At 36.5% G+C, this 72,089-nt stretch overlaps 4 protein-coding genes across 4 annotated transcripts; all 4 read right to left on the minus strand.

Moving 5' to 3' along the window:
- Positions 1-20,382: 20,382 nt before the first annotated feature.
- Positions 20,383-22,316, minus strand: LOC145015985 (probably inactive leucine-rich repeat receptor-like protein kinase At5g48380). Its single transcript, XM_078974438.1, has 2 exons — positions 21,576-22,316; positions 20,383-21,490 (listed from the first exon to the last, which is right to left on the minus strand). The coding sequence occupies exons 1-2, from the start codon at positions 22,206-22,208 to the stop codon at positions 20,561-20,563; spliced, it is 1,563 nt and encodes a 520-aa protein (XP_078830564.1). The 5' UTR covers positions 22,209-22,316; the 3' UTR covers positions 20,383-20,560.
- A 1,025-nt stretch (positions 22,317-23,341) lies between these two features.
- Positions 23,342-24,893, minus strand: LOC145014327 (uncharacterized). The gene is made up of 2 exons (XM_078972710.1): positions 24,306-24,893; positions 23,342-23,595 (listed from the first exon to the last, which is right to left on the minus strand). Exons 1-2 carry the CDS (start codon positions 24,890-24,892, stop codon positions 23,511-23,513), a joined length of 672 nt encoding a protein of 223 aa, XP_078828836.1. The 5' UTR covers position 24,893; the 3' UTR covers positions 23,342-23,510.
- Positions 24,894-40,278: 15,385 nt separating this feature from the next.
- Positions 40,279-41,616, minus strand: LOC145015125 (E3 ubiquitin-protein ligase CIP8-like). Its single transcript, XM_078973574.1, has one exon. It carries the CDS (start codon positions 41,613-41,615, stop codon positions 40,428-40,430), a length of 1,188 nt encoding a protein of 395 aa, XP_078829700.1. The 5' UTR covers position 41,616; the 3' UTR covers positions 40,279-40,427.
- A 6,832-nt stretch (positions 41,617-48,448) lies between these two features.
- LOC145017137 (uncharacterized) lies at positions 48,449-51,793 on the minus strand. Its single transcript, XM_078975212.1, has 2 exons — positions 51,493-51,793; positions 48,449-50,855 (listed from the first exon to the last, which is right to left on the minus strand). Exon 2 carries the CDS (start codon positions 50,798-50,800, stop codon positions 48,746-48,748), a length of 2,055 nt encoding a protein of 684 aa, XP_078831338.1. The 5' UTR covers positions 50,801-50,855; positions 51,493-51,793; the 3' UTR covers positions 48,449-48,745.
- Positions 51,794-72,089: the final 20,296 nt, after the last annotated feature.

A 72,089-nucleotide genomic window follows, 5' to 3' on the forward strand; every position in this document is an offset into this window, starting at 1 on the left:
ATACTCAAAAAATCCTAAATAACCCAAATATTTCTTCCTAAGATTTTTTTGTAAATTTGGGTTTTTACCAAATAGATTTTGTTGAAGGTAGGATGAGTTGGGAAATTGCAGTGGTGGTGAAACATAATTGAAAATGGCGCCTTGATTTGTGGTGATCATTTAGACGATAAAAGGTTGAAATAATTTCATAACCCGAAAATCCGAGAGGCGAGGTTGTGTTTGGATTTGATGATAGAGGGGGTGTTTGGGTTTTGCTCCTTTTTTTTTTATTAAAAGAAAGTATAAAATATAGAGAGAATGAGAGAAATATGTAAAAAAATGAAATAAAAAGAAATTTTATATAAAGTAAAAAGGGTAAAAAATATTATTTAAAATATTGACCGTTGCAAACATTCAAATCCCAATGTATACATTTTCCCCGTTTCAATAAGTGGTAGAGGCACGAGAAGTGCAATAATGAGCAGAAACGAGGGGGGGTGTTCCCCCCGTCATAACGCCATTTTTGGCATCCAAGTTAGCCACCATAAGCACGATATGTGCCCACACCGAATACTCTAAGTCGAGTAGGACTTGGAGACCAAGTAAACTTAAAGCTTAAGCAAGTTGGTTTAAGTTTCCTAATCTTATTCTACAAGTTGGTAGCTTAGGAATATATATTCGTATAGATACCAAGGCATGAGACTATGCAGAAAACGTTATTGAATTTGGAGTTACATTTTCTCAACAAAATTGGAGAGCTATTCCACTTTGTTTTGTGTTATCTGATTAGATTCTTTTAACCAATTACTATTTATCAACCATCTTAAATAGGTCAGAAACTGTTTTAACAAAAGAACAACAAATATTTAGTTGGAATCAGTTCAAGCACAACATCAAATCTGAATCTTATTTTAAATACTATAATCAAATGTGCAATTTTTGAGACATACAAACCACACATCGGCTACAAAATCGTACGAGAGAGACAACAAGATTCCAAAATCGAAAAAAATTACGGTTAGGGCTCTAGAATAGCAATAAATTGAGATAAGATGTCTTACGTTTGATGGAAGTCGATCAGATAGAAAAGATATTACCTTAACTATAACATCCCAAGAATTAAGGCTAAAAATTTCATTTTTAATTAAGTTATTATAAAACCAATCGTATAAAAACATCCATAGAATCATCTCATGTCAAAACCAGTGTATCAGTAATCAAAACATGTCATCATAAAACAATATCAGAGTGTAATCTCAAAGATATCATATACGGAAAACATAGTGTGATGTGATGAAATCATGTCGGATCCTTTCATCTCGAAGAAGAAGTACCTGAAACCAAAACTGTAAACCGTAAGCACGAAGCTTAGTGAGTTCCCCCATTATACCACATAACATACTGTCTAGCATATCTGGTTGTTGGCTTACCCCTTCGTTCTCTTTCAACCGATAACTACCTCGCATATCAAGGTGATGGCCTACCCCTTCGGTCTCTTGCAACCGATAACAGTTTAGCATATCATGGTGTTGGCGTGCCCCTTTGGTCCTTTCGACCAGCAACAGGGACTATTTCACCCCCTGCTACTACCATATATCATTCTAGTACATAAACACATAAGTCTCATACTGCCTAGCATATTGGGGTGCTGGCCTACCACTTCGGTCCTTTCGACTGGTAACGAGGTCTATCCCACCCCTCCTAACACTATCACATAATATCATAGCATACTAACATGTAAAGCATAACAGATAGTGGCATACCAACCAATTATCACAAATACAATTATCTCTACTATATTCACCTACTAGTGGATCGGCATTGGTTCCTCTGGATCCCACGTCCATTCTGATCCCTTGCGGTGCTGCCATTGCACCTTCACCAACTCCGCCTTCTTGTTCCTTAGATCCATTGTCTTCCTGTCGAGGATGGCTACTGGTTGCTCGATGTAGTTCAGGCTGTCATCCACCTGAATATCCTCTAAGGGCACCACTACGGAGTCATCTACCAAGCACTTCCACAGCTAGGAGACATGAAAGGTATTGTGGATCTAACTATGCTCAGATGGCAGATCCAATCAATACGCAACCCGACCTACTCGGGCTAATACCCTAAATAGACCAATGAATCTGGGGCCCAACTTTCCCCGCTTCCTGAACCGGGTGACACCTTTCCAAGGTGACACCTTCACGAGTTCCATATTGAAGTCTGTCGGCGTAGCTCTTCTACCGACTCTGGGCTATCTGAAGTCTACTCCGGACCTGTTGGATCTTCTTTATCGTCTTGAGTACCACTTCTCTGGGCCATCTGAAGTCTACTCCGGGCCATCTGAAGTCTACTCTACTCCGGACCTGTTGGATCTTCTCTACTCCGGACCTGTTGGATCTTCTCTGGGCCATCTGAAGTCTACTCCGGGCCATCTGAAGTCTACTCCAGACCTGTTGGTGTTGGGTTTTAGCCATAAGAACTTTCCTATGTGCGCATGCAAAACCCTATTGCTTGGATCTAGGCTTTCTAATAAACATGCTTTTGAATCCAAGACTTCTAATGGCTAATTAGATTAAACAACAACATTAAAACAGATCTAGAATCATACCTTTGAGTTCCTTGTTGATCTTCTTGTCTTGGAGCTTCTAGAGTCACAATTGTCACTCCTCTAATGGCTTACAAACACCAATAGCAAGCAAGATGATTTAGGAGAGAGGAGAGGGGATGGAATTCGACCAGAGGTTCCTTGCTTTAGGTTCTGAAAGATTGTCCACGAATTCCACACCCCAAGGGCCTATTTATACCTTTAGACTCCTTAAGGGTTTCACCCTAAACCCTAATTGGATAATCTTCACTTAAGGCTATCCAAATCCATTCCATAGATATCCTTATGGACTATTAAGAGCTATCCCAAAGCTCTTAGAAACCGTCCAAAGTCAACCCTAATGGATTTACAGTCTAAAGCTTAACTATCAAACAATTGACAGTTTATACCCTCTTATTTAATTAATCTCTTTAAGTCACCAAATTAATACCAATTAATTTATGACTTATATCAATCAAATAGCTAAATATTATTCCTTATAATATTTACTCTCTCTTAACAAATCATCCTTCAAGTTGCTATGGTGAAGGCAACCCAAAAGGACCATGCACAACCGAATATAGTTACAGCCTTAGACACTATTCCAACAGTCTCCCACTTGGATAAGTCTAGTAACTATACAAGTACAATACGGTTTGCAATCGTAGCTCTCAAAGACGCTGTCAACTCTGATCTAATCAATCTTGTCCTTTAGATAAGGGATCGTACAGTCCTCTGTTAGATATCATGCTGACAATCCTATGGAATGGTTAGTCTAGCATTTAGATTTCTCGATCTTCGATTTATTTGACATAGAACTTAATCGAACACATCAATTCAGTTCTGACCGGGCCCGGCACATAAGTCAAATCAAATCATCGAGTGGCCAAGATATCTCTTCTACCCTCTTAGGATAAAATTTACAGATAAACTTCGACTTATATGCATTTACTTATTCATTAACCAACTATACACAACAATGCGTTTTATAACATCAAGTTACTGATGCGTTTTCGCATTATCAATGCACAATCAATTAACAAATAATAAACCATATATCTAGGTTTTAAGACCATATGATATTATCGTCTTGCGATCACCTTTTATATCGTATTCCATAAGATGATTCCAGCAAGCGCGGGTTTATTCCAATGCTCAAAACCAGTTCGTAAGCACTCATGAACGTTGCAGCAACTCTTGCTATGTCTAACACCATTTAGACACTCTACACACCAATTCACGACAATCTTCATTCATATCTACTCCCAACATATGAACGATTGTGGACCATTTGAATAATTCGATTATTCCTAATAAACTCAATTATTCTGGAAGTCAAAACATGCAAAGTGAAACAATAGTTAAACAACTAACATGTGATAGTAACTTTACTCATAAATAAAACTTCTTTATTTAATCATCAAATGTTAATTACATTTATCTATTATACGTTTCTAATACTATCTAATCTATGCTAATATCATCCTTCAGCCCAATACTCCTAGCATGCTGTAAGTGCTTAACCCTACTCAGTCCCTTCGTAAGCGGATCTGCTGGGTTATCTTCTGATGATATCCTCTTCACTACGAGTTGTCCTTCTTCTACACGATGTCTAATGAAGTGATATTTTCTGTCGATATGTCGAGATCTACCATGATACCTCGGTTCCTTGGTCAAGGCAACCGCACCTTCGTTATCACAGAAAATCTCCATGGGCTCCTTTATGGCCGGCACAACTCCAAGATCACCGATGAAGTTCTTCAGCCATATTGCCTCCTTCGATGCTTCGTTCGCTGCGATGTACTCTGATTCGCACGTTGAATCAACTACGGTTTCCTGCTTGGAACTTTTCCATGTCACTGCTCCTCCATTTAGGGTAAAGACCCAGCCCGACTGCGAACGATAGTTGTCCCTGTCGGTTTGAAAGCTGGCGTCACTATACCCTCGCACCTTCAAGTCATCACTCCCTCCAAGGACTAAGAACCATTCTTTCGTTCTCCGAAGGTACTTAAGGATGTTCTTCACCGCAATCCAATGTGCTTTGCCAGGGTTCCCTTGATATCTGCTAACCATGCTCAAAGCAAAGGCTACATCAGGGCGAGTACAAGTCATAGCGTACATGATTGAGCCAACTGCGGAAGCGTATGGTACTCGGCTCATTTCTGCTATTTCGGCTTCGGTACTCGGACTTTGAGTCTTACTCAACTTGGCATTTCCTTGTATCGGTAGTTCTCCCTTCTTTGAGTTTTCCATACTAAAACGTTTTAGTACCTTCTCCAAGTAAGTATTCTGACTAAGTCCAATTAGTCTCTTACTTCTTTCTCTTACTATCCTTATTCCCAAAATGTAAGAAGCCTCTCCGAGGTCCTTCATAGCGAAGCACTTCCCGAGCCAGGACTTAACCTCCTGCAGAGTCGGGATGTCGTTTCCTATGAGTAATATGTCATCGACATATAGAACGAGGAAGCTTACTACACTCCCACTGGCTTTGACATATACACAAGATTCGTCTTCGCTTCGTACAAATCCAAACTCTTTGACTTTCTCATCGAAGCAAAGATTCCATCTGCGAGACGCTTGCTTAAGTCCATAAATTGACTTCTCAAGCTTACACACTCTATTCGGATGCTTCGGATCCACAAACCCCTCTGGCTGAGCCATGTAAACATCCTCAGCCAACTTTCCGTTAAGGAAAGCGGTCTTGACATCCATTTGCCAAATCTCATAATCATGAAATGCGGCAATCGCTAGCATCACTCTAATAGATTTAATCTTTGCAACTGGTGAGAAGGTCTCATCATAGTCAACTCCGGGAGTTTGAGTAAAGCCCTTCGCAACCAATCGCGCTTTGTATGTGTGTACGTTCCCATCCACGTCGGTCTTCTTCTTGAAGATCCACTTGCACCCTACGGTCTTTCGTTCGGGCACGTAATCAACCAAATTCCAAACTTGGTTATCGTACATGGATTGGATCTCGCTATCCATCGCCTCTTTCCATTTCGCAGACTCCGGGCCTGCCATGGCTTCCTTATAGCTATTAGGTTCATCAAGATTTACTAGTGTACCATCACTAATATACGTGTCCCCTTCGGTAGTAATATGAAAACCATAAAACTGGGGTTGAACTCTAAATCTATCGGAGCGTCTAAGAGGTAAGGATTCGTCAATCGGTTCAACCGGAGTTTCCTCCTCGGGTTGAACGCCAGCGGTGGAGGTTCCTTCATCTATCGATTCTTGAATCTCTTCAAGTTCGATTTGCCTCCCACTGTCTCCTTGGCTTATGAGTTCTCGCTCTCGGAAAACTCCTCTCCTCGCAACAAAGATAACATTATCTTTCGGTCTATAGAAGAGATATCCAAAGGAAGTTTGCGGGTAGCCGATGAAAATACATCGCTCACTTCGAGGTTCAATCTTGTCGTGAGTATCTCGTCTTACGAAAGCCTCGCAACCCCAAACCTTGATATGTGCCAACGAGGGAGCTTTCCCCGTCCACATCTCGTGAGGTGTTTTGGCAACCTTCTTAGTAGGGACTCGGTTAAGGATATGGGCGGCAGTCTCTAAGGCATACCCCCAAAAGAAGATAGGTAGTGAAGCACGACTCATCATAGAGCGAACCATATCCAATAAGGTTCGATTACGCCTTTCTGCCACACCATTCAACTGCGGTGTCCTAGGAGGCGTCAATTGCGAAACTATTCCACACTCCTTGAGATAATCGTGGAATTCAAGACTTAGGTACTCTCCTCCTCGATCGGATCGAAGCATCTTGATTTTCCTGCCCAATTGATTCTCCACTTCACTCTTGAACTCTTTGAACTTTTCAAAGGTTTCTGACTTTTGCTTGATTAAATAGATATACCCATATCTACTATAATCATCGGTAAAGGTCACATAGAAGCGGTTCCCATCCTTCGTGGTTGATCTAAAAGGTCCACATACATCGGTATGTATTAGGTCTAATAGTCCCTCACCCCTTTCACAAGTACTCGTGAAGGGTGATTTAGTTATCTTTCCAAGTAAACAAGATTCGCATGTGTCATCTTCCCTAAGGTCGAATGACTCCAACACTCCATCCTTTTGGAGTTGGGCTATGCGTTTCTTGTTGACATGTCCAAGACGACAATGCCACAAGGATGCTTTATCCATACTAGTGGAAGAATCAATATTCAAAACATCATTTCCTAAGTTATCAACAATCATAACAGTTTCATATATTCCATTACATGGTATAGCTTCAAAATAAAAGACACCATTCAGATAAGCCAAAATAGAACCATTCTCATTATTAAAAGAAAATCTAAAACCTTGTCTATATAAACCATGAAATGAAATGATGTTTCTAGCCATTTCTGGCGAATAGCAACAATTGTTCAAATCTAAAACTAAACTATTCTTAAGCACCAAAGAATACACTCCAATCTTGGTCACAGGCGACGATCTTCTGTTCCCCATGATTAGATTGATCCTTCCTTGCTCCACATCCCTACTTCTTCTTAGTCCCTGCACATTAGAACAAATGTGATAACCACAACCGGTGTCAAGAACCCAAGAAATAGCATGATTAGAATTGTTAGATTTGATTGCATATATACCTGCGAAAGATGGCTTGATCTTTCCTTCCTTGATGGCTTGCAGGTAGTCCGGGCAGCTTCGCTTCCAATGTCCTATCTTGTGGCAGTGGTGGCACTCTGCCTCCTTCGGGTTAGAGCAGGGCTTAGAGGGATCAACTTTGGTCCCACTAGAAGAGGAACCATCTCGGGCTTTCACCTTTCGATAGTTATTTGAGGAAGCTTTCCTCTTCTTTCCCTTCCCTTGACCAATAGCCAAGACAGGAGCAGCAGACGGATTGGGAGTTGGTGCAACAGACTTGTCCTTGAAATTGCTCTCAGCAACCCTCAAGAGACCTTGGAGCTTACTTAGAGTGACCTCCTCTTTGTTCATGTGGTAGGTCATCCTAAATTGATTATACATCGGAGGCAAAGAGTGAAGCACCATGTCGATCGCCAAGTCTTCGCCGAAGTCAACGTTTAACTTGCGAAGGCGGTCGACATACCTTTGCATCTTTTGCAAGTGCACGGTAAGAGATTCTCCATGACCCATCTTAGCGGAAATCATGTTGGTGAAGATCTCGTAACGCTCTTGTCTCGCGTTTTGGTGGTACCTCTCCAACAAGTCTTGATGCATCTCGTATGGATACATGTCCTCGTAGGACTTTTGGAACTCGGAGTTCATGGTGGCGATCATGATGCAATGTACTTTCGTCGCATCTCGCTCATGGGTTTCAAAGGCGGTGATTTCAGCGGGAGTAGCAACTTCGGGGTTGATTTTCTCGAGCTTCTCGTCGAGGACATACTCTGTATCCTCATAGCGAGCAATGGTGCGAATATATCTTATCCATTCGCCAAAGTTCGTTCCATCGAAGGTGACCTTTTGGCAAAGGCTCATCAACGTGAAAGAACTAGCAGCAGCGTTGTTTGCGTTTGACATCTATAGAAAGGACAAAGATAGATTAGAACAAGAATCCCTAATTATCTCCCAATAAGAAAATTAGGGCTAGGATCCAACAATAACATTTACATACTAGAAAAGGGATGCCGTAATCCAACATGCAAATAAATTGAAGGTAAGTGAATGACGATTCACTAATTCTCCATCACAAAACTTAAACTTTTAGTCCTAAGTGTTTTTGAGAATTCCTAGGTTCGGATGAGATTCATTGAACTATTCAATGGCATGTTTAAATCTCGATATGCCCCTCTTGTTTGTGACTGGGATGCCGAGGATCACAAAGCGGGTGTGAATTACCATGCAAATTTACATGGTGCCTTCATTGTTACGATCACCTATTCGATGTGCCGGTAAACCACACACGCTCCATCGAACTATGATAAACAATGAATCACCCTTTGCCACCTTCGCTTAGAACCAATTAGTGTGCCGGTAAACCACACACGCTCCACTAACATCTTAGCAAGGTGCAAAGTGTAATTTCATGGGATTGAATCAATTCACTTTTCCTAAAGTAACTAAGATTGGGAAATTTTAAAAGAAAGTTTAGTTACTTCGTATTTCTTATTATACTTTTAATGAGAGGATGAGGTTGCCCTATCCTACCCGTTCGGCTAACGACCCTCCACCAATCAAGCAAGCGGTGGTGTGAGTGTACACCCATTAAGCGCCATTTTATAGGCCGCAACCTTATACCCACCTTATAGATCGGCTTCGTGAATGAGGCCTACTAGCGGTAAGACTAGCATTTAGTTATACATATATATTATTCTAATAACATCATATAAGTATAGGGTTGTATTTTAAACTTTTCAAAATCTATGGTTTGAAATTTAAGTTGTCTAAATTAAAGCTTTTAATTTAAATTTCAAAACTATAGGGTAGGTTTTAAACATTTAAAAACATTGAGGATCAAATAACAAATAATTTCAATTAACAATTAATATCTTTATTTGATTTATTTGATTTATCTTTGATTTCTTTGAGGATAATTACCAAAAAATAATTAAAACAATTAATTAATTATCATATAAAGAAACTAAATATTTAATTAGTTGATAATTACCTTTAACTAGATCAAGATAACACTTATATTTATCAAAAAAACGGATTCATATTGATCTAATTAGTTTATGGAAAGTTTGGATAAGATAAACACAAAGAAATCCCGAATCTGGCCCTTCCTGACGCTTGGACTCGCCGAGTGCACAAGGGGACTCGCCGAGTCAGGCCTACTCGACGAGTCCACCTTGGAACTCGACGAGTCAGTGACTCAAAACCCAAAAAATCGAATTTTGCAGGTTTGTTTCAGTTATTCAAGCAACAATTTAAAGAAAACCAATCTAGGCTCTGATACCACTGTTGGGTTTTAGCCATAAGAACTTTCCTATGTGCGCATGCAAAACCCTATTGCTTGGATCTAGGCTTTCTAATAAACATGCTTTTGAATCCAAGACTTCTAATGGCTAATTAGATTAAACAACAACATTAAAACAGATCTAGAATCATACCTTTGAGTTCCTTGTTGATCTTCTTGTCTTGGAGCTTCTAGAGTCACAATTGTCACTCCTCTAATGGCTTACAAACACCAATAGCAAGCAAGATGATTTAGGAGAGAGGAGAGGGGATGGAATTCGACCAGAGGTTCCTTGCTTTAGGTTCTGAAAGATTGTCCACGAATTCCACACCCCAAGGGCCTATTTATACCTTTAGACTCCTTAAGGGTTTCACCCTAAACCCTAATTGGATAATCTTCACTTAAGGCTATCCAAATCCATTCCATAGATATCCTTATGGACTATTAAGAGCTATCCCAAAGCTCTTAGAAACCGTCCAAAGTCAACCCTAATGGATTTACAGTCTAAAGCTTAACTATCAAACAATTGACAGTTTATACCCTCTTATTTAATTAATCTCTTTAAGTCACCAAATTAATACCAATTAATTTATGACTTATATCAATCAAATAGCTAAATATTATTCCTTATAATATTTACTCTCTCTTAACAAATCATCCTTCAAGTTGCTATGGTGAAGGCAACCCAAAAGGACCATGCACAACCGAATATAGTTACAGCCTTAGACACTATTCCAACAGTTGGATCCCTCTGTTTGACCTCACCCCAGCATATCGGGGTGCTGCACTTCCTCCAATAAAGCATCTAGAAGGGAGGACGGTCGATGTTGGTGTGGTAGCTATTATTGCAGGAAAACTCTACCAAGGGAAGGTAGGTATCCCAGCTACCGCCAAAGTCTAGAACACACGCCCGTAACATATCTTCTAAGGTCTGGATGGTCCGCTCACTCTGACCATCCATCTATGGGTGAAAAATCGTGCTAAAGTGCAGACGAGTACCCAACTCGTCATGAAATTTCTTCCAGAATCTGCAAGTAAATCGTATATCTCGGTAAAAAACAACGGAAATCGACACCCCATGACGAGCTACTACCTCTCTCATGTAGATGTTGGCCAGCTTCTCGGCTAAAATACTCTCCTGAATTAGAATGAAACAGGCACTCTTGGTCAACCGATCCATGATGACCCAAATCAAATCCATTCCCCGTGCGGTCTTGGAAAGCTTCATGATGAAATCCATAGTAATATCCTCCTATTTCCACACATGGATATCCAATGGCTACATCTTGTCGTGAGGTCTCTGGTGCTCGGCCTTGACCTTCCTACAAGTCAAGCACCTCTTAACGTACCAGGATACATCCCGCTTCATATAGGGCCACCAGTAATCAGGACGAAGATCTTTATACATCTTCATCGCCCAGGGATGGAGAGAAAAACCTGGATTTGTGTGCCTCCTCCATCATAACATGGCGCACACTGCCATGATATGGTACCCATACTCTATGGTGGAGTTCAATAGCCTGCGACTATCATAGTCGAAGGAGGAAACCTGACCCACGATACTCTCACTCTTCCGATGTTCCTCCTTCACAGCCTCCTACTAAGCTTCTCGAATCTGCTCCAACAACAGAGTCACTACTGTCATCCTTAGATAGATGTATCTAATCGGGGTTGTGAATGCCTTGCGGCTAAGTGCATCAGCCACAACGTTGGCCTACCCTGGGTGGTAGAGGATCTCACAATCGCAATGCTTCACCACCTCCAACCATCGCCACTATCTCATGTTCAGATTTGGCTGGTCCATCAAAAATACCTCAAGCTCTTATAATCCATTAAAATGGTACAACGGACTCCAAAGAGGCAGTGTCACTAAATCTTGAGGACAAAAACAACTGCCCCCAAATCCAGGTTGTGCGTCGGGTAGATTGCCTCATGAGGCCTCAGCTCCCTCGAAGCATAGGCAATGATGTGCCCTCTATGCATCAACATTATGCCAAAACTCGAGATTGACGCATCGTATTATACTACAAAATCTACAACACCCTCTGGCAGGGATAAGATCGGCGCCTCACACAACCTCTGCCTCAAAGTCTCGAACACTGCCTGTTGCTAAGGCCCCTAACGAAAGACTACAGCCTTCTTCGTCAGTCGGTTCAGGGGTACCGCTATCTTATAGAAATCTTGTGTGAATCTTGCTAAACCGGGGAAACACCAAATCTCATATGGAGACTTCAGAACCTCCCATCTCATCACGGCCTCCAATTTGACAAGGTACCTCAGAAACTACACCTCACGCAACGAGAACTCGCATTTGGAGAACTTGGTGTACAAGCTCTCCCTCCTCAGGGTATCCAACACCTCTCACAAGTGCTCCTCGTGCTGCTCCTACATCTTGTAGTAAACCAAGATGTCATCAATAAAGATTATCACAGACCAATCCAACATCGGTTTGCACACGCGGTTCATGAGGTCCATGAACGCGGCAGGAGCATTGGTGAGCTGAAAGGGTATCACCACGAACTTATAATGACCATATCGAGTCCAGAAAGCAGTCTTCTATACATCCTCGTCCCTGACCCTCATCTGGTGATATCTGAAACGTAAATCGATCTTGTAAAACCAAGATTCCACCTGAAGCCGATCGAAGAGGTCATCAATCCTCTGGAGTAGATAATTGTTCTTCACCGTTACCTTGCTCAATTCCTGGTAGTCTATACACATCCGGTGGGACCCGTTCTTCTTCTTCACAAATAGAATCGAGGCTCCCCATGGAGAACTACTCAACCTGATAAATCCATTGTCTAACAGCTCCTACAGTTGTGTAGATAACTCCTGCATCTCAGGAGAAGCCAAACGATATGGTGTAACATCCCAACTCCCAAGTATAATATTTAATTAAATTATATGCATTTTTTAGGGCAACTCGACAAGTTGGAGGCCCCAAGTCACCGAGTAGAGATGGAGATACCCGCATGATTTTTAGAGTCTACTCGACGAGTTAATGGACCTCAACTCGACGAGTAGGAGTTGAGTGTGAAAACCCTAATTTTCAGGGTTTGCACCCTACTTTAATTCCTTCACCCCCGCCTCCCTCACCTCTTTATCACCTAGAAAAAACTGTATATCGAGCTTGATATCCTTTGTGTGTGTTAGAGAGCTTGGGGAGTGATTTTTTTAGGAGTTTTAGAAGGAGGCTTGAAGAGTGAAGAGCTTGGATCAAGAAGAAGGCTATAGATCAATCACATATTGTGTATTAGTGAAAAATATGAGGTATACAGTTAATAACTTAGCTTCTTTATACTTAGATCTTCTAGTGGGAGTGTTTGTGGCCATTTTTAGGGCAAAATGGAGTCACACTCAGGTTTGAGCTTGTCACAAGGACATGGTATTAGATCTGGACTCCTCTAGGTCCCCATAGTCATAAAGTCATCAACTTTAGAATGCTTTAACCCTTCTCAATGACCTAAAACCTTATTGAGCTTAATTTTGAGTGTTTTAGCCCTATGGGGCCTTGCATGCACGTAAAGTTAGCAACTTTACGTGGTAACTTCATCCTAGGAGGTAGGATCTGAAGTTTGAAGAGTTGGACTCGACTGGAATGAGCTGAATAAGTTGAAATTGAATGAACTCAATGAGTTAGATAGCCAACTCAATGAGTTGGGTCTGGTTTTCTCGTTTTGTTGGATTTTGAGTGAACTCGATGAGTTGAGAGTGCAACTCAACGAGCTGGTTAGGGTTTTCCCCGATAGTCTGGACGCGTTACAACTCAATAAGTTGGTGAGACAACTTGATGTTGGATTTTCCTGATACTTTAGATAAAAACAAAGAAACTCGACGAGTTTCATAGATACACTCAACGACTTGGGTCAACATGGGTTGTTGACTCGAGTGTTGACTTTTGTTGACTTTTAGGGTTTGGTCAAGACACGAGTTATGGGGACCATGGAGGGGTAAAATGCTCTTTTAACCTTTCCAAGAGTTAGAAAAGGGGTGGCCTAACATTTTATGTTTGTCTTTATAAAGTGTTAATTGGAGATGACTATGATATGTAAGTGGAGTCTAGACCGATCATTTAGTACGAGATCTACTTGCTTACTTATGAGGTGAGTCTTCTCACTATACTTATCTGAGTGGTAATAATGTGTGACTGGAGGGTCTTATATGCTTACACTAAGTTATTTGTTATCCTGCATTTGTCTTTGTTATATATGTTATATATTATTATGTTCCTTGTTGCGTTACGACCGGAGGGTCCAAAAAGAGTTGTGAGACCGGAAGGTCTTCACCGAGACACATTGAGCGGAGGGTCCTTATCGAGATATAGCCATGAGAAGCTAATTATTTGCATGTGGTATTTTGGGGAACTCACTAAGCTCCGTGCTTACAGTGTTGTGTGATATGTGTTTATGGTACCTCTCAGGATCACAAGAAGGCGCCCCTTGATTGTACACATCTGTTAGAGATTATGCTTTTAAGGATTTTGGGATATTATCAAACATTTTTTGGTCTTGTGTTTTGAATAATTTATACATTTGGGTTTTTGAGAAATGTGATATTAGGTTTCATGTGGTTTTATAAATGAAAATTTTGTTTGATAATTTAGAGCGTTACATATTGTGACTTGGCTATCGGTGCCGCTCCAGGAACTAGGTCAATCTGGAACTCCACCTGACTCTCTAGAGGTATCCCAAGCAGCTCCTCTGGGAACACATCCTGGTACTCTCGCACTACTGGCACATTGCACACGTTCGCCTTACCCTCCTCGTGGGTATCCATGACATAGGTGACATAACCTGTGCAACCTTGTTGAAGGTAGCACTTAGCTCTTGATGCTGAACACAATGTCGGCCCACGCTGCAGCCTCTCGCCTTAAATTACCAACTCTCCCCCCACTTGGAGTCCTAACACGAACTGACTACTGCTCACAGTCGATCACCACCCCCATTAGGGCTCAACCAAATCCATGCCTATGATGACCTTGTTCCCACACAGAGGAATAGGAACCAAATCCACGAGCTACCGCTTGTCATACATTCTCAGAACACAATCCCTGTAAACCTCTGATGCTCGGATAGATCGGCCATCTGCAATCTCGACCTGTAAAGGAAAATCCAACATGCTCGTAGACTCGTCAAATCTCTTGCTGAGTGCAATAGAAACGAAAGATCGAGTAGCTCCCGAATCAAATAACACCAATATTGGGATACCGTTCACATGGAACGATTCTAACAGAATACATGAAACATGAAACATAAATATCAAAATTGACATATAATAAAAGATACGGAGAAGAAACATATATGTCACCATATCTGGTATGGCATGCGCCTCCTCGACAATCAACTGGAAAGCTCAGATCCTCACCACTGGAGCATCTGTCTTTCCCTGTCGGCCATTCGTGGTTGCTAGAGCTGGGGCTACTACTGGCGCTCCTGATGTCAATTTAGGGAAGTAGGCCTTTTTATGGCCCTTCTAATTGCAATGGAAGCAAAACTGGTCTGATGTCTGTATGGTGGGGGTAGGGGCAGTACAATCCCTGCCAAAGTGTCCAAGCTTGCCGCACTTATAGCAGCCTGATGCCCCTGATCTGCAAACTCCCTCGTGCGTCTTTCCGCATTTCCCACAGAGGCTCCAGCCTTACTAACCCTTCGACCTCGAGTCGAGTCCGTTGGGTTTCTTCCCAGAAACCCCATTCGTCTGCCCAGTCTCCGTCGTCCTCTTCCTGATGTGCTCTATATCAATCTTCCTCTCTCTCTGCCTAGCTATCATGTCATCCAAAATCAGGCATGCTGAGTAGCTGACATGTTTCTGAATGTCAACTCTCAACATGTCATGGTACCAGGTTTTCTTCATCTCCTCATCACCCGCGTACTGAGGCACCTGTAAGGCCCTCTCCCTGAACTTGGCGGTAATCTCCGCCAGTAACTCAGTAGTCTGTCTTATATCCAAGAACTCTCCGACCAGGTAATAGCCTCAACAAATGGGGTTTCCAACATATTACTGACTTCCTCCCACCAGTCTCTAGCTTTTTCCCTCAAACACCCAGCAGCATACCTGACCTTCGACCCCTCAGGGAAGAAGCTCGTCAACTATGCAGACTTGATGTCTGCAATCCATCTCTTAGCCATAATGGGGTCTTTCACCTCGCTGAAGTCTGGGGCACCATATCCCCTGAAATCCTTGAAGGACAATGTCCGAGTCCTTGTCTGGCCAGATGCCATGTCACTCCTGAATGTCCAAAGGCGATCCTCCATCAGCTCAATGATACCTTCCTTGATCAACCAGAAAATCATCGGGGGTGCCTCAAGGATGCCTCTCGTAATCTCGGATGCAATGAACACTCACAATCCATCATCGACTGGCTCGGAACCCAAACCCAAACCTAAACCTTACCTAGACCTAGACCATGAACCTCCTGCTCTGTGACATATCAACACCATTCTGAAACAAAACACCAATCATTAGGGTCATACATAACCTCTAGAGGTCTCACACACACTACAAGTTCCCTAGTTCTTTCTTAGCCCTCCTTAACTCGACTACGGATCCTCTACTTTCAGTAGTACGGGTCCATACTACCTTCCACATTTATCGGTACTTTGCTAAGGATTTCCTTGACTTCACAAAGTCGCTTCTACTACTATTGATTTCTGTGCTAATCTCATCCTAGGCTTACCCTAGGGTAATATCCAACCTACTCTCTGTAATCAGCTGCATAAGAAGTCTATGTTATATCTCCCTAACTAGCGTGCGAATACCATTACATATTATTAAGACCGGATAATTCTTCGAATAAGAGATCCTACCCTACAACGGTTGGACTCAAACAAGAGTTGTGCAATAGGGCTAGACCTAACCTTCTGAAACTATTTAGCCCTCGCAATATGTAACTTAACGTATTCGTTCACTAGTTAGTAAAAAATAACTCGAACTCCTAAAAGCACAAAGTAAGCATCATTTGAACATTGAGTAACCAAATCAAGCATATCCTATACAAGCCATCATATCACTGACTAGTCAGTACTAGTATGTTGTTCGATAAGCACATACAACAGACATATAAGGCATCGTCCTAGATCCTTAGCCCTAATCTAGCATGCAGTTCCTATACATATAGTATCTATATAAGGCATCCTTCCTAGATTATTAGCCTTAATCTAGCATGAAATTCTCATAATTATATCATATATCATAACAAACATGCACGGGTATCTTGGGGAAATTTTACTTGAGCTCGGCCAATTGCACTCATCACACTCCTTGCTCTTTCTCAAAACATTTTAATTTTAATTCTTAGAATAGATTTTTTCATTGTAAAAATTTCTCAAACCCTCTATTTTAGTCCATACACCCCCGAAGGTGTATCCAAATCCATCAAACCAAGGCTCTTATACCAACTTGTAACACCCCAAGAATTAAGGCTAAAAAATCATTTTTAATTAAGTTATTATAAAACCAATCGTAGAAAAACATCCATATAATCATCCCATGTCAAAACCAGTGTATCAGTAATCAAAACATGTCATCATAAAACAATATCAGAGTGTAATCCCAAAGATCCCATGTACGGAAAACATAATGTGATGTGCTACAATCATGTCGACTTCTTTCTTCTCGAAGAAGAAGTACCCGAAACCAAAACTGTAAACCGTAAGCACGATGCTTAGTGAGTTCCCCCCATCATACCACATATCATACAATAACATACTTCCTAGCATATATGGGTGTTGGCCTACCCCTTCGGTTTCTTTCAACCGGTAACTACCTAGCATATCAGCATGCTGGCCTACCCCTTCGGTCTCTTACAACCGGTAACTGCCTAGCATATCAGGGTGCTGGCCTACCCCTTTGGTCCTTTCGACCGGTAACGAGGATTATTTCACCCCCTACTACTACCATATATTATTCTAGTACATAAACACATAAGTCTCATACTGCCTAACATATTAGGGTGTTGGCCTACCCCTTCGGTCCTTTCGATCAGTAACGGGGTCTGTCCCACCCCTCCTAACACTATCACATAATATCATAGAATACTAGCACATAAAGCATAACAGATAGTTTGCATACATATAATTAGCATAAATACAATCATATCTACTATAATCACCTACTAGTGGGCCGATATTGGTGTCTTAGACCCACTTCTACTGGAAGGTAACTCACCTCAACTGCTATAGAGTAGTTGAACTGTCCTCGGTTCTGAAATCAACCCCGCTCAAACTCCTCAAATAAGACAGAAATGAAGCCTAAGTTCAGGATCTACTAGTTTCTTCTCGAATCCCCAAGCTTATCCTTCTTTCACAAGCTTCAAAATCACAAAGAATGCACAAAAATGGCTCAAACTCTCCAAAAGTGGATTAGGGTTTTGTGGCTAGGGTTTAGGATGGTGGAGGTTGTAAATGAGGCCAACCTTTGGAGGTTAAGGTGTGTAAATAAGGTGCAAAACCCTGAAAATTAGGGTTTCATTCTGCTAGTCCTACTCGTCGAGTTCAGGCTATCAACTCATCGAGTAGGCTTCCCATCCCGCGTCCAATTTCCATCCATACTCGACGACCTTGAGGCCTCCAACTCGTCGAGTTTCCAAACAAAAATGAATAAATTATAACTTAAAATACATATCATGAACCGGACGTTACATTAACAGTAGAAGTTAATATGCCAAAATCCCCCGTGAAAGGGGTAGGGCTGAAAATTTTCTTTTTTATTTTAAACAAACGTGAGATGAGAGACGTTGTCCTTTTGACTTATAAAACCAAATTACAACAACGTAATTATTAGCATATAGTTGAAGATGGTAATGGGTCGATTTAGGTTGGGTTCGAGTTCAATCCATTTATTAATTAGGTTGAATATTTCAATCCAAGCCAACCTTTTTATTAAAATGGGTAGATATTTACAACCCAACCCAACTTTTTAGATAAATAAGTTGTCACCTGGTTACCTTATTTATGTAATTTTTAACCTAACCTATTAAATAAATGGGTTAAACATGGGTTAATCCATTTAAAATAAAAAAGTGAATAAATTAACTAAAGATTACCCCACTTAAAATAGTTCTAAACTTAAATATACTTGGAAAGTATAATAGAAGTTGAGTCTCTCTGTTCACAAATAAAAAGAAATTGTTCAAATGGATTGGGTTAAATTAAATATATACTTAAATAACTAAATTAAATAAATTAACTAAAGATTATCCCACTTAAAATACTTTCAAACTTAAATATACTTAAAATAGTTTCAAACTTATACTTTGAAAATATACTTTAAAATAGTAAAGATACGTAATTTCAAAATAATTTTGAAGAGTGACTAATGTTGTTGACGCAAAGAAAAAAAATACGAATTAGGATTTGTATTTTTTAAAAAATAAATAACAATATAACATTTTAATTTATAAATTAATACTTAGATTAATACAAGGTAATATTTAAATAATTATTAAATTAAATATATATTAAAGTAAAATGGATTGGTGGGCTGAAAACGGATTGATAATTTTTACCCAATCCAACCTATTTAATTAATGGGCTAGACGGGTTAACCCATTTAACCTAAATGGATTGAAAATCTTAACCCAACCTGTTAATTTTGGGTTGGGTTTATGGGTTGGATCGATTTTTGTCAGCTCTACATATAGGTTTGAAAAGTAAACAACAATTTATGCTTTAAGGATCGTATAATTTGTATATTATAAAACCTATAAAACTAAATTGTTGATTAGTATTTATATATATATATATATATATATATATATATATATATATATATATATATATATATATATATATATATAAGTACAAAAAGCAATTTAGCTTATGGTTAAGGCCTTGGTGCCTTGAGTTGTTTCATTGTTAAACTATCTATTATACTCATTATTAACCACTATACTAGTGGTGTAACATCATCACCACTAATTATCATATCCACTACTACCACTACCATTCCACTCCACATCATTTTTTTTTTATTTCAAAAATAAAATAAAAAATGGGGTAAGTTTTGTTAATATGCGAAAATCTAGGGATTGAAACTGGAAATTTCTGAAAATTTTGATTATCTCTTCCCCTCTAAAGTGCAGAATCCGTCGCATGCAATGTTCCTCCTCTTTCCCTATTGGTCGTTGCTCTTCGCTGTGTGCACCACAATTGACCACGAACATGGAAGAACACAGAAGACCACAAAACGTCGGGGTGGTGTGCCCGTGGCCACCTAGACTAGGAAATAATCCTAAAACCTATAAATTTGTTAGAATGAGTTTCAACCCAAAATAGAACCGGGAAAAACTGAAAACCGAGAAACGGAACCTATAAGTTTGGGTTTGGGTTTGGGTTTAAAATTTTGAAAACGAAGTTTGTCGGTTTGGGTTCGATTGTAGGTCAAAACCGACTCATGCTCGCCTTTTATAGAAATGACACCTAGGACAGCTGAACCACAAGACATCTATGTATATGTTTGAATAAAATGATATTTATTACCATATTAACTAGATAATTTGGTTAAAATGTGACCTTATTTTGGGTTACACGGGTCGTGTAATGCAGACGAGCTTCTTAAAACTATATAAATGTCTAAAAATTATGAAATATATATATATATATATATATATATATATATATATATATATATATATATTAAAAAAATAAGTTGGTGAAAGGTGTGATGGTAGTATGCCCTCCAAAGCGAAAGGGTGTCAAATGTTGAGGGGTTGTTGATGTTGAGTAAAAAGGAATGATGGTTGTCCACCGGCACTACAAGAAAATCACTCTTTAGCGGCGACGTTATTATCGGCGATACAGACCTTTAGCGGCGACTTTAGAGAAAGTCACCGCTAAAAGCCCCTATCGCCGGTAATAGCGTCGCCGGTAAAGGCCTTTTCCCTTGTAGTGCGGCCTTGGTATTTGTTCGGTTGTTAAATATTTTCTGTGTAGATGCATAATTACTTGTGAAAAGTAACCGAGAATTTTTGCTTATTTGAACATAACAGACAAGGAGGATTTTACACAATTGGGGTTTGATCGAACATCTAGAGTGAAGATAGATGACGATAGGAGAAGATCACACAATATAATGTATGTGTTTGTGGTGGGTACATAATTCAACTCATTTTTACGAACAAGCATTTGAATTGTAAAAGAGTGATGCTACACATCTCCCTCCTTATTTTCTACATTATTAAATGAATAAACTGAAATTTCGCTTCTAGATCTTGATGCGCCAATGTCACGAATTGCTAGATACACTTGTAGCATGCTTGATGCCTCATGCCTAGGTGGATGAATACACTTTTCTACTATTTTAAGCGTTTCATATATTTCCTCATCGAATCCTTGTCCCATTAAGCATTCATCAATCAGATTGAAGTCCCTACTGCACACATGATCTGTCAGGGAGTTGAATATCCATGTAGATAGTTTCCTACATATAGCTGGTTCTCTACCAGTAACCAACTCAAGCAACAAAATACCAAAGCTAGAAACATCCTCCTTGAATAGACTAGAATCTAGAACCACAAAATTGCAAACACTCAAAGGGGTGCCACTACAATTCATCAAGATTATGGCGTTGCCAAAATTTGATATCCTGGGCTCAAAATTTTCATCTAATAAGATACATTTTGAGGTGATTCGGAGATGGGCTACGCGGAGGACATTGTTGTGATGCAGCCATGCAAGCCCTCGTGCTATCCCTACTGCAATCTTTAACCTTAAACTCCATCCCATTTTCTTAGCTTCTGCTTCTTGTCTACCATGTAGCCATTGATGGAGGCTTCCATTACACATGTACCTGTATACCAGAAATTTCTTTTCCATTTCAAAGCAAAAACCTAACAGTGGTACTAAGTTCGTGTGACGCAATCTTCCTATAATTTCTATTTCTGATAAGAACTCTTTCTCAAAGCTCTCAAACCTATGGAGCCTCTTGACTACAAGCAGCAAAGCATTTGGAAACACAGCCTTGTACATGAGTCCCATGTCTCCTTGGTCAATTACGTTTTTATTGTCAAATTCATTAGTGGCCGTTTGAATTTCCATCAAACTTAGTCTGCGGATGAACTTTTCCATGGCAGTTACCTGTGTGTTAAACGAATATTAATTACTTATGCGTATTTATCTTCCTACTTTCTTGATGGAGAGAGAGGGAGAGAGAGGACTTTACCTTCATTTCCATGCTGTTAAGTTCTTCTTCAAATAGGATTGTGGGGTTTGTTGGAATCTGGTGATGCTTTCTTCTTATTATGTTTTTGATCAAAAGATGATAGTAACTCATGGTTCTTTTACTTGGTCTTCTCCAGTATAAGAACATAAACAACATACTTAAAAATGTAGAAAGAGATATTCCAGCCGTAAACCCTGAAAAGAAATGATGATCGAAAAAATATATATCATCATGGTCTTCGTCCTTGCAGGATTTCAATGGACCTCCACAAAGTCCTTTATTGTTTTCGTAGTTTTGTCTGGTAGCATCGTCAAACATGGGTAAGTGTCCTGACAAGTTATTGTTAGCGACACTAAATTCTTTGATGCGCTTAAGTGAAGACAGTTCTGGAGGGATTTGGCCTGTTAGATTGTTATTGTCAAGCCTCAGAACATTGATGTAACTACAGTTGCCAATTGTAGGCGGAATTGGACCTGAGAGACTGTTGTTGGAGAGATCGAGAATGCTGATGAACCCTAAAAGTTGTGCAATATTAGAAGGAATGGGTCCCGAGAGGTAGTTGTTAGAAAGATCTAATCCCGTCAAGCTTTTACAGTTTCTTATGCCCATTGGAAATGGTCCTCTAAGTCCCATGTCTGATAGCTGAAGATTCAGAACCTTACTCTCATCAGGGTGCCAGCAGTCGACACCAACAAAGGCGTCGCAGATGAAACCTTCAGTATCGTTGCTAAAATTCCAGGAAGAAAGAGAACGTAAAGGGTCTTCCAGCGATTCCTTGATAGATCTTAGGCAGTTGATGTCTGATTCAACGGCATTACTTGAAGAAAAACAAGCTAGTATGAATATTATCACTCGCAAGCACAAACTAGGAATACCGTTTCTTTTCATCATTAGTCCATGATGACACAGTGAATACCTTCAAGTCATATAAGGTATAGAAAATGTGTGGTGTGGGTTAAGTCTTCTGTGGGAACCACTTCTAAGAAAAATGGGGTAATTGAAAAATGTTGTTTTAGTCCAAGTCAATGAAGTCTATAAATTAAGGGTTGGGATATTGAAGATGATGACCCCAACCGAACCCCTCAATTTGGACTTTTAAAGCCTCTGTGCTAAATGTTAATTCTAATTAGAAACTAATAAACTGAAGTTTTTTGGATTAAAAAAAAAAAGTGATAGTAGTTATATATAAATAAACAACATATATATATATATATATATATATATATATATATATATATATATATATATATATATATCTTATAAGATTATGTTTAAGCAGATAATTTTGTATCCGTTTTATAGAGAACTTTGTATTCATTAACATTTACTAGCTTTTGTATTCCTCACATGATTTCTTCTGATTGGTTGAAACTTGGATTATGGTCAAACCAAATCCTTTGATAATTCTTAATGTGTGTAATCATCTTTCCTCTTTATTTTTGTTATGTGCATGAATCTCCACATGAAATGTGGCCTTATTTTATATTAACACTTGATTCTTATTGGTTGAGTCAAATCCTGGATCCAATGAAAATAGAGAACAGTTTTAGTGTCATCTAAATATCCACAACATCATAGTTTCACTTAATATATTGATTCATTCATTTGAAATTAATGTTTTACTAACTTGTACGATAGTTGTAAAGAATCTTATGTGGATGGATCAAATTATTAAGAGGAAATATCACATATTAATCAGGAGCGAATTTTCCAAGTTTATGAGGAGAAAACTCTTTAAGCTTGATTACAGAAATAAGAACAAAGAATTGTTCAAAAAAGTCCTAAATGGAGAATGTTTTTATTAATTTCAAGACCCATAGAAAAAAAAAGAGCTTAGCTCCTAAATAAAGATATAAAAAGAATAAGAAAAAAAAACGGATATTCTCCCATTAATCACAAGTTTTAGAACATGGATTCCTAATTTTGCCTCTTGAATCAAAAGAAGATGCAACCCCTTTGATTTGTTGGTTTACTTCTGAACAAGCATCCATTACTAGGCTTCAACATCCCATCACCATACCTTCATGAACAAAAGAAAACCATAATTACAGAAAAGTAATAGGAGAAAATAGCAAAGTAAATGAATTCTTCTTCATATTTTCAATCATAATTTTGGAAGAGAGATTATTGAAATCCAAAAATAGATCATAATAAAACTTGGTCTCGAGTTATACATGTGCTATTACTTTTGAGGAGAAATACTCACAAAGTAAAGAAAAAAAAAACTCAAGTTTGTTTACACCATGTAAGAAAACATTTCGCGTAAATCTGAATCCGATAGATTAATAAATAAGACCAAAAGACCAAATATCATGACTTAGAAGAAGAAAAGAAAACAAAATCTCAAAATATTAAGCACAAGCTTGGATAAAACTTCGACAAGCATTTAGTCTCGGTTTTGTTAGAAAGACTAAAGAAGTTAATTAGTGAGATTTCCATGGCAAACTCGGCTTATGTTTAAGTGAAATACGTGATCTTTTTTCCGGACCAAGTTTTTTTCTTCTACAATAACGTTGATACTTGCTAGTTTCCGATAATTTACTAAAAGCAGATATGTTAGTCTTGGGAGCTAGCCTACTCGTTGAGGTATAAAATTCCATACATCCATGGTTTCAAAACACTAATACGTCCAAAATATTACTAGGATTCTAGATTTATTGCCCACCTTGGACAGGTTCAAGGTGCGATTTACCATTTTTAAAAGCACATATGTTTTTTTGAAATACATACCGGTTTTTATTGGCTGTGGTACAAGAGCTATTATTGTTGCATAATCCGCTGCTAATTTTGGTGCTTCCAACAAAAAGCCAAGTTCTACGTTTTCGAACATCAACAGAATGCTTCATTAAACCATCCATGGATTTACTCCGAGATACGTTGTGTTTCTTGGAGCCCAATGAACTCGGGACAAACATCTTAAGAATGTAAACTCCGGTATCAAGACTCACACTCCTTGAAATTGGCCGATTTTTCGTGCCTTTCTTCTTTCTCTTTAGATCAAGCTTCGTGTGATCAGTTATCTCTTTCAGTGTTTCCAGTTTTTTTGATTGATCTGAATCTTTCATCACTATATCTTTTAGGGACAACTCGTGAAATGATTCTGGCATCAGTTCCATGAGTTCTTTTCTTCCTTCTGTCATCACAGTTGTGGAATATGGTTGATATATGGAATCAGAAAAAACGTTTTTGGAATAAAGGGGTGCTGAAAAGCCAAAAGGGATTTTGTTCTCATAATAATTTGTTTTCGGGATGTTGCAAAATGTAAAATCTGTTGGGGTTTTTGGTGCAATGGAGTTTTGGTTGAAAGAAGGCGACATGTTAGATATGCTATGAGTTTGTGTTGAGGAGATGGCTACTTATAGGGGGGACATTATATTATTTTCGTGTATTTTAATAAAAAAATATTTGAGATTTTAAATTTATTATAATTAAATGATATTAATTCTGTTTTTCCTAATGGATGAAAAACAATAAAACACATCAAACAAATAAAAGGTTGATATTTAGGGTATGTTTGTTAAATTTTTGAAGCTGTAGTTTTGTAAAAATGTTGGAAAACTAGCTCTAAACTTTCTAAATGTGTAAAATGGCGTAGAACATGAAAAATATGTAGCTTTTGGATTAAAATAAAAAATTTAATCTTGAACCATGTGATTCTTAATTGATTATTTTTAGTTAAAGACTAAAAACTTGTACATTAATAAAAACACTTCACTTTTAATGAATCTAAATGTTCTATCAAAATGGAAACAAAAACCACATAAAAAGATCATGAGTTCTTAAATAAAGTAATTCTTGACATGCAAAAAGTACAAATACATGAATAAGTAGTTAACATGGATGCTCTAATTTAACTACTAATTAGAAGGTCCTAGATGAGATTTATATTTATTTGTCGTTCAAAAAAAATCATAGATAAAAATTAAATATAAAAAGTATTACAATTTCTGACTTCATATATACACTAGTAAAACATTGAATAACGTTCGAGTATCTTAAAAACTTATGAATCACAATCAATTTAATTTTTAAATAATAACTACTAACGAATGTGAGACGACTTAATTTTGTGAGACCGTGAGACGAAATCTTAGCCACTAATTTATTAGATAAAACATTAACATTTTTAAAATGCAAAATAATTGAAAATTTTCAAAAAAAAAATTTCTAATATTATTTTCGAAATATATATTTTCCAAAAAAAAATACCAAAAAAAATAAAAAATAGATACAAAAAAAACATTTTTTTTACATATTTTAGTAGAATATTTAGAATATTCAATATATCTAGCAAATCTAGTAGAATATTCTAAATATTCTAAAAATCATATTAGAATATGTACAGTGTAATATTCTATTAGAATATTTCACATATTTTTCAAAAACAAATGGTAATTTTTTTTATTTTTTTATTTTTTTTAGTTAAATAAAGTTCCGAAAATAATAATTAAATTTTTTTTTTTGGATTTTTACTTATATTTTGTATTTTAAAATTATTTTTAGATTTTGTCTCACCGTCTTACAAAATTAGCATGGTCGTAAATTAACCTTAATATATATATATATATATATATATATATATATATATATATATATATATACTAGCAGTGTACCCGCGCAAAGCGGCGGGGCGTGTAAATTCTTTCGGTGATATGTTTCCTCTACAAAAATGTTATTTTACAAAAGAAAGTACATGTCGAAGACAAAATAATCAAACTATGGTGTTATTTGGGAGATGAAGTCATTTTTTGTTCCTGGACGGTGGGCTTTATAGCAGAGGAGGGAACAAAGAGGTATATGCGATTGGAGGGATATTTGAATCAACATGCTAAATTTAAGGATATCTAAAAGGGTTCAAAATTTGAATGAATCCGGGATTTGAGGGAACCATATCAAATTGTTGAGAAATATAAGGAGATTTGATGATAAATATTTGAATTCAAAATGTGGTTAAAATTTAATATTATTTTATTAATGGTTACTTGTACTATCAGCTTCATCATTTGGACGTCTTAAAAAAATAATATTATTATAATCAATCTATTTTTAGAAATAGTTAGATTTCTTTTATAAGATAGTAAAGATATATATATATATATATATATATATATATATATATATATATATATATATATATATATATATATATATATATAACAAAACTTTCTATACTTTTAAAACAACTAAAATAAAAAGAATTATATATCATTGTTTAAAATTTATGTATATAAAATATGAGGTTAACCCAAAGGACACTCCAATATGAGTGACTTGACCCCAAGTCTTTCTCTTTCAAAGTCGTCTAAGATGAGAGACTTGACAAAGTAGAAAACGCAACTCCCTTTTTTTCCATACAAGACCCAGTCACACAGTATTGTCCATACGTCTTTTTTTGTTTTTAATAAATAAGTTTGAAATACTTTTTTAAATAATAGGATACCCAAACTATTTTTTTATGATACAAATTGTAATATGGTCACTGATTTATTAAGATTGAAAAGTTGATGTGTGTAAAGAAAGAATCGGTAGCAAGAGTTAGAGGTGCACAAACCGGGTTTTTTTTCAAACTAGTTCGGTTCCGGTTAATGAAGTCAAAACCGGTTCACTCCTAAACCGGTTCACAACCAAAATAATCCGCACATATACAAACCGGTTTGGTTTGAATTAAACCGGTTCACTACAAACCGTGAGAAATCGTCCAAACATCATAAGTTAAATTTACACTGGTTTCTAAAGCTTCAAATCCTAAGATCATTTCATTTTTTGCAAGTTTCCACATTTCAATACAATCGTGTCTTAGGGAAGTACGAATCGCATGGCAATATCGCAGTTGGAGAGTATTTTAGATGAGTGAAGTCAATCGTTTGTTGTTAAAGTGGTCAAAAGACAAGCATTCTTGAATCACGAACTTCACCATCCTATCATGAATTTTATCAGCTTCGTAATTCCACAATGTAGTATCTTTCGCCACTGCTGTTTGATTATGCTCCAGCCCAAATTTCACCATTGGCATCTCTTCGGCAGATGAGTTTTCAATGTCGAATTCTCATCTTCATTCAAAAAAACACCACATTTCTTGCATCGCATTTTTCTTGGACCGCTCGACATTAGACACAAATCAAAATTGCCCCAAAGAGTCGGATTCCCTTCTTCATTGACAAAAGCACCACATTTCTTTTATACTAGAACGGTAACATTGTTTGATTAATCTCCAACACCAACGGAAGCCAAATCCATTGTTTAACTTAAGAGTATTTTTTTTTTATCAAAGAGAGATTTTTAGAGGCTTGGTTAAGCCTCAACATCTAATACCTATTTATACTATCAAGGAATGGTAAATATGGCCAAAAAGGACCAAAAACCGAGCATGTAACAGCCACAAACGGTTATATAGACATTAGAATAGGACAAAAAAAAAACAGGCATTTTCTAGTTGTTGAAAAACCAGTTCATCAGACTGGTTCAGACAAAACCGGTTCTAAACCGATCCTGATTGTAATAATCACAAATTGGTTTAAACCGTCAGTTCTGTTCGTGCGTCGGTTCGATTCTTCTTGGCAAGGTCGGCCCATGGCATGTTTACAAGGTACATCTGAGCAGGGCACAAAAAAATCAGAGGGCCTGAAATTTATATAGCATTTTTGTTACCCTATGTTCAATTCGCCCAAAACACATAAACACATTAGGTTAATTGAATGACACATAAGTATTCAGTCAACAGTCATCACGCAAGAAGGAGTGGGAAAAAGAGGAAATTTCGGGAAAATAGGAAAAAAACGTTTCGATTTCTTCTTACACATGGGAATTAAATCCGCAATGATATTATTTGCTTAATATCAATGATTTCAGAGGCTCTAAGCAATCTTGCTTCTTTCAACTTTCTTCACAAAATTCTGAAACAAAGTTATAAACGATCCTATAATCTTTCACAGGAATCAGAAAATGCATTCTTCACTTCTCTCTTCTTGAAAATCGGATTATAATGTTATGGATTTGTAGTTTCAAAACCAGAAGGAGAAAGTAGGGTTAACTGATTAAGGTATTTCCGTTTTTTTATTGGTTCCTTACTTCTTTTTCTTCTATTTAATTTTTTTATTTCAAATTCTGAAGGAACAATAAATAAGTTTTGAAAATCAGATTCAGAGGAACAAGAACTGAAGCGCATGAGCACATCAATTTCGAAAATCAGAAATCAGAAAGAACAAAAAAGTCATTGAGTAAATCGATTTCCGAGCTTTGAAGGTACAAGCAAATCAAGTTCTGTTTTTTTTCGTTTCTAATAAGTTTTTGATAAGTTTTGTATGAGCACATCCGTTTCTATTTCGTTTCTGATCAAGTTCTCTGATGTAAATCGATTTCTTTTTTCTTTCATTCTTTTTGACTCTATGACCAGGGACTATAATCCAACCTGATGAATTTCTGATTTCAGTGATTTGATTTCTGATAAGTTTCTAATTTGATTTATATTTTCTTTTTACATTTTACTCTTTCATGCTGCTTTGAAGTGACGAAAACCAGAAGTTATTTTTCTGATTTCTTGCTAATTTTTGTAGGGCCTATTATCTATTAAATTGCATAGTGTCTCCAAGATCTCGGGGTCAGCCCTACTTCTTGGACCGGTTCAGGGGTGAATCGATTTTCGATTCGGACACTGGTTAGGATCGTGAACCGGTTTTTTTGTGCACGTCTAGCAAGAGTTAGCATTTGATGTGTTAATGTGTAATTATAATTGATTGAGCATGTTCTTTCACGTGTACAAACATCTTTAAAATATACATTTGTATTTGTTCAACAAGTTTTTAGTTTTTTTAATAAAATTTTAACGATTTCTTTCATAAAAAAAATAATAAATAAATTAAAAAAAAAAAAAAAAAAAAAAAAAAAAAAAAAAAAAAAAAACTATGAATACTTTTATTGACAGCGTGAAACTTCGCATGTTACTTCTAAGGTGTGATGATATTAACCATGTTGTAGAAGCCAATATATGATTTAATCCAAAGTCTATTCTTGGATCATTATCATATCATGTATATACTTGATCATATTATAAACTTATCAAATGATCTCTGCCCTTGTTGAGCAATGATCAATTATATTTACATGGAATGGATCTGATCTCCTTTAATATACAAAGATAAATACAATGTTTATACAAAATTACATAGAATCGTTTATCTAATATCCCCCCTCAAGCGAACGGTGGTGGACCAAGGCGAAGCATTGAGCGAAAATGTTCAAATTGAGGTCTTGGAAGGCTCTTAGTGAAAATGTATGGCACTTGGAGCTTGGTAGGAATGAACTTGGTATAAAGTTTATCGGGAGCAACAAGTTCACGAACAAAATGGTAATCCAAATCGATATGCTTGGCACGTTTATGAGCAACAGGATTTTGAGTCATAAAGAGTGCACTTTTGTTGTCGCATAGAAGTGTTGGCCGGTCAGATGGTAGGGCATGTAGTTCTTGTAAAAGGTGAGTAATCCATACGATTTCTACAACAGTATTAGCCATAGCTCTATATTCGGATTCACAGTTGTAGCGAGATACAGTTGGTTGCTTCTTGGCACTCCAGTAGACCAATTTTCCACCAAGGAAAATAGAGTAACCATAAGTAGACCCTCTTGTTTCAATACATCTAGCCTAGTCAGCATCCAAATAACCAAGAATATAGTTGGATTAAGACTTGCGAAAAGTAAGACCAAAATAGATTGTGCCTTTGACATATCAGAGGATGCGTTTAACTGCCTGAAAATGAGAGTTGGTGGGTGCATGTAGAAACTTACTAGCTTGATTGACAACATAGGAGATATATGGTTTAGTGATCGTTAAATACTGGAGTGCTCCAACCAAGGACCATTTGAGATATGTGAACGACCAATATGAGAAATGGGAAAATTATCACCATTGCCAAAAATGTCACACCCCCGAACCAGGACGACGAAAACATCTGGGGCGGATGATGTCATTGTATAGTACCATAACAAGTGAATATGAATGAAACATACCATTACAAGTGACATACATTGAAAATACATACTTACATTGTTTACATAATGTACTTGTTCATCAGTTACACAAAAGTAACAAAAAGTAAAATTTCATAAGGTTACACCATTTAATCTCATCGCAGAGCTGATTACCTGTTACTGGATCCCTGAGAATACAAGTCGTTTTGAAAAGCATCAACTAAAAAGTTAGTGAGTTCATAAACATTTTTGTATAAAAATGGTTTTGCACTTGTTTAGAATAGTTCTCGTAGTACTTTCAGAAAATCTGATATTTTCTATTAAAATGGTTTGTAAGTCTCATTCCAAAACCGTGAATATATGTATGCATGTCCTTTGTTTTCCTTTGTTTGAATTGTAAGGAGTGTGTTTCCATAAAATCCAATATTTTCTGATGTATGAAAAACTATAGTCTTAAACCCTAAGATCAAAAAAGTATTAGAGTTGTTGTACTGAACAATAGCATGTAGTTATATCTTTTAGAAAACTATTGAAGTGTAAGCTTCCCGTAAACCGAAATAGTATGTTAATCCCTATGTGAGTTTTTATAACCATGCTAATATGACTGATATCCCTGAATAAGACGTTCTTCAAGCATCACATCCAGGGGGGCTTTGTCACCCTAGACACACACTAGTGTAACTATAGCGAACAGCTGAGGTGTAGGGTTATCAATCGCGTATAGATCTATACACAACGGTCTCGCTCTCCCTCTCCCTCCATGAGACTCTGGTTATAACACAGGACTTACGGTGTACGCTAAGTAGGTACGGCAAAGAAAACTTCTCACAAGAGTATTAACGTATTTACGCGAACTTTGACTCCACTCGTTGCATGATAAAAACGACATTACTATTGTATATTTATGATGGAATTTTTATGACACGCGTTTTACAGCTTTATGACATACAACTTATAATCATGACACGCAAATTTATGATGGACCGATTATGACACGCAAATTTTTCTGCCGTATAATCATGTTTTACATACCGTTTTGGTTAAATTATTTATAACAATTTTTATAAATAATCATTAATGAACTTGTCTACTTGTAATATTTGTTGTGTAAATAGCATAATCATCTAAGTTTTTAAATCATTAAAATGGTGGCAACATATTACAACTATTTTACTAATAAAATTTTTTTTTAGTAAAATAATCAAGTTTTGTAGTTTGTTCAACACACCAAAATTTAGTTTAAGAGTTTTGTAACACAAAATATACTATTTTGTTATCACTCTAGCATGTCACGATTTTCACAAAAATGCATATATAAACCTTGAAATTTATTATATTCCAATATTTGTGTAAGTATAAATGTTTAAAAATGCATATGTTCCAAGAGTTAACATGCTTGAGCCCAACACTCACATTTTAGCTATTTTTTAATGTACAACCTACAACCATATGTTTTCACGCTATATATATATATATATATATATATATATATATATATATATATATATATATATATATATATATATATATATATGATATAGATCCGGTAAAAAACAATTTGGTAGGAAGGTAAGAAGTTTTTTTTCTACATATTTTTTTGACGAATAAAAAAAAATGAATCACTAGATGATTCACAAGAAAAAATTCTCAAAAAAACATCTATATGATTCATTTTTAAATAAATTAAGAAAAAATCCACTTTTAGGACAATTTTAGTGAATAACAACAAAATCATTATATAAATGAATCATCGAGATGTTTTTTGAGAATTTTTTCTTGTGAATCATCTTTCAAATGAATCATCTAATGATTCATTTTGTTTGTTCGCGAAAAAAATATGTAGAAAACAAACTTCTTACCTTCCTACCAAAAATTTCCTTCTTATTTGATCTTAACTATATATATATATATATATATATATATATATATATATATATATATATATATATATATATATATGTTAACAAACACATTTCCTACGATTTTTATGAATAAACATAAGATAAAACCTTTTTGCACAAGTTCTAATTCTATTTTCAACACACAACTAAGATGTGTGCTATTAACCAAAGGTTAAACACATAACACTTAGGTACAAGAAATTATCCAATGGTTAAACGAGATTTGACTTGTATCCTCCCCCCCCCCCCCCCCCCGGAAAAGTATGAAAAACACGAAAAAAATGGGGGTATGAAGGTCACCTTGAAGATTTCGAGTGGTAGAAGAAGAAGAAGGAAAATTTTCGAGCCTAGCCTTGTCTTGGAGTTATTGTCGAAAATTTGGTGTTTCTAAGAGCTTAACATACAACAAAAGTGTGTAAACAAGAAGTTGTTATCATAAAAATGTATAGGATTACAAAGGTTACATGAAGTTCTTACCATGGTTAAGAGTTTCTGAAGAAGAATCCTTGCAAATGGCACAGCCACACATGAAAATTTTGAGAGAGAATAGGGATAAAAGAAGCTTGAGAGTGAAGTGAGTTTGAGAGGAAAGTTTGGTGTGTGTGTGTGTGTGGTGTCTAGGCCGAGAATAAGAGAGAGGGGGGATGGAAAAGTTTGACTTTTCTAGAGTTTGATAGGATATGCATGGATACATGGGGGTCAAAAGGCCTTGTTGTATGGGAGACAAACATGAGGTGGCACACCCTTTTTCCCTTTCCTTATTCCTTTTTTTCTTTTTTTTCTTTTTTTTTGTTTAACACATGCTCTAGCCGAAACATTTAGGGTTTTCGGCCTTAAGGGCTCCTCAAATGGTCTTCGGGTTTCATTTGCTCCATTAGAAAGGTTCTCAGCCTAATAGGGTGTTAGGCCGAGAATTCTTGAACCAAAACCCAAAATGGATTGGACTTAGCTATTGGATCAAGTTGTTGGGCTTGTACGAGGCTGTTTCAGCTTGATTTGCAATGTATATACGTATAAACTTAAATAAAATTGTAATTTTGGGCTTCAATAGCCTAATGAAATATGGTTACATAGAGGGATTGTTTGAACAAGAGTCACCAACCTCAAACCCAAATTTGCTAGTTGTAACATCATCCCCCTGTTAGAGGAAATTTCGTCCCGAAATTTGTTCTAGAGTATCCTTTCAAGAACTAGGGAAAAGATGCGTGTACTTTTTTATCATTTGGTCTCCGCGTTCTCAGGTGAACTCTATTCCTTACTTGGTACTTCATCGGACCTCCAAGATGGAAATACGGCTTTGCTTTATTCGCTTTACTTCCTTGTACTTTATTTTAACTGGTTCCTCGATGAAATGATGGTGTTCAGTTACTAGAATCTCACCAAACGGGACAATGAGAGTTTTTTCAAGTAGGCCTTTCTTTAGATTGGACACATGACTGAAAGGGTGCACTTTGCTGAGTTTAGGCGGTAGTTGGAGTTTATAAGCCACCAGACCAATCCTTTGTATAGGGGTCATCCCCCGAAATTAGGGTTTTCTTCACTCAGCACCTACTCGCCGAGTCCAGCCTTGGACTCGCCGAGTTGGCCACTTAACACGCGACCTGAGTCACGACCCTGCTCGCCGAGTCCACCCATGGACTCACCGAGTTTCCCTTCCAAATTTCCACTTTGAACCTTGAACTTGCACTCCTGAACTTGGGATGTTATAATGAGAGGTCGTTTAGCTGCATGGGACTCAGCAGTGTTTCGGTCAGCCAAAAGCATAGGCTAGTATGAGTGAATGGCAGGCGTGCGGGGCGGGATACAGACCAAGGGTGATTGATTGTGGAAGGCCTGGGATCCGGCCGGGACTGAGTATGTAGGATGGAGGTAGAGTTCGGAACCCCTATAGGGCTAGAACAGTATGCATGGGAGTAGCCTCCTGAAGGAGTAATTCGGAATGTTGAATGCTAATCGAGCGATCTAGATAGACTAAAGGCCGGTAGGCGTACCAGTCAGGCCGAAGGCTCGAAGAACGGTCCAGCTAGACTGAAGGCCCTGGAGGGCGGTCCAGGTGTGCTGAAGGTTCAGAGAGTGGTCCAGTTTGGCCGAAGTCCTGGTAAGGCGGTCCAGTCATGCTGAAGACTCTACATGTGTCATTAGATCGGTGCGAGGAAATGGATTGAGTATATCGCGATATGTTAGCGTTGGAAGGTCTGGCCCCGGGTATTGATCATGATGGGAGGTCGAGCATGGACTTGAGAGTCTTCGCGATCGAATCCAGAGTATATGTGGTGCATAGGATAGCGGTTATGCTATAATAGCACGATGTAGTTTTGAGTGATCACCGTGGCACTTGTGGAAGTGTCACGGTAGCCATGTAGGTTTCCTTGGTAAGGGAAAGGAAGGGAATGTAGCCCTGAGAGGGAGTGTAAGTTCACGGAAGTGAAAGCAGTAGTGCAGAGTTATGATTAGAATCACATCCGGGTTGGATGGTTGCTGAGGCTCAAAAGGAATACAGGGATGGAATCTGTGTATCAGGTTTTCCCAAACCGAGGATGCTAGGGCCAGTTCAGTGTGGTTATGAGATTGTGGTGGAGAACTCGTGGGAGTTGCTATGAGGCTGAAGCATGTGTCATCCTGTCAGCAAGAAAGGGAAAGTTGGGTTTCGGGTTTCGATGGTCGTGTCTTGAGGAACCTGGTCCGGTGAATGCTAGGTGGTGCATTGTGGGGGCAGTTCGGGAGTTGAGTAGCCGCAGGCTTCGAGGACGAAGCCTAATTTAAGTGGGGGAGAATTGTAATGCCCCGTTCTTAAAGTATTTAATTATGATTCCCTGAGATTTAAGAGGAAGGGTAATTTTGGTCCTTTTGTGGGAAATGGGTTTTATCCAAGAAAGTTTGGATTGGTGTGTGTGTTGATAGAAGCATAGGGCTTCTCGCCACCCTCGTGGGAATGTAAAGTTTATCGGGAGCAGGTTTAGAGTAGGGGAGTTACGGCATTTCGAAGATAATATCGATTATAGCACTTAATGGGAAATGTGGAAAGGGAAGACCATGCATGAAAAAAAAAAGGATCATGCTGGGTACACCCAGAGTAAGCTGAACGTTCGCCCAACGTAGTGGGGGAATGAATCACGGGTGCATGGTTGAGTACGCCCAACGTACTCTCAGAATCTCCAAAACCCTAATTTTAAGGCAACCACTATATAAATAACATAAAGGCTTCCTCCTTAGCCTCCATAAGCACTCTCTTAACCTCAGGAACCCTAGATAGCCATCCCACCTCCATTGTTGGGTGTGTTTGGTCTTGGAAAGCTTATTTTAGCAAAAGAGAAGCTAGAAGAAGAAAGGAGAAGTTTTCAAAGAAGGAGAGGAACGATTAGAGCCTATAGATCTGGAAAGACATCATCCTTTGGAGCCTATTTGAGGTATAAAGCTTCTTGCTTGACATTCATATTGTGTAGATCTATGTATTGTGAAGCTTTGACACCATTCTTGTCCCAAAAGTCCTCATCTTGTTGCATGTTTCGAGTTGGTCAAGATTAATTGTCCTTTCAGACCTTAGGAGAGGTCTTGAGTGAGAAAAATGAAGTCCCAAGGGTTGTGGTTGTTCCATGTGTGAGATAAGTAGGTCTTAATGGATTAATACTTTGGATTAAGAGCTTTATGGACATCCCAGGTGATAAAGTTCGAGACTTTATGGATCCTAGGCATATTTGGCTTAAGGATCTGAAGTTTGGGCTTAAGAGCTTAAGCCATTAAGATGTTATGTGATAAAGTTGAGCAGTGAGGTTACGCCCCGCGTAACCTATGAGTACGCCCAGCGTAGCGGGCCAGTGCCCCGATCCCATTTTGCGAACATCGTTGTACGCCCAGCGTACCAAGAAGGGTACGCCCAGCGTACCCCCTCAATGGCATTTTCAATTTGGGCCTTATAGTTTGGGTTGTTATTGGGCTGTTGGATTTATGGGCCATGACTGGAAATTATGGATAGAGTATTTTGGACCCAATTAGTATTATGGACCTTAGATCTAGGCCCATTTGGTGAGGAGGGCCCAATTTAGTAAATTGGGCCAATATTGGGCTTTGTAGAACATTTGGACTTTGGCCTTGGCCCAATAAGTGGATGTATACTTGGCCTAATGATTATTTTGTTATGATGGCTAGTTCGGGATTTTCGGTGAGTCGGTGATTCGGGAATCTGCTTCTTGAGTTCAGAGTTTCGGCAATCGCGAGGTGAGTTATCCTCACTATATCAACAGGGTCTAAGGCACCAAGGCCGACCCTTTATCAGATTGTAATCCGGGTATCGTTGTTATGTTGTTGCCTTGTTATGTTTGCATCCGGGTATTAGGATGGTATATGCTAGTGACTTGATAGGTCGGTATCCTGTTTAGAGTATGTTATGATGCGTGATCAGCTAGATCGGTTTGATTGAATGTGAATTGTTATATGATTGTATGTTTATGTGCACATGGTTGTTTGCCTGGGGTTGGGTTGAGGCGGGACCTGCTTTATGATGTAGGCCAACATACCCAGGGCGGATCGGTTATTCTGAAGGCCCAGCGAGCAGTCCGGATAGGCTGTAGGCCCCACGAGGGCGGACCAGACGTGTCGAGGCTCGGAAAGTGGACCAGGTCGACTGAAGGCCCGATGTGGGCGGACCAGTCATACTGCAGACTTAGAGAGTGGACCATGTGGGTTGAAGGCCCGGTGCGGGCGAACCAACCACATTGTAGACTCAAGGGACATAACTAGACTCGGAGGGTGGACCAGGTGGACTGAAGGCCCGATACGGCGGACCAGTCACACAGTAGACCCGATATGCATGGTTGTTCTGTGATTTGTTATGATATAGCATGATATGTGTGTATGGTATATGTAGTTGGTATTTTGGGGGTATCTCACTAAGCTTTCGGGCTTACAGTTGTGGTTTAATGTTTTTAAGGTTCTTCAGGAGACCGTGGTAAGGCAAAGGCGTGATCGTACCGCTCCTCATGTTTATGTTTTATGTTATGGTTCTGGGAAGACTCTGATAATAATTGTATTGAAAACCTTTTTGTAATAACATTATGAAAATGGGTTGTTTTTTAAAAGTTAAAATTTGTTGAAAAATTATGGTCGTTACAGGTCAAATTTGAGAAAATAAATCTGATTGACTTTTATTTAAAACCCAAATTTGGTGGCAGTTTCATGATGGTTTTTTTATGGTTGTGAATAAATCATATTTCATCATTCTTTGTTCTGCTCTCATAACTTAGTTTTATCCATATGTAAAACCCAAAAAATAGACCTAATTGATCATTATGCAAAATAGACCTAATTAACCCTTATGTAAAACCCGAAGATAGACCTGATTAACCCTATATCCCTATTTTTTTGCCATTTTTCTGGTACCCCACATAAATCATACCTCATCATTTGTTCTTCTCTCATAATTGAGTTTGATCCAATTAAATATTTCAAGAGTACCATTGAAATACTTTTGATCTGAATGTGTAATTCATAACTCTGAGTTTTCTAAGTATTCTAAACACCCCGATTTTCTAACATTTTGGTCCATAGTTGTTAACATTAATATGTTCTTTTAGTACAATTTTCAAATTTTTGACATGACTCATCCATATGGTTTCCAAAAATTACACACTTGGTTTCTGAAATAGCATGTTAAACTTTTTTTGATAATACATGTAAAATGTCAAGTGTACCTCACTTGTCTTATCATATTTCATATTTCATTTTTTATTGATGTTATTTGTTTTAGTAAGTTCATCACCCTTAACACCCCCACCACAAAAGAAAACAATAAAATAAAAAGAAAATCTTAAACTCACCCTCACTCCACTAACCACAATCTACTCCACCATTACTATCCTCACCATCACTTTTATTTATATTTCAGTTTTCATCACAACTATCACCAATCACCACCATCACCATCATCATTGTCACCGATTATCAATCAACACCACCAAATTGAAATCTTTAAGCAAAAAACTAAAACCAAATTATATCTTAACTCAAATATGGTGACTTTTAGCATCTTTTCCATCTCATTGATCAACTCAACCACACAACATCATTTACTAATTGGACCCTAGAAGCCACATTTGAAGAACATTATCCACGCATTTTCATCACCGCTCAACATATATTTTTTCATGAACGGAACTGGTACATACTATATAACAAATGACACCCAAATCAAAAAAGGAACAAGATGATCGAAATAAATTTGAACAAGATCTTAAATGTAAAATAATTACCAATCCCCAACTAAAATAACTTTTCTTGTAACCGAATAAAACATATGACCACGGTAAATCAAAAAAAAAATCACAGGAAAAACAACCCAAAAATAAGGAAACGATGGGGAGGGAGTAGCATTTGGCCAGAGTTACAAGATAGTAGAGACAGAAAGGGTGGCGGTAGTGGCATGTCAATGACGGTGAGGCAAATTGTACCTTGGGGATCATGGCGGTTGCGACGATGATAGAGAAGCTAACCTGTGGTGGCGGAGGTGGGACTTCCAGTGACCAGGGAGTAACATTGGGTTATCAATGAGATTGCGACAAGTTGAAGGGAGGGAAGAGCATTGGGCTTTCACGCCAAGTTAAGGGAAAGAGGAGATGTGGCTAATAAGAAAGCGAGATCCCTCGAAGCTTTTTGGGCTTCCTTAATTTAATTTGCAGAAATAATACCTAGAATTTATTAATATGTTAAAATATCATAAAATAATAAATATTGGTATAATTTTAACTTTACATACGTATAACACATGGAAAACCTCATGGACCATGCATATTACTTTTGAAAACCATACTTAACCAAGAAAACTAAAAGTAAGCCATAAAAACCAAAACCGAATAGTTTTTTATAAAATTAATAAAGTTAAAAAAATAAATAAATAAAATAAATAAATATTACAGACAGCGAACAAAAAATCATATATTTTGATATAATAACTTAGTTTGGCCTGCATAACGGCTGTTAAGAATCTGATCAGTAGTATAACCAAAAAAAAAACCGAAAAATGCGAATTCAATGAACGGAGAACCGAACTTATTTACATATTTGACGTGTTGTATAATATTTCTAAGCGTATCCAAAAATTAGTGGTTTTTTAACACAACCTAAAATTGGATGGTTAAACAAAAAAAAAAAACGATAAAATAGTGTTTTTTATAGCTTGTAAGAAGCTCACAATATTTTCTACCGATACTAGACGTGTTGTTACATATATATTGGATAATATTTTTAAGCTTGCAAACACGACTTTTCTACCTTTGAGAAAATATATAAATGATTTCCATGGTGGATAGCTTATTTTATATTTCTTAATGCTTATGCAGAAGAGAGAAGAAGAAGAAGGTTTGCCAAAAAGTTTCTGATAGTCAAATAAAGGAAGTTAGTGGAAATCTCATTGGTGACATGCAATTTTATACTTTGTACAAACACATAATATGTTTCATTTTCATACTTGTACCAATTTAGTTATACCTTGTTGTATCAAGTGTCAACTAGCTTCTTAAATCTTGATGTCAATAAGCAACACCATCAACTGCAAAACTCACACCATGATCAGAAAGCTCTTTGCATCATGATCATGTCCATAAATCACAAATCCAATATGAATAAGCAGGAAGAAGAAACTACCTGTGATATCATGTAAAGTTAAAGAAAAGATAGTCAAAGATAATCCTCGTTATGTTCACCATTTTTGGCAATGAACATTCAATCCATTCCAGCTTTATTACAAACACATAAAAGAGTACAGAAAACAAAGAACTAAGAACCCATGTGATGTTGTGAGATCAGTGAGACAATGACTAAATTAAATATACATCAAAAGAAAAACAGAAGACAAATCCAATGTTCAAATTGAGTAAATATGTATGTACAACAGGAAGAACACGATAAATTAACATCGGTTTATATAAGAGCAATGAAAAACCAACACCAAAGTTATCAAGTACAACATCAATGAGAAATGCATACATACCACTTCTTAATCACCACCACCACCGGAACTTGAAGAACAACCATGATCGATAGCTGTATCAGTCATGGTTATTGATCTCCTCTTTCTGTCTTCTTCGTACTCAGGATCATCTGTAGGCAACTCATACCTACAAACAGGACAAGTATTCCTCGAACCCAACCATGGCACTATACAGTCTCCATGGTACATATGTCCACACCCTAGTTGCTTAGCGATCTTGTCTTCGTTATTGAAGACTCTGTCTTTACAAATCGCACAGATTTCCATGTTAGTTGAATTCACATCGACTGTTTGTAGGCTCTCGATCGCTAATTTTCCGGCAGGCGGCGCGCCTCTCCTCCCGCCGCTATCACTCTCTGCGAGATTTTGCAATAAAGCTTCGTATCCAGCTGCGTCGACGTAGTCTCCAGGATTGCCTATGTAACCATCGTGTTCTCCGGGAACTTGTAGCCTGAATTCGATAGACTGGTCCTCGAGTCCCATTAGGATCTCTGCCCAATCCAGAATCCGGTTACGACGGTTTGCAGCTCGGCTCGCGAAGTCGCGGAGGCGAAGACGGAGCACGTCACGCCTTTCTCTTCTGACGAAATCCTCATCCGTCTCCTCCTCTTCTTGGTTCCGATTCTCGGTCTCTTCTTCTTCTTCTTCTTGTTCATCGTCGTCGTCGTCTTCATCGTCATAGTAAAATCGAGCCCTATCTTCGTCTACTTGAGGATCCTCCTCTTCTTCGACCTCGTTGACGTCAAGGATACGGTTATCCCATCCATCGAGCTCGATACGGAGATAATCGTTGTCGCCAACGGGATGATCTGCAGGAGGAGGAGGAGGAGGATCGTCATCCTCACGCGCCGACTGAGCAATTAACCTGAGCACCTGTAGGAACTCGTTGCCGAAAGCAGGAGTATCTTCATCGCTGACTTGTCGAGCGTGAGAAGGAACTGAGATCGACTCGACAAATCCGTTCTTACACTCGAAACAGATGATATCGGGATCATCGGGTCGGGTTTCGACGGGGACTCGTTTATCGCACTGGTAACACCAGTATTGTGTGGGATCGGGATTATCGGAGCCAGAGTGTGGCGGAGACGACGGTGGTGGCGGCGGCGCAGATGACGGCTGCAGCGGTGGTTGGTTTTCGGCCATTACCACCGTGGGAAGTGTGGTGAGATAAGAGAAAGAAATTGGTGGGGGCATTTGGTTTTGTATGGTGAGTGGATCCAGATTAACATGAGCCGTCGGATGGTATGTGAGATTGCGACTCATCAGAGTAATCCAACACTCGATTTAATTCCACTAAACAGGTAGAAGACATTAAGACAAGACTACATTTGATATTTATTTATTTATTTATTTTTTTCCTTTTTAGTTGCAACACCTATATTCTTTTATTTTATTTTTGAATTATAACATCTATATATTTTTTAATTTTGAATTGTTATTACTATTATATTTGAATATACTGCTAATTTATTTATTACTAATATTATGTTGTTAATTATAATGTTTTATTTATTGGTTATATTATTGTTTTTTAAGGCTGGAGGGAGTGGTGCCACCAAACCACTCCCTCCCCCGCCACATAAACACCATGTCACTTTTTATCACTCAAGTGTGGTTTCATTCCACACCAAGGGTGTGGTGCCACACTTTCCATTTTTTTTTTTTTGATATTTTAATTTAATAAAACTTTCATTTTTTTTTAACTATTATAATTTAATATAACTTCTATTTTAATTAAAAAAACATAATTTTTCATTATTTGAAATTTAAAAAAAAAAACAGTACATTGCGATTACTTAAAAAAAATGACATTTAAATTTTTTTTATTTTTGAGAGAGTGGTGATTTAAAAAAAAAAAAAAAAAAAAATGGGAGATAGAGGAGATTGTGTTGTGAAAAAAAATAAATTTGATATGTATATATATATATATATATATATATATATATATATATATATATATATATATATATATATATATATATAGAAAAAAGAAAAAGCAAAAAAAAAAAAAAAAAAAAACGGTTACCTTCCTCAACCAATCAAAATGCACGGTATTGGAAGACCGCACCAGACAGCAGTCTGGGAGCGGTGTTCGTGTCCTATGTGGCACGAAGTGCGGTCTTGGACCGCACCCATACCCACTAGCCTAAAGGATAAAGAAGAAAATTATAGCATTGTCTTGTCATAGAAATGTCATTATTATAATAATTGTGGAAATGTCAATATTATAATTACATTCGATACATGAAAGTTTAGTAAAATAAAACGTGCAAATATTTGCAAATTTTGAAAGAGCATGTGTCATTACATTCGATACACTAAGGTGTATGTTTCTTTTCTAAGGAAATCATTTTTGTAGGACCGTAGGATCGTTAGATTCTATAATAATACATCAAAGTAAATAATATCTTATTTGCATTAAAAAGTAAAGCACTCGATTACAACTGATGTAAGAACGCTCTTAAAAGATTCTCTCTCTCTCTCTCTCTCTTTCTCTCTCTCTCTCTCTCAAGTTAATCATAGCTGTCAAAATAAACTAATACAAACTGCGAAACCCAAATACAAAATATATGAACACCAACATTTCAAACTTAACGCAACATTTTGCATTTACATATGAAGACTAAAAAATATAAACTCTGAAATCCCTTTTGCATAAGAATTCAAACACAACATCTTTGATTCTACGAGACCCAGCAAGGACTGAGTTGAATGCTAAGTTGGATATCTATAACTAGAAGTCGTCGTTGGAAGAAAATAGGTTTCTGACCAACATATTTAAAATGAATTTTCTATGGTGTAAATACATTGAGAACAAAATGCAGAAGTGGTATAATTGTGTACTAGTGAGCATGTCTTGGGCTTAAAGGAGAGTTTCATGTACTTAAGTTTTTTATCCATACAAATCCATACCGAAGGGGACGATGAAGATGTTATCTGTCGCATAAAAATGGGATTTTTAAAGTAGAGAGCAACTACATGAGCTTTGCGTAACAAGAAGATCCTATTGAAATTTAAGGGAAATTTATATAGGACATGTGTAAGACCTCCTATGTTGTATGTGTATGAATATCGATCAACTAAAAAGGAGCACATTAGGAAGAAGGATGATGTGGAAATAAGAATGTTGATGTAGACATATTGTAGAACTTTGTTGAACATGGTGCTAAGTACGACAATAAAAATTTCACGAGGAGTGGTGTTGATCATTAAGAAACTGAAGAGCGAAATATTATGATGGTTCAGACGTGTCCATAAAAAATAATCAATAATTTGTAATTAGGGAGGTGTAGGGAATCATTATCAATTGTGTATGGAGGAGAAGATGCTAGAGAAAGGAAGTGGAAAGATAGTATATGGTTAAACTTGAAGGAGTTGGCTTTTATCGTTGACAAGACTTCATATATATGATGATATGTAAACTTAGAACAAGATCTTGGCCCCATTCGGTAGTAGATGAGTGATCTACGTACTAAATTATTTTTCCACTGTTTTGTGTTTTATTTATTTGTTATATTATTGTTTTTTAAAGGATAAAGAAGAAAATTATTGCATTGTCTTGTCATAGAAATGTCATTATTATAATAATTGTGGAAATGTCAATATTATAATTACATACGATACATCAAAGTTCAGTAAAATAAGACGTGTAAATATATGCAAATTTTGAAAGAGCATGTGTCATTACATTCGATACACTAAGGTGTATGTTTCTTTTCTAAGGAAATCATTTTTGTAGGACCGTAGGATCGGTAGATTCTATAATAATACATCAAAGTAAATAATATCTTATTTGCATTAAAAAGTAAAGCACTCGATTACAACTGATGTAAGAACGCTCTTAAAAGACTCTCTCTCTCTCTCTCTCTCTCTCTCTCTCTCTCTCTCTCTCTCTCTCTCTCTCTCTCTCTCTCTCTCTCTCCAGCTAATCATAGTTGTCAAAATAAACTAATACAAACTGCGAAACCCAAGTACAAAAATATATGAACACCAACATTTGAAAATTAACGCAGCATTTTGCATTTACATATGAAGACTAAAACATATAAACTACGAAATCCCTTTTGCATAAGAATTCAAACACAACATCTTTGATTCTACGAGACCCAGCAAGGACTGAGTTGAATGCTAAGTTGGATATCTATAACTAGAAGTCATCGTTGGAAGAAAATAGGTTTCTGACCAACATATTTAAAATGAATTTTCTATGGTGTAAATACATCGAGAACAAAATGCAGAAATGGTATAATTGTGTACTAGTGAGCATGTCTTGGGCTTAAAGGAGAGTTTCATGTACTTAAGTTTTTTATCCATACAAATCCATACCGAAAGGGACGATGAAGATGTTATCTGTCGCATAAAAATGGGATTTTTAAAATAGAGAGCAACTACATGAGCTTTGCGTAACAAGAAGATCCTATTGAAATTTAAGGGAAATTTATATAGGACATGTGTAAGGCCTCCTATGTTGTATGTATATGAATGTCGATCAATTAAAAAGGAGCACATTAGGAAGAAGGATGATGTGGAAATAAGAATGTTGATGTAGACATATTGAAGAACTTTGTTGAACATGGTGGTAAGTACGACAATAAAAATTTCACGAGGAGTGGTGTTGATCATTAAGAAACTGAAGAGCGAAATATTATGATGGTTCAGACGTGTCCATAAAAAATAACCAATAATTTGTAATTAGGAAGGTGTAGGGAATCATTATCAAATGTGTATGGAGGAGAAGATGCTAGAGAAAGGAAGTGGAAAGATAGTATATGGTTAAACTTGAAGGAGTTGGCTTTTATCGTTGACAAGACTTCATCTATATGATGATATGTAAACTTAGAACAAGATCTTGGCCCCATTCGGTAGTAGATGAGTGATCTACGTACTAAATTATTTTTCCACTGTTTTGTGTTTTATTTATTTGTTATATTATTGTTTTTTAAAGGATAAAGAAGAAAATTATTGCATTTTCTTGTCATAGAAATGTCATTATTATAATAATTGTGGAAATGTCAATATTATAATTATATACGATACATCAAAGTTCAGTAAAATAAGACGTGCAAATATTTGCAAATTTTGAAAGAGCATGTGTCATTACATTCGATACACTAAGGTGTATGTTTCTTTGCTAAGGATATCATTTTTGTAGGACCATAGGATCGGTAGATTCTATAATAATACATCAAAGTAAATAATATCTTATTTGCATTAAAAAAAAGTAAAGCACTCGATTACAACTGATGTAAGAACGCTATTAAAAGACTCTCTCTCTCTCTCTCAAGCTAATCATAGTTGTCAAAATAAACCAATACAAACTGCGAAACCCATGTACAAAATATATGAACACCAACATTTGAAACTTAACGCAACATTTTACATTTACATATGAAGACTGAAACATATAAACTATGAAATCCCTTTTGCATAAGAATTCAAACACAACATCTTTCATTCCACAAGACCCAACAAGGACTGAGTTGAATGCTAAGTTGGATATCTATAACTAGAAGTCATCGTTGGAAGAAAATAGGTTTCTGACCAACATATTTAAAATGAATTTTCTATGGTGTAAATACATCGAGAACAAAATGCAGAAATGGTATAATTGTGTACTAGTGAGCATGTCTTGGGCTTAAAGGAGAGTTTCATGTACTTAAGTTTTTTATCCATACAAATCCATACCGAAAGGGACGATGAAGATGTTATCTGTCGCATAAAAATGGGATTTTTAAAGTAGAGAGCAACTACATGAGCTTTGCGTAACAAGAAGATCCTATTGAAATTTAAGGGAAATTTATATAGGACATGTGTAAGGCCTCCTATGTTGTATGTGTATGAATGTCGATCAATTTAAAAGGAGCACATTAAGAAGAAGGATGATGTAGAAATAAGAATGTTGATGTAGACATATTGTAGAACTTTGTTGAACATGGTGCTAACTACGACAATAAAAAATTCACGCGAAGTGGTGTTGATCATTAAGAAACTGAAGGGCAAAATATTATGATGGTTCAGACGTGTCCATAAAAAATAACTAATAATTTGTAATTAGGAAGGTGTAGGGAATCATTATCAAATGTGTATGGAGGAGAAGATGCTAGAGAAAGGAAATGGAAAGATAGTATATGGTTAAACTTGAAGGAGTTGGCTTTTATCGTTGACAAGACTTCATCTATATGATGATATGTAAACTTAGAACAAGATCTTGGCCCCATTCGGTAGTAGATGAGTGATCTACGTACTAAATTATTTTTCCACTGTTTTGTGTTTTGTTTATTTGTTATATTATTGTTTTTTAAAGGATAAAGAAGAAAATTATTGCATTGTCTTGTCATAGAAATGTCATTATTATAATAATTGTGGAAATGTGAATATTATAATCCATTCGATACATCAAAGTTCAGTAAAATAAGACGTGCAAATATTTGCAAATTTTGAAAGAGCATGTGTCATTACATTCGATACACTAAGGTGTATGTTTCTTTTCTAAGGAAATCATTTTTGTAGGACCGTAGGATCGGTGGATTCTATAATAATACATCAAAATAAATAATATCTTATTTGCATTAAAAAAAAGTAAAGCACTCGATTACAACTGATGTAAGAACGCTATTAAAAGACTCTCTCTCTCTCTCTCTCAAGCTAATCATAGTTGTCAAAATAAACCAATACAAACTGCGAAACCCATGTACAAAATATATGAACACCAACATTTGAAACTTAACGCAACATTTTACATTTACATATGAAGACTGAAACATATAAACTATGAAATCCCTTTTGCATAAGAATTCAAACACAACATCTTTCATTCCACAAGACCCAACAAGGACTGAGTTGAATGCTAAGTTGGATATCTATAACTAGAAGTTGTTGTTAGAAGAAAATAGGTTTCTGACCAACATATTTAAAACGAATTATCTATGGTGTAAATACATTGAGAATAAAATGCGGAAGTGGTATAATTGTGTACTGGTGAGCATGTCCTGGGCTTAAAGGAACGTTTCATGTACTTAAGTTTTTTATCAATACAGATCCATACCGAAGGGGACGATGAAGATGTTATCTACCGCATAAAAATGAGATTTTTAAAGTAGAGAGCAACTACATGAGCTTTGCGCAACAAGAAGATCCTATTGAAATTTAAGGGTAATTTATATATGACAGGCGTAAGGCCTCCTGTGTTGTATGTGTATGAATGTCGATCGATTAAAAAGGAGCACATTAGGAAGAAGGATGATGTGGAAATAAGGATGTTGATGTAGACATATTGTAGAACTTTGTTGAACATGGTGCTAAGTACGACAATAAAAAAACACTAGGAGTGGTGATGGTTCAGACGTGTCCATAAAAAATAACCAATAATTTGTAATTAGGAAGGTGTAGGGAATCATTATCAAATGTGTATGGAGGAGAAGATGCTTGAGAAAGGAAGTGGAAAGATAGTATATGGTTAAACTTGAAGGAATTGGTTTTTATGGTTGACAAGACCTCATATATATGATGATGTGTAAATTTAAAACAAGATCTTAACCCCATTCGGTAACCCATTCAGTAGTATATGAGTGATCTACGTACTAAATTCTTTTTCCACTGTTTTGTGTTCGTCGCTTAGTTTTACTTTTACCATCTACTTTGTTAGCTCTTTTTTGGAATATATTGCTAATATTTTCTTTCTTTTCCATTACGTGTATGCATACAACATTCACTTGTTTACCCTTGTGTCTTATTTACTTTTGTCGTTTTCATATGCACAAGATCAATGAGAGTGAGCTGGTCTCGTTCCTTTATTTTTCTTTTGCCTTTTTTTTCCTTGGGGCTGGGGTTTTGTTATTGTTTATGTAGTCATTTTAGAATAAAATAATGAGTCTAAAAAATTAAAACTGGTTTCTATATGCAAACTTCAAAATTCCCTTTTTGGAGACAAAAGGAAGCTGGCAGCTTAAGATAAAAACGAAGTCAGCATAAAAAACCAAATAAATGTCTAATTATACACAACCTAATTATACGAAGGAAACAGAAAATCTTGAAATGGGAGGGTTTCTCTAATTTCCTTTGATATAATACGGAGAAAACGAAACTACAGCTACATGTAACAAAGTCGTATATTCCAAAAGCACCCTTCTATCAAATACTCAAAACTTAAAAACCAAATAAACGTCTGTAACCAAAAATAAACCTATTTCCTTTTTCTTTTTTGTCAATTAATCTGATAAAAATAAGAATCACCAAATCCTTCCTCCTTCACTCTTCCCAATAAACAACTCTTCAAGACTCTTTATTTGAGTTGTTGTAATATATTAAAAAAAAAAAACAAACCACTACCTCCACGGTGGTTGCTGGTGTTTGTTCACCGGAAAAAAATCCCATCTCCCATCAGGCTCACGCCTTTTCCCTCCAACAATAGACAAGCCTGTGTTCAGATCAAAGTTATGCAGTGTCGGACCTGGCGGTGCACCACCAGACCCACCACCTGCCGCCACGTTCACCATAAAAGGCAATGACGGCGAAGAACCGCCCATAAATTGTGGTCCCACCGGGCCCCCTCTTGAATCAACCATATACTGGACGGGCCCACCAGGCCCACTAGGCGACCCGTAGAAAAACATTGCGGGCCCCGGTGGAAAACTGTTATAAAAAAGCTGATTGTTGTAATGTGTTTTCGCTATATTGAAATCGGCTGTTGGTTTCGTAAACCTTCCGGAAGGTTGCGGAAGATTCTGGAAATCTTTGTTTTTCACCTCAACTTTTGTGCCAAAAATGGAAATAACAGATTCTTGTGGCTGATGTGTCAAATTCAAATCGATGTTTCTAGAAGGTTGTTTTGATGATGAAGAAGAAGAAACAGACGGACTTTGCCACCAATCGGAACGCGCCACATCAGCAGCTTCATCACCGATACTGTTGAGATCCAACTGCGGTCTTTCCGGTCTCGTGGGCCCCGCCTCCACAGACGATTCCTCCCCAGAAGGAACATTGTCATTGAGATCGATATCGAGACAATCCGAACGTTGATGTTTCGAGTTGTTGTGGGGCCCGGATTTTTCACTTTCCGGGACCCGTCTAAATGCACTGGTGGAAGCGGAGCCTTTCCACCCTAGAGCACCCTCGAATTGCAAGGGCGTAATTGGTAATTCCGATGCTGCGGTTGCTCTGGAAGCAGAAACAACGGACACTGTCGATGAGATCGAGACCGGATTTATATCGTCGACTTCTTCGGAACAAACTTCTTGATTCAGATCAAACCCACCATGGATTCCCTTTCCGGTGTTGAATTCCGATTCCTGAGCCACTTCGGAAACTTGAGACATGGTAACGTCAGGTTTAGAAACAAGGGTTTGGGTTTCGGATTCTTTTGTGGGATGTTTCGAGCCCGTGACAGGTGGAGTTTCTTCCGGAATTGTGGATTCCGGAGTTTTTGGACCCTCGGAAGTACTACAACTTCGTTCCCTGGAATCATCAACTTCTCTTTCTACTTCATTAGCTACTTGTCTAGCAACCTCTAAAGGATCTATGATTCCATAATCTAATTCCAAATCCGATGTCTTCTTGTTCATTGATGATTCAAATAAACGTGAACCATTTTCTTCATTCTCAGCTTCCCTCTCGCTTTCTGAATTCGAACACGTTTTTGGGCTTTCAATTTGGTTTGGAGTCTTTAATGACATTGTACTTTGGAAATCCACCATGTCTTCATCTTTATCACCTATTACATCCATCTTTCCAGAAGAATCCATAACATTGTCCACGTCAGCACTTGAAGCTATTTGTTCTAACGGACTCTCTGTTTTAGAATCGAGGGTTTCAGACTTTACCAAAAGATTTGTATCGCCAGGTGTCGGCTCCTGATTCGTGCGTACTTTGTCCATTGATCTATCTGATGTTGTGGCCTCCTCATTGCTTACTATCAATGGCATTGTTTCAAGGTTTTTAACATCATTGTCCTGATTTAGCTTCCATTTATCACACAACACTTTAGCTTTTTCACAAATCAAAGAATTACCATGATTAACAAGATTCTGCATGGTTTTGCCAATTCCAGAATCCAATGATTTCTGGTTATCTATCTGCAGCTTTTCAAGTGCTCTCAAGAACTCAATGGTTGATTCTTCAAAAAGGATGCCATCAGCATCATTTTTGAGCCATTTATCAATGAAAGATAATCCGTTTAAATCGATAAAAAGATTAAGGCAGTTGTGATCCTCTGTGGCTGCGATAGTGCGTGCTACAGTAGACCACTGCTGGGTTGCTTCATCAAGATTGTTGACTATAGAGTCTTGATCTTTCTGCATTGCTGTGATGAGGTTGTTGACTCTTTCAGGAGATGTGAGTCCATTTTTTAACTCGATTGAGGTAAAGAAGTCTTCTAGTGCCATAATGTAAAAATTACCCTTTCATTGTTCAGAAACCATAAATATTTTACCCTGTACACTGCAAATATTACAATGTAAAATTAACAAACGAATGATACTATTTACCATATGTAAATGTAATGTATCATGAAGAGTGATTTATAACTTTCTAATTACTTTGTTCTTCCCAAAAAATCAAAAATTAGAAACAAGAGATACATTGTCTAACACAAATTGCAAGTTATAAAGGAAAACCACCATAACCAAGCATGATCTTTAATAGACCTAGATTATAAGTTATAAGTTATAACAAAACACAAAATTACCATATCAACTGATGTTCTTAGAAATCATGCTCAGATTGAATCGCAACTAAATCCACCAAATGTAGTTCAAATAAACCCATGAATACAAAGCACCGCAAACCAAAAACAATCAATGATATTATCTTATAACAAAAAAGTTAGCAAGTAAAGACGATCGAAAAAAGGTTCAATAATAACGAACATGTTCGAAAGAATACAAACCCCTAAATAGAAGATTTCAATCTCCGAATTAGGCATTTTGGCGTGTATGAACAGATTATTATCACATATATAGATTCACGTAAACTTTTTTCGAAAACAGTAATTACTCAAAATTTCCTCCAACGATAAAACCCAAATTTTAAAAACTATAGCAATCAACAAATAATTACACAGAACTGAACGAATTACCTGTTTTGGAATTGAGACCAGGAGAAGCTAGAAACTTTAGAGGGCGATAGCTAGAATAAAAGCACTAAAAAAGCTTCAAAACTTCGTGGCTGTCGCTGGAATACCATGGCGATGATTCTCTCTCCAAAATTTCCTCTTACTCTAGGCTATAAAGGGTTAAATTTGAATACTGAAATACCCCTTACAGCATCTGTTCATCAAATTCTCTCTCTTTCACGAAACCCTAACTTTCTGTGGGTACAGGTGCGGTGGTGTGTTGCCTTTTTCCGGACCAGAGAGAGATGTTGCAAACGTTGCTTTCGTGCAGTGCAGTTGTTTTCTTTCGTTTTCTTAATGAAACAACTTACAAAAAGAACCCTATATTTTTCGATTTTTACAAAGTTAGACCCCAAGTATTTTCCCCATGCAAACCAAACCCAAATTGTGTCCCCTTCAACATGGTTGGGTTCAAAACAAGCAATTGAATAAATGAATTCATTTAGTTGATTTCTATAGTAGGAAAATTATATACTAGGGCACCTAGTTGGACATTTACGACAATCAATCGTAAAATTCGGTTATTGGTTTCCAGTAAAAAAATATAGCATATTAACGTAATAAATTGTATAGATCATATTTAGTATTATATAATTATCGTTTTTATAAGGACATGGTTTTGTCAAAACCTTTCGTATGTTTTCTATTTTTCATTAATTGTTTTCTCCACGTTCTACCAAAAGTGTTAAATTGCATCAACCCATTTTATTGGTTTGAATAAACTGATTGATTTGGTATGTGTAACTCTTAAACTGATTTTATTGTTTTTACCAATATATTAATGTTTAAATTGATTAAATCAATTAGTTCACGCAAATGTTGGGAGAATAAAGTATCATGAATTTTGGTTAATCATTTATTACAAGGTATTTATTAGGTCATAAAAAACAATGTATCATTAAGCAGCTTGGTTTATGATATTATAAATGCATTTACTGATACAACCAATATATTATATTCTAAAACTAACCAAATTAAATTGCACATGTATCTAATTCTAATTAGACATCATGATGGTGAACTTGTGATTTTACCTTTATAATATTTTGACGTATCGTATCTGAAAACTAAATTTTAGCTTATAAACTAGTTTATCAATAAGATATCTCAAATAGCTTATCAAAGCACTTTTGCTTATGAATTATTTTATAAACTATTTTTGTGACATTGTCAAATATTAAACTGCAGTAAACTCACAAAATAAGTTAGTTTAGGTACCCTAAACACAACCTTAATTACTAATATTTGTTTAAATGCAATGGATATCTTGATAAGATTCAAATCCAAAGAATTATCATGGAGATGCTAGAATAATGTTTATCATGATACTGTTAAAGTGGTGCATTTTAATATACAAATTTAAATTACATGTTCAATCTTCAAGGGATACAACTACAAATTCAATCCAAAATAAACAAATTGGATAGTTTGTCTAAAACGGATCAATTACTTACAAAACGCCACGAAAAAGTGGATTATTATTTTACCAATATATATTATTAATTATATTAAATAAGAATAAATGAAAGAATTGTCAAATCAACTCAATCCAGCCAGATCCAACCGAAGGATATTAAACTCAAATCCAACCTCCTAATTTATAACATAGGCGTGGCACCTTATTGAAAGAAACATGTCCTCGATGCATATATATTTCCCTTTCTAGAGTACTCCTAGTATCAATGTGACATTGACCTCTCGTTAAGAACATGTCAATGGGCTTCCATCGGCATGCATTCGTTTTTAGGCCATGCACATTAGATCGTACATATATGGGTACCAATATCATAAATAAAAGTAAGTACCTCAACCACTTGTTTTTATTGATCATAAACTCTTAGTACACTACATATAAAAACATATTTATAGCAATTATTCATTGACTTGTAGGAAAATATGTGATAATAATAAGTTATATATACTTAGATATATTGATAATGTTTGTCTAATGATATCTAAAAGATGTAAAAGAGATACAAACATTATTGTATTTTTAAATATTGTCACTTATATATTTGAACAAAAAGATTTATTAGTTATATATAAATCTATATTTATATAACCGTATTAGGTTATAAGCCGTGGAAACCACGGTAATTTGGTATGTTTAAAATTATTATATATAAATCTATATTTATAAAAAATTTATATTTTGGTAATCTTGAATAAAAGTGCATAGTAAAATAATCAGAATACATGTATTTGATATGTAGTTTAAATGGATGATCAGCTAAAGAATATAATTACGATAATGTATCCTTGATTTATTGGGATACGTAAAAAAACTTGAGACATTTAATATAAATTTGAATCGTTAGACACCATATAATTCGAAATTGTTACTAAGATAGGATTTTTTTTTTTTTTTTCAAATTTAGAAAAGTGACGTGTAACATTTTTAGGTTTAGTTTATTAGTAGAGATAGAGTAGATAAGTTATGTTCATTTAGTTTTTTATTGATTTATTTAAAAACCGTTATATTGTGTGGGGAAAACAATCTGGATTTAGTGATCACAAAGGCCCTAAAAAGTTTGATTATTTTAAGTAAAATATATTGTAAAGTGTGCTTACAAAAATATTCATATGTCCAAACCACCAACAATCCATAGTACCAAAATCAACATAAGAAGATTGTCCCAGGATTACATGATGAAAGGACGTGTTAAAGGGGAAGGTGAGGAGATATATTTTGTCTTAGGTTTGTTGGGTTTAAATATCACATATAAACACAATATAATAACAATCAACTAAAGGAGTTTGGTGTTTATCCGTTAGATTAATAGTTGTATTTTATTATCTTGGTATTTATCCTTTATCGGTCTGATTGTTATCTCTTAATCAAATACGGAGACTTTGATTGTATTCCTATCAAAGCTCTTTCTTGATTAATGAAATATCAAGAACCTATTCCATAAGGCTCTTTATGGTATTAGAGCAGGTCTAATAGATCCGTCTCATCTATCAATGACGTCAGAGTTATCATGACAGGAGGAGATCCATCGCAGCGAAAGAATGATAAAACTTCATCGACTCTAACTCTCTATATTACATCCATGCTTCTGAATATCCAAAACAAATGTACCTAAATGATATATGTAGTGAGAGAAACTATGACCACTAAGGGAGAGAGATGAAGAACTTTCTCTTTGCGAAAAACAAAATGAGTTTTGTTTATGGTACCATCAAGAAACCAAAAGACACCTCAACACAATACATAGTGTGGATAAGATGTAACGCCATGATCAAAGGATGGTTGACCACTACCATGGAGAAGGACATAAGATCGAGCGTCAAGTACGGCAAGACTACAACAGAGATGTGGGCCAATCTTTAAGAAAGATTTGATAAGAAAGTGCACCCTATGCATGCGAACTAAACCAAACGCTCACCACCATGTATTAGGAGGGTACTTTTGTCTCGGATTACTATATAAAGTTGAGAGGGCTATGGGATGAGATACAAATTGCATCGCCCACACCCAATTGCACATGTGGAAGATGTACCTGTGATATTGGAAAGAGGTTAAGCGAGTCTAATGAAAATGAGAGAAACTATGAGTTTTTGATAGGCCTTGAAACCATTTTCTTAACCATAAAACACAGATATTAGCAGCGAAACCTACCCCCACTCTAGGAACCACTTATCACATTATAGAAGAATATGAACAACAAATAGCCATATCCACCACAAGAAAACCAACACAGGAGGCGACTGCTTTTCAAAGCTTCACGAACCGACATGAATGATCAGGTAACTCTTTATCACAAAACAATAAAGGAACCACTAAGGATATAATGTGTGGCAGTGGAGATGAAGTGTAGCAATGCACTTTTTGTGGTAAAACTGGACACAATAAAGAGGGTTGTTTCAAATGTATTGGTTACCCAGAATGGTGGCCAGGGAAAGAAAAGAAAGATAAGGGGTGATCCAAGGTTTCTTCGGTTAATATTAAGGCAAATCAAATGCATGTCATGACCAACGAACAATATCAAGAGTTGCTCATACACTTCATGAAGGACACACGTAATTTAAAAGATGTTGCCAATCCTAATGTAAACATGGTTGGTAAGAAAGTTACTAATGGGTCTTGGATTATTGATACAGTTGCTATGAACCATATGACAAGTGATCAAACCTTTCCTGACAAGAAAGTACAATGTAATCACGAGTGATTGCCATACCTTATGGAAATTTCATTCCTGATGAAGGGGTGGAATCATGTGATTTACCAAATGGGATAAAAGTTGGGAATGTGTTATACATTCCAAGTTTTAAGTGCAACCTTCTTTCTGTTAGTTGTCTAACTGGATAATTAAATTATGTAGTAACCTTTTATCTCAATTTTTGTCTTATACAGGGATTACACGAGAAGAACTTGATTAGATTGGGTGAGTGCAACGGTGGTCTTTATTGATTGGATTCAATGACAGATGAAAAGAAAGCTTTGGTGACTACGTTAGAGATTGGATTTAGTATAAGAGACTTGTGCATGCTTCTGAATCAAAATTACATCAAGTTGAGTTTTCGAAAAAAAAATCCAAGTTAAGTGATAGGGTTTTCGATTCATGTGTAAAGGATAAACATACAAGACTCCCTTTTCCTAATAGTTTTATTAAAACAACTTCATGTTTCGATTTACTACATTTTGATATATGGGGAAACTATCATAAACCTTCACTCACAGGGGCACACTATTTTCTAACTGTTGTTGATGATTTTAGTAGAGAAGTATGGGTGGTCTTGCTTAAACATAACATGAAGCCAACCATTATATGGTTACTTTGTGCAATATGATTGAAACGCAATTTGGAATAAATGTTAAGAGGATAAGGAGTAACAACGGCAGGAGAGGGGGAATTCACAACATGTTTCATGATTGATTTCCATACTAGTAAATGAGTTATACTTGAAACCTCTTGCTCTCACACCCCACAACGGGATGGGGTAGTAAAACAAAAACATAAACACATGCTCAAAAATAGCCAGAGCTTTAAGGTTTGAAGCAAACTTAGCAATTAATTTATGGATAGAGTGTATTTTAAAAGTATCATATATACTCAACAGATTTCCTTCCAAGGCCTTGAAATTTAAAACACCATTCAAAATTATTTTCAATCAGAAACCAGAATATAATCACATGACAGTTTTTGGTTGTCTTGTGTCTGCTAGAAACACAAACACCAAGGGAGATAAGTTTAAATTCAGGGGGAGACCGGATATTTTTATTGGCTACCCATAAGGACAGAAAGGATATCACATATATGACATTGATAGTAAGAAGGTTGTCGTGTCAAGGTATTTATATATAAAACATTCCATTTTTCCTCTTATAACATCAAACAAGAAAGTAACCAAGAGAAACGATGTGATATTAAAAACTAATGACATGTTGATTTGATAAAGAAGATGATTTTGAGGTTGTGTTGGTCCATCCAAGAAGTGTCGAGAAAAATAATGAAGAAGAGGACATAAATGGTATGAATCCAAGAAGAGAAATTGATGATCTGATAGATTCAAATGCAACTAATGAAACAGAATTAGAAATGGATTCAGTTAGCCTGAGTGTTGAGCATACAACACACAGTCAAAGAGAAAAAGGAAACAAGGATCTACCAAAAAGATTTGCAGACTATGTTGTAAATGCCACATATGATAGACCATGTACAACCCACAAGTCATTAAGTTTATTCAATGGTACATCCCTTACTTACTATATTTCTTATGATAAGTTTACTAACAATCATAAAGCTTTTCTCTCGGCTACCAGCTCGAACGATGAGCCATAACACTATAAGCAAACTGTTAAAAATTACAATTGGGTTAACTCCATGAAGAAAGAGATTAAATATTTGGAAGATAATGGTACTTATACCCTTGAACATTTTCCAAAGGGAAAACATGCAATAGATTCAAAATGGGTGTATAAAATAAAGTACAAACCATACGGAAAAATCAAGATGTATAAAGTAAGATTAGTTGCAAAGGGAGTTATACAAATGGAGGGAATTTATTTTCATGACAACTTTGTTGTAATAGGTGTATAAGTCCATAACTATCATTGGTATGTACTTGAATTGATAGTGACATGGTCCTTTTGGGTTACTTTCACATTTGCAACTAGACAGGACGATTAATTGAGGAAGAGGAAGAATTTATTAATTTGCTTAATAAATTGGAAGAAATGATTTATTAATATGTTATGGAAATAATATATTAATTTGTAATCATATTATTGATTAATATTTAATCAGAAATTAATTTGAAATTAATTTTCGGATTAAAGGAATTAATTGAAAGTGCAGGGACTAAAAGTGTAATTGTTCAATAGATGAGAAAAGAGTCCAGAACCTTCTTAGGGAAGGTGGTGGATGAAATCATGTATATATAAGATTATTCTAGAGTTTCTAGAATATCTTATCATGTAATCAAATGATGTGGATAATTACCATATTTGAGATAATGATCTTTTATTCAAATTAGGGTTACTCATAGCATCCTTGGTGCACTATATAAAGGCTCCTAAACCCTTGGATTTTTGTCCAATCCTTCTTAGAAGAAGAAACCAAAATTTTGATCTCCTTCCTCCTCTCTCATATCATTCTTTTGTATTGCGTGTTTGGGAGTCATTAGGGTGTTACACTTAGGAAACTAGGTTCTCAAGCTTCAAGATCTACAAGGGAATCATTGTTATTACAAATATAACAATCAAGGTATGTAACCTAACCATAGTTTTATGTTTTTTTTTTAATTTGTAGTTACATCCTAAGGTCTCTCCTTTTGTGTTCATGCTTGCATGTTCGATTAGAGAAAACCTACCTCCAAAGCATTAGGGTTGCATGCACACATAGGTATTGTTGTAATTCTCAAAACCCATCAGTGGTATTAGAGCCTAGGATTAGTTTTCTATTGAATTTGATGCAATTTTGAATTGGACAACGGAGAAGGGAACATAATCGACATTCTATTCATTCAACTCGTCAAGTTGGTCTTTGAACTCGATGAGTTGACAAGCAACTCGATGTGGTAATTGCCCAACTCGACGAGTTGCACGATCAGATCCAAGATTTTCGGTTTTGATAACTGTCTCATGGATTGATTAGGATAATTACCTTACATTCGTTTTAATTGTTTAAAATTAGATATTTTAATCATTAATTTTGTATCATTATCATAAATTCATGACTAGGTTAAAAATTTTGATAAAGATAAAATTATTTTGTTAATTTAATTATTAAAAATTTAACCTAGTATTTTAGAAAAGTTTTAAAAATACATCCTTGGTTTTAAAATTTAAAATTTGAATTAAATAGTTTAATTTTTAGATTTTTAAATTTAAGAACCCTAGTATTTTAAAATACACCCTTATATATATATATATATATACACACACACACACACACACACACACACACATATATATATATATATATATATATATATATATATATATATATATATAGTAAAATTAAAAGTTAATATGTATAAGAAAAGCCAGTCTTATCATTAGTAGGCCTCATTCACGAAGCCGATCTATAAGGAGGGTATAAAGAAACTGCCTATTAAATGGCGGTTGAATGGGTATCCACTCTCACCCACCGCTTCCTTAATTGGTGGAGGGTCGTTAGCCGAACGGGTTTGATAGGACACTTAATACTCATTAACAAGTATAATGGAATAAACAAAGTAACTAAACATTTTTCTAAAAAATCTCACTCTTAGTTACTTTAGGAAAAATATGAAATTGATGTTAACCCATGAAATTGCACATTGCACCTTATTAGTCATTAGTCGAGCGTGTGAGGTTAACCGACACACTACTATAGGACTAATATTGTTAGCAATGGGCATCTCGTAAATTATCATTGAATTAATGGAGAGCGTGTGGTTAACAAGTTGGATTAGGTGTCTAAGATCATGACTATAATTGGTATGTACTTGATGTGATAGTAGCATGGTCCTTTTGGGTTGCCTTCACTCATGCGACTTGATAGGATGAATTTTGAAGAAAGAGGTAGAATTTATTATTTGGAATAATAAATTGGAATAATTGATTTATTAATGTATTATGAAAATAATGTATTAATTAGAAATCATATTATTGATTAGTATTTGATAAGAAATTAATTTGTAATTAATTTTGTGATCAAAGGAACTAATTAATAATGCAAGGGTTGTTTTGAAAATCATTGATAGTTGTGAAACTGGACTTAAGGACTCCTTGGAAAGGAGTGGGAGAAATTTATAGGGTGGTTCTATAAGATTTCATCCAAGGGTTTCCTTTAGGAGGTTCATGGGTTGTTTAGGGTTTTGGATGGGAACTAGGGTCTCCTTATTCAAGTCCATCTTTAAGATTAAACAACACAACCCTGTATAAAGCCACCCAAACCCTTAGAATTTCGGACTAAGCATATGGTTCCTAACCCTAGCCTATTTTCTAAGACTATCCTCTCATCCTCTTGCATTGGGTGTTTGTGAACCATTAGAGGTGCAACATTTGGGGCACTAAGCTTTCAAGAGTCAAGGATTTTCAAAGTTGTTATTGTTTTTACTACATAACAAGTAAGGTAATCTTCTAACCCTAATTTATACATGATTTTCGAAATTGTATGCTAGTTTCTAGGGTTATTGCTTTGATATTCAATTTGCATGTTCAATTAGTAAAAAACTTAGATCCAAAGCAATTAGGGTTGCATGATAACATAGGAATGTTGATATGCTTATAACCCATCAGTGGTATCATAGCATCAGATGTTTTTCAATTGAATTTATGCAATAGTGAATTGTCTAAAGAAGAAGCAAATCGTTTTTTGCTGTCTACTCCAAGAACTCGATGAGTTCACTACCCTGAACTCGACGAGTTGACTTGTCATATCCCTGATTTTTCGATTTCGATATCTTCGTATGATTAGGATAATTGCCTTAAATCGTTTTTAATTACTAAAACCGAATTTTCTGAAATGTAATATGATATCCTTATCATAATTAAAGGATTTGGTTAAATTTGGATAATTATAAAATTATTTTCCTATTTAAAATTTAACCTAGTATTTTCAAAGATTTTAAAATACACTTTTTTGGTTTTATAATTTGAATTTGAAATTAAAAGTTTAATTTTGGAAATTTATTTGGAAAACCCTAGAAGATATCCGTGTGGATTGTATTAATAATTTAATTAAAAGATTAGTTAAAAGACAATTAATAAATCCATGTGTGGTTTAAATTTAATTAAATTAAAATTTTTATTTATTAAAAAATTAAACCCCTAGTATTTTAAAAAGTTTAAAATATACCCTTATATTATATAAAATTAAAATTATAATATTATATATGTATAATAAAAGTCAGTCTTACCGTTATTAGGCCTCATTCACGAAAGCTGGTCAATAAGGGGTGTTTAAGGAATCAACCTATAAAATGACCGCCATTGGGTATTCATTCTTACCCACCACACTCTTGACTAGTGGATGGTCGTTAGCCGAACGGGTAGGATAGGACACCAAACTCTCATTAAGAGTATAATGAATTGTAAAGTAACTAAATGCTTTTATAAAATTCCCAAATCCTAGTTACTTTAAGAAAAATGTGAATTTGATGTTAACCCATGAAATTGCACATTGCGCCTTTTTGGTCGTTACTGGAACGTGTGTGGTTAACCGGGACACTAATATGGGACCAATATTGTTGGCAATGGGTGTCTCATAAATTATCGTTGAGTCAATGGAGTGTGTGTGGTTACGTGACACGTTTATTAGATGCTAAATGACATCGAGAGTGCCAAGCTAATTTACATGGTTATTCATATCTCGTTTGTAATCCTCGGCATCCCAGTCACAAAGTGAGAGCATAATCGAGATTAAACATACCATTGAATAGTTCGATGAATCTCAAAAGATCTAGGAATTTCATCTAAAACCTAATTCATTAAAATTTTGGCTTCGTGGTGGAATTGGTAAATCGTCATTTACCTACCTTCAAATATTTTACAATTGGATTATGGCATCCCTCTTATGAATTGTGAATTATTGTGTTGGATCTTATCCTTAATATTTCATTTGGGTGTTATATTAAGGATCTAAATCAACTTACTTGAATTTTCTCCCTTTATAGATGTCGATTTTAGACAATTATGGTTTTCCTCATCCTTTTGAAAAAAAAAAGTTTTCCTTCAGAAGATGGTCTTCCACATGTTGATCAATGTGAAAGATCATTCCCTTTGTCATGCATTGGTGGAACTGGAAATCATCCTTCTCTTCCTCCACCTCCTCTAGTGATTCACCCAGACCCACAATTTCGTCGACTTGAAAAGTTCAAAGTCACTCAAGCCCTATTGGCATGCAAATACCAAGATGGAAATTTTGTGTGTGCACACGTCCTTAAGATGAAGTCGCACATTGATAGATTGGGAATGTTGGGTGTCATTTTCCTAAGGAATCTAGTCGTTAACTTGGTTCTTCACTCGCTTCCTGAGTCATATAGTCAGTTCCTGAAGGACTACAACATGACTGATCATAATGTGACCCTAATCGATCTGATATATTTGCTAATTGTTGCTGAAGCAGAAATGCTTTGGTGTACTGGTCAAGCAAATTTTTTTGGAGGATCTGTCTCCCAAATTTCCATGGACGTTGGTAATAGCAACGATGATACTCCTCCTAAGGGAGAGAAATCAGCCAAGGCCAAAAGTTTGACCATAAAAGAAAGGCCAGTTCTGAGATAGTTCCATGTGTCGATGCTAAAGAATCCATTTGTTTTGACTACCAATTGAAGGGACATTAGAAGCGAAGTTGTCCAGACTACCTGAGAGATCTTAGAGAAAGTGAAGTCAAATGGTATGACTCTACTTCCAGTACATCCACTATCTAACTCTATTAAGTTCCTATTTATAAATTCTTATTACATGACGTGATAATCACATTTTGATGTTTTCTAGGATCGAAGAGAAATAAGTAAGCTTAAAAGCGAAGTAAGCTGAGTCTGATCATAAGAAATGGATTTCGGTCGCATGGTTCGATGATCAGATTTTTGAGTTGCTGCTTAGGAGTTATGGTAGATTGACAGATTGCTTAGGAATATCTAGAAACATAGTTTTCATTTGTATTTGCAATGTAAGGACAAGTTTTTTCGAACATTATCAATAAAGTAAAATTTGGTTTTATCTTATTTGCTCTATGATTACTTGAAATGGCATTTATGAAAATTGGTGTTTATATTTCTATTATTAGCAATGTTGAAAATGGATTTGATTCTTAGTTATATTGCTTGTGGTAGTGTCATAATTTACCAAGTGAGGAAGAATTCTCATCACCCAAGTTTCAATTGGACAGAAACTTGGAGTCATGCGATTTGAATTATATGATGTATAAGAATCTTGATCCTTGGGAAATTAGGACAAATTCCTTGTTCACATGCATATGCGAGTCAAGTGAAGGACCAAAGGATCTAGTACGAATTGATGTGGTTAGATCTACCACAAATTATGATAAATTCTATTCGTCATGATTTACTGTTGGTTCAGTAAATATGGTTATGCTTATAAGATTAAGTATAATTTTGATACCTTGAAAAGTTTCAAGGTATAGCAGAGCGATTAAGAAAAATCCATTGGGCAGAAAGATAAAAGTTTCTCTAATCTGAAAGGAAAGGAGAGTACTTTAATATCATGATGATCATCTTAATGATTAAGAAACCATGTCACAATTGATCCTCTAAGGACATCTTAGTGCATTTATATGACTAAGAAGAGGAATCATGTGTTGTTAAAATGGTTAAATCAAAAATATGAGTCATACTTGGTTCCAAAATCAAGTTTTAGAGTCATACTCTAGTTACTCCAAGTTGTACCTTGAGTAACATGATCTATGTAGGTTTATAACACCTTGTGAAATGTGGGGTAGAAATGTTTTCTTGCTCTAGCACATTTGAAATTGGTAGTTGTGATGTTTTTGTTAAAACAAAGAGCAACTAAGACCAATTATATGAAGTATTTCTTGATTAGAACCCACACTAACATTTGAATATTTGTTTGTTTGTCGAGGAATGTTCCTTAACAGAGAATCTTATATGTTAAGAAATCAGTGGGAGTCTTGTTGATCTTGAAAAGTTTCAAGAGACAATCGAGAATAATTTTTTTAGTGATCACTAGCACACGACTTGAGGTTGATAACCTATCGTGTTGACACATTCTTGTTTTTGTGCCTATTCCACTTGACTTGGAAATGCTATGTTTTTCATTTAACTGCATAAGGAAAAGCACCTTGATCAAGGAAAGTAGATTGATCTATATGGGTGAGCTACTCCATAACTTGGAAGCACTGGTAGGCCCTTGTGCTACCGGATGGCAAAAAATTAAGATTAAGCAAGTTCAATCCATATTAGTTTGAATTTGTCACAAACCTTATCTTATGATAGTGGTTGGAGATGACAAATTCACATGGATGCGAACACATTCACCATAAAATCTAAGTGTCAAGAGGTTTCTTTCTGCTTCATGAAAATGATTGTGAGGAAACGCTTTCACTAGTAGATTTTAAAGGATTGATGAATATCATTAGAGTTAGCGGTTGTTATAATTGTGTTCTTAAATTCAAGTGTGATTACAACATCCCTTTTTGTAGTTCGAATTGTGAGAAATGGCAAATAGTTTGAACATTCGGGACTTATTGCTATAAGTTCTGAAAGGGTTTAGATACACACATAAGCTGTCTAATGAAAGGTGTATGAGCTTGAGAAGTCTACATAAAGACTTATAGAAGCACCACATATCCAAAAATCTGAACTTTGGTAAGAAAGTCAATAAGCATTGATTTCTAGAAGTCCAGTTGATTTCTAGGTACATGTCAAAGCTAGTGGGAACATAATTGTTATGCTAGCAAGAGTATAGTTGTTATGTTGGTGGGAGCATAACTGTTATACAGAGTGTTGCAAGTAGGCAATGCGAGTTGTAGGAAACAATGGTTACAATTTTGCAAGTTGCAAAGTTTGGAAGTTGTTTCGCTATAGAAAGTTATAGGGGAGAGAGCACTTATAATTCATTTCAAATCTAAAAGTTTAGATTGAAGGATCTAATAGAACTTAGTCATGAACATATATGAATATCATGTTGAAATGATTCAACATAGGATATTCTATATATGGAAATATTATAGCAAGAGATTGATCAAGTCATTATGTAAGACATTATGTATCGAATCCCATATGCTTCAGATATAGGATTGATCACATATGATATAATATTCACTCGTTCTAATTTTCCAAATTCATAGGGCATTAAGAGGGAAAAGGACTAGAACCGGATACGACTAAAGTTGTTAAGCAACTGTCAAGGATAATCTGAGGTTTACCGAAGATTGGTTGCTTGTGGATAGTTGGAAGTATAGTATAATTTTGGAAGGAACATATTGACATGTTCTGAGTGGAGGTAACTCTTGTTCAAAATTGATAGTCATGTGGGAATATGGAAATGTTTCCATTATGGGAGTTGGTTATTAAGATCTGGGTGTAAGATTAGTAACTTTAATGCAAGAAGGATGTTCACGGAATGCTCTTTGAATGTGAGACTTCATTTCCATGGAATTGTTTTTATAACCAATATCCAATGGAATGCTTTGTAATATCATTGGCAAAGTCTATGTGACTTTGGTGCCTTGAAATTACAAAAGGATCATTGCATGTAAGTTTAGACTATAACGGATTCTGGTAGTGGCAAGAATTTGGTATTCTTACACTTGCAATAAGGATTTAGAATTATGAAATGAGCATCATTGGAAATGTGTTTAATTGTTCTGTTTCGCAAAGGAAGGATCATAGATAAACATAGTGTGTATGCTTGAAGCATGACATGACTGTTGCTTTAATTCAAGTATTAAGTTGATTACTCGAAACATTATTCAATGAATAAAGTCTGATTAATATGGTGATTAAATAATAAGTGTTTTATTTATATTCAAAAGATTTAAAACCATAATTAATTAGGTTATTCTTGTGTTTCACTTCGCATTTTTACTTCCCGAATAACTAGGTTATTCAAACATCCACAGTCGATCATACTTTTGGATGTAAGTGGTGAATTAAGATTGTTATGAATCTGACTGTAGATTTTATAAGATCTTAGACATGGCACTGGTTTGCACTGGTTTGCTGCAGTGATCATGAGTACTACTGAAATGGAAATTTGAGTATTGGATAAACCTACGCTCATATAATTACTTCATGGATTTTGTCACGAGTAATTCTGAGATGATAATATCATATATTCTTCAAATGGAGATATATGATTTGTTGTTTACGAATCGGTTGTGCATTGATAAAACGTAAATGCATCAGTAAATTGATGTTATAAAACACATTGTTGTGTATCATTTGATGAGTGAATTGTACAAGCATATAGTCTAAGTTTATCCGTTCCATTTACCTGGGATAAAAACGATATATGTGGGCCCCTTGATGATTTAGTGATGACATCTTAAGCGCTTGGCCAAGCCTGGATTGAATTGATGTGTTTGATTGTAGTCAGTCATCATGAATCGGAAATCAGGAAACAAATCTTGGACTGAGATTGATTATAATCCATGTCTCAAGTCCATACGATATCTTGTAGAACAGTGGGATATTTTATCACTTATCTAAAGGACACGTAACTTTTGACGTATCCCTCAGGGGGAACGTTAAGAAAGAAGTCAAACTAACATCAGGCATGGCCTGGTCAGAACCTAGTCTAAAGCCAAGTTCGGGCCTTCGCCAACACGAGGAGCGCTGATATGGCAGCTAATGTGCAAAACCGTGCCTTGACCCCTTCTCCATGAAGTTACACCACAAAAAACTTGGGACTAAGAAGAGAGTCCCACTCGCCCATTAGATGATAGCCACAATCTTTGTAAACATTTAGAAGATCCCTTCGCAACCAATGATGGAATGAGGTAAAAGACGTGACAAAGGACCCGCCAATATGGGTCCGCCACATCACACCTCACGAGGGAATCTTCAACAGAGTCGGTTGAGGATACGCCCCAAAAACATGTATAAAAGGATCCTTCTTCATCACTAGGAAGGGACAAAATCCTCTCTTTCATGTAATCTTCTACCATCTTTCTCAGATCTCATACTGACTTGATCATCGGCGCTTCGTCCTGGGAACTCCTCTCGGACGTTGACTAACGGTCATTTCTATGTTTTGCACTGTGATAACAGGAGAAGGTATTCACAAGGATATTTCTTGCAGTTTCGCCCCTATCCTCTCCAGTATATCACAACATTTGACACCATCCGGGCGTATCTTTAGAATGATACATCCACGAATCAAACCCAGAAAGATACAATGGCAGGCGATATCCTAGTAACATCAGGGGCAACGAAAAAAATCTAGTTGTGCTCGATGTAGTCACTCGACGGTGGGAAAACTTCCGTTTAGGAGTAGCACGCTTCAAACCACACATCGACCTTATAGACACCATCCAGTTCGGTAGCTGAAATGGCAACACCTTACATAGATAATCTATGGCGCCCAACAGATACCACAACCCAACAAATAACAATTGTAACCACAACGCTGCAAATCATCGCAACACAACAAACAAAGATCCCTGCATCACAACCACAATCCTTCCCGCAAGTTTCTGCCACCGGAACCTGGATCCCTCACACCATCCAACCGTAACCACAATGTCCCTCAATGGCCCATCCACATGTCGCTATGGTAGGGTTGTCTCATGTGCTGATATTTGCACTGCAACCGCCAATCTTCAACCAGCTTACACAGTAGACGCCAGGTACAACCCGTGCACTGTCCCAGCCGCAAGTAACATATGTGCAGACTTCGTCCAGCCAGGGACCTGGTCCTTATGGATCCGGCGTCCAGCTCTCAGTAGCATCCAAATTCAACCCCTTCATGACAGTTGGTCAACTGTTCAACCCGTATACACAACAATGCATAGGAGCAAACCCGTATCTGGTTCCCCCGGAAGGGGAATTTGCAATTCAAGCCTTTGGATCGCAGCCAAACCTACAGCAATATCAACTGTACATCTCACAAGCGGCCATACATAACCAGATGTATGTGAGCCCCTACCAAATGCAACAATACATTGCTTATGGTGGTATGCCATACTCATACATGGAAAACCCCATCCGAAGCACAAGTTCCAACTTTAGCCATGAACTCCTATAGTACGAGATCCCGCACACTGCAATGATTCCAAACATGCCAAAGTATGACGAATCTACAGACCCAGATGACCACATCGACAACTATGAATGGACGATGGCATCTCTTAAGATGGATCACCGCTTCACCTGCACGTATTTTCCTTGTACCTTAACAGGAAAATTAGGCAAGTGGTTCAACTCTCTAAGGCCCAGCAGTATCTCAAGCTTTGAGCAAATGAAATACCCTTTCCTTAATAACTTCATGTAACTGAGAAAAGGAAAAGGAGAGGCCAACTTCGTGATGGCGTGCAAACAAAAAGAAGGAGAATCGATCCGTGACTACTACGACCGGTTCATACTAGCTACCTTGAACGTCCCGGGACATGAAGAGTTCCTGGTGACAGGCGGCTTTTCCCGCGGTCTGCTTCCTCAACCCCTATCAAATTCCGTGTGGAAAAGTACCAGTGTCAAATCGAGGGGGAAGAACGAAAAGAGGTCAATCTCAAATTCGTGGCTAATGCTTACCATAAACAATAGGAAATGGTGCCCCGACCAAGCCATGTTTAGCAAGAAAAGAAAGAAAGAAACCATCAGAGAGACAACCGTCATTCCAGGCACATGTCACAGCGGTATAGACCATTCAATAGGGATGATAGTAGGAGTAGCCACAACAATGTCCATTCAATCAATAAGACTCCATCCAAGGTGAACAAAGAAAAAACCAACTTCTGCAAGTACCATCGAAGCAAAACGCACTACACCAACGAGTTTACAGTATTGAAGCGGGTGATTGATGAGAAGCGACTAGTGGGGAATATAGTTGACACAACGAAGGACCTTAGGGTGGGATTTTATGGGGACAAGCATTAGCTCAAAAAATCAGAAAGATAGGGGAAAGGATAACAACAGAAGGGATGAGATACTCACCATCACAAGGTCCTGCCCATGTAGCAATCACGAAAGCTAGCGCATAGGCACGCAGGTACACCAGCAAAACATCCTTAATATAACATTTTCAACGCACGATCCCTGACCATAACACTGGGATCCGAACGACCCTTTGCACATCATCAGTTTCATTAGCCAAAGCCGTGTTGAATAAGTATACATAGATACCGGAAGCGGGGTCAATATGATTTATGAGCATTGCCTTCATTAGTTACCGATTAAATGGAAAGAGTACATCCAGTTTCCATGCTAGGGCCCATTAGTTGGGTTCACCAGTCATGGAATTTGGCCAATGGGAGCAGTCACGCTCCCATTTATATTAATCAGTCATGATGGAACCAAACAAATAACAAGGGTGCTCAAATTCTCGGTTATTGACCGCCCGACTGATCACAATATCTTACTAGGCCAGCCCATACTGTTCCAGTTACAAGTAATCCCGTTTTCACGGTGTTCTCAAGTTCACCACAGGTGACGGATCGGCAACAATAGTGGCATCCAAGACGGGTAATGGATGTGACACTCAACGAGGAATGAAACATGAAACCCGATTACCTCGGAGCGACGGTTGCCAGCAGATGGAAGATCCACATCAGAAAGCAGCAACAGCACAAGTGCTGACTCGTGAGTCCAGGAAAGGACAACGAGGTGTATTCAGTTGGCTCACAACATCTCTCCCCAAATGGGAGGGATGTATTGACCTAATGATGCATCAGCCAAAGTACGAAGTGAAGATAGCAAAACAAAAAAGCACCTACTCACAGACGAAGGCACCAACCAGGCCCACAACTAATGGTAGAGCCGTACCCATCCAGAGAGTGATCCGAAACTTAAAGATCATTTTGGCCAATGCAGAATATAAAAAAATCTCATGGAATGAAAGAGATGGATACTGAAGCTAGGGAAAAAGTGCCAATCCTCCCACCATGCAAACTTTCCTAAGGGAGAAAACTGTCATGCACCCCTGACACACTAAACGACACACCAAGAAATAGCGTGAGATGCAAAGTTGATAGACGCGCCAGATAATACGGATGACACTCTCACCAGGAAGCAGGAAGGCACCTTCATACGACTGCATCCCGCATTGTGTCGAGAAAAAAGGAAAGTCCATACGCCTTCAGAGTATGAACAACAAAGTTCATCTGGCTCACGTTGGCATCATTGGCAAAGACATGTGGGAATTCTAACCCATCAGGAAGCACTTGTTGCAGATGGGGCACATAAACACAATTGAAGTGGGGTAGCCATTGCAGAACACTCACTCCAACATAAATCGGGGGCCAAGAAAAAGGAGTATGGTCGAACTCCACACAGGATAACCATAGTCCATAGTAGAAAACTTAATCCAAAATAAAATGGAGGTCTGGCAAAAGGAGCATTGTCACACCCCCCAAACCGAATTGGCAGAAACATTCGGGGGTGGAGGACTTCATGTACAATATCATAGCAATGCATAGTAGTAAACAAGAAACAACATCATCCATTGCATTAACAGTAAAATTCAATACAAGTGTGCTATGTGTGTATTTTCAAGACACCAAAAGTATATATATCAAAATAAAAGACGAGTCTGAAATTGCTCCGTCTTCTCAAAACCTGTCATTTGTACCTGTCTACTGGTGACCCGAGAATACAAATTATTTTGAAAGAGAGGATCAACATTTAAGCTGGTGAGTTCATAAGTATTTAGTGTCAAATGTTGTATAAGTTTGAAGAAAGTGTTTGTAGTAAAAGTTTGTTGTAAATGTATGAGAGTGCTTGTAGTAAATGTTTGTATCTCCTAGAAAATCCTTTATTTTCTACATGAAATGCAACCTTCTACCAAGACCCGAATGTTCTTAATGTTGTTTGTTCATAAAAGTGAGTGTTTTTCCCAAGTATGACTATCATTACCAAAATATAGTTTACATTATTCTTTATGTGAGAAGATCACAATATGAATGCAATGGGAAAATAATGATGTACTGTAGTATTGTATATAGTAACTACTGTTGTACTAACTACCTTAAACCAATTGTGAATTAAGGTATAATGTGATATGATTGTAACCATGCTTGATCGACTAGTAAAACACAACGCTCAAAGACATCAAAATGGTATGCTATTCATCATCCGTAGACCTTAAGGTCCCACTGTAGCTAGCAACAATGTGTAGGAAGGTCAGTCCAATATAGATCTATACAAAAATTCACGCTCTCCCTCCAGGAGACTCTGGTTACAAAACATGACACAACAGTATATTGTCATGCCATGAAGTAGTGGCTCACATTAATGTTATAGTATTCTTGTATATGTATAGTATGTTCTCTCTGTCCTAGTGTATTGTATGTTCTCTTTGTATAATATATAGTATGTTCTCTTTGTATAGTGTATAATATGTTCCTTCTTGTTTCTCATTATAATATGTTCTTTCTTTTTGTCGTTATAGTATGTTTGAACTAACTCATGTATGAATTGACTCATGTATGAACTGACTCTGGTATCTTTCACTGTACTAGAAATAGTGAGTAGTAGTCTCCAAAACTATACCTATTATAGTTTACTAGTATCATTGTTTGCATAACTGAGTATGTTTGTACACTTTTGTTACCCAAAGGCATTGGACTAATTTAAGAACTTTTATATCCATACATATATACATAATATATAACTAATATTGAAATGACATCTAGACAAACAACCGATACCCTAAGTCCACAACCGAATAAAGAACTGGAAATAAAGTGAGTTATTAGTCCTAAGCCCTTTCAATCTTATTTATAAAAACTATATTTGTATAGACATGATTTTGACAATATATAAGTTTAAAAGAGTTTGATAAAGAGCTTAACATATAAAAGAGTTTGATAAAATGTTTTGAAGTAGTTTGTTTGATAACACGGTTTTGAAGTATCAGAAAGTCATTTGCTTAATAATTATTAATCACATGTGATTGATATAATAACTATAATGTTTCAAATTGTATTCCCCCCATAAAAAATATAAAATCATTTAAAAGGTAAGTTAGGGGTATGAACTCACCTGTAGTGAGTGATTCGAATGTAAGATCGGTATAGGATGCTAAGTATCAAGTAAAGCCTCGAGCACAAAAGGATCCTATTAAGAATATAATGACACATATATGGATATAATGAGTGTATATAACATATAATCATGATAGAGAACCACCTTTGGGACTAGGAAACACTTGGATTGAAGTGTTACAATCATATATGATTGCATTAAGGGGGTTTACGGTCACACAAAGGGGTTCATGACCATGGAGTTTACGGCCATAGGGCATGACTTTAAGAGATGTTTACGACCCTAACTAGCATTCACTAAGTGTTCACGGTCCTAGGTTTTGACTTAAGATGAGTTTGCGGCCAAGACATGCACCAAAACAAGGGTTTACGGCCATAAACTCTTGATGTTCATGCACTTTATGATGTTTCAAGCCTAGGAATCTTGTGTTTATCAAGACTAACTAG

The sequence above is a fragment of the Lactuca saligna genome, chromosome 9 (genome assembly GCF_052625555.1).
Source record: "Lactuca saligna cultivar CGN05327 chromosome 9, ASM5262555v1, whole genome shotgun sequence".
Lineage (NCBI taxonomy): Eukaryota > Viridiplantae > Streptophyta > Magnoliopsida > Asterales > Asteraceae > Lactuca > Lactuca saligna.

What these genes read in the sequence shown, in the direction of transcription:
- LOC145017137 (XM_078975212.1), bottom strand. Translation starts at nt 50,800, where the DNA reads ATGGCACTAGAAGACTTCTTTACCTCAATCGAGTTAAAAAATGGACTC.
- LOC145014327 (XM_078972710.1), bottom strand. Translation starts at nt 24,892, where the DNA reads ATGTCGCCTTCTTTCAACCAAAACTCCATTGCACCAAAAACCCCAACA. An exon ending in ACCACAGCCAATAAAAACCG is followed by an intron (nt 23,596 to 24,305) that starts GTATGTATTTCA and finishes TTGTTCATGAAG; the next exon opens with GTATGGTGATGGGATGTTGA.
- LOC145015985 (XM_078974438.1), bottom strand. Translation starts at nt 22,208, where the DNA reads ATGGGACTTAGAGGACCATTTCCAATGGGCATAAGAAACTGTAAAAGC. An exon ending in TTAACAGCATGGAAATGAAG is followed by an intron (nt 21,491 to 21,575) that starts GTAAAGTCCTCT and finishes TTTAACACACAG; the next exon opens with GTAACTGCCATGGAAAAGTT.
- LOC145015125 (XM_078973574.1), bottom strand. Translation starts at nt 41,615, where the DNA reads ATGCCCCCACCAATTTCTTTCTCTTATCTCACCACACTTCCCACGGTG.